Raw genomic sequence first — 72,089 nt, forward strand, 5'->3', positions numbered from 1 at the left:
ACCATATCAAAACATATATCAAAACACCATATCAAAATTGCTTTGCATCAACTAGAAAACCAGGAAGGATACATGGCCCGCATCTAATCCACCATCTCCCATGTAGCTTCATCGAGCCCAAAGTGCTTCCACTACACCTTAACTTGCTCGATTGCTTGGTTCCAAAGCATGAGCACCTTTTTCTGCAATATACACTAAGGCTCCTACTGGAATTCTCCATCTGGTTCCACTTGCAGTACAAACCAGTCAATCACATGATCAACATCTTAACATACTTCTCAAGTAACGATACATAGTAATGATACATGGAAAACATCATGAAATTTCACTGTCAGGGGCAGTGCAAGTTGATAGGCTATTGACCCAATCCTCTTAATAATATTGAAGGGTCCACAAAATCATAGTGTTAGCTTGGCACATGATCTAATTCGTAAGGAGATATTCTTTGGTTTGATGTACAAGTAAACATGTTCCCGGACTAGGAAATCCTTGAACAACCTATTTTGATATGCATAACGCTTCTGCCTATCCTATGTTTCCTTTAGATTCTTCTTGATCACTTGCAATTCATATTCCATGTCTACCAGCATGTCTCGTCCTATCGTCACCCTGTTAACTGGATCACTCCAATTGATAGGTGTATTGCAACTTCGCCCATACAATGCCTCAAAAGGAATCATCCTCAATGACTCCTAATTACCATTTTTGTATGCTAACTCAACCAAGGGAAGATACTCCTCCCACTTCTGCTGCTGATGCATCACATACATCCTCAACATGTCCTCCAATATCCTATCGACCCTCTCTATTTGTCCTTCTGTCTGCAAATGATAAGTTGTACTGAAGGCCAACTCTATGCCAAAACCTATAAACAACTCCTTCCAAAACTTCGAAATGAACTTTGCATGCCTGTCTGACACAATATTATTTAGAACATCATGCAACTTGACCACATCTCTAATGAATACTTGTGCCACATCGCTAGATGCAAATATAGGCTTCACTTGAATGAAGTGTGCAACCTTTGACAACCTATCCACAACAACCATGATGGAATCATATTGTCTAACTACCTTCAACAACCTTGTGATGAAGTCCATGGAAATGACCTCCCACTTCCACAATGGAATCATGATTGGTTTTAACAGTCCACCTGGATGTTTACATTCTTCCTTTACTCGTTAACAATCAAAACACCTAGTGACAAACTTTGCTACATCCCTCTTCAAATTTGGCCATTAAAAAAATTTTATTCACTGTAATCAATGTCTTCTGATAACCTAGGTGACCTGAATAAGGTTTCACATGAAACTATCTCAAGATCACCTTCTTGAGCTGACTACTATCCGACACATATATCTTGTCTCTAAATCTACCCAATCCTTTGGTCGTAAGACAATAGTCCACATCCCATGCACGTGCACCATACCTGTCCCTATACCCATACTACCACCTATACCTGCACCTATACTATCAACTATACATGTAGTTTTAATACCACCTGTAACTATACCAGTACTTTGTTGTGATCTATGCATAATCTCCATATACGTAACATCCTGCTAACCTAACTACAAGATCCTCTCTTATAAGTCTGTGCCATAGCATCTCATAGCTACTAAGTCCTATACCCGCCTACTAAAAGCATCTACCACCCTGTTCTCTTTACCTTTGATGTACCTAATCTCAAAATCAAAATCACTGATCATGGCCAACCATCTAGCCTGTCGAGAATTCAAATTTAGCTTTCAAACAAATACCTCAACCCAATATGGTCACTCATCAGTACAAACCTCTTGCCAAGAAGATAGTGCCTCCACATCTTCAATACATGTATGATCACTACTAACTTAATATCATGTATCAGGTAGTTCTTCTCATGCTCACTTATTTTATGTGACTTATATCATACCACATGTCCATCCTGGATAAGGACTACACCAGGTCCTCTCTTGCAAGCATCTGTGCATACTACAAATTCTTTGTCTGGATATGTAATTTGTAGCACTGGTGCATGTGTCAACAACTGCTTAATCTTCTCAAAACTAGCCTCACACTCCTCTGTCCATTTGAACTTCTTACCTTTCCTCTACAATGATGTGATAGATTAAGCGATCTATGAGAAGTTCCTAATGAACCACCTATAATAGCCTTCCAACCCCATCAAATATCTCACCTCATCTACACTCTTAGGAGAGACCCACTCCATGATGGCCCTTATCTTCTTTGGATATACTACAATGCCCTCCTTGGAGACAACATGTCCCAAGTAGTGTACCTCAGTCTGAAAGAAACTACACTTGTTCATATTAGCATATAATTGCTTCTCCCTCAACAACCTCAATGTTGCTGCTAAATTCTCGACATGCTCTTCCTCTTTTTTATAATATGCCAACATATCATCAATGGCCACAACAAAAAACTTATCTAAATATAGATGCAACACACTATTCATCAAGAACATAAATGTAGCTAGAGCATTAGTTAGGCCAAATGGAACTAAAACAAACTCATAATGCACATACCTAGTCCAGAAAGTTGTCTTGTAAATGTCCTCCTCTTTGATGTGTCCCTGATTGTATATGTATCTCAAACCAATCTTTGAGAACACTACTGCTCCCTTCAGCTTATCGAACAAGTCATCAATCCTCAGTAAAGGGTACCTGTTCTTGATGGTCACTTTGCTAAACTTCTTGTAGTCAAAGCATAATCTGAGAGTTCCATCTTTCTTCTTTGCAAATAATACTGGTGCACCCCAAGGTGATACACTTGGCCTAATGTATCCCTTGTCAAAAATTTCCTTCAACTCCAACAACTTAGGTATGCTCATCCTGTAAGGTTTTTTTGATGTTAGAGCTTCCCCTGACACTAACTCAATAGAAAAGTATACCTCCCTGACAGGTGGAAACTCTGTAATGTCGTCAAGAAATACATCCTAAAAATGCTGCAGAACTGGGTACCTACTCAACACATCTAATTCCTCAACCTCCTTACCCTTATCACTAGAAATGTGCACTGCAAATAACGTACACCCTTTCCTGCGGCTATGCTTTTCGTGCATAGCTATCAACATCCTAACTGATGTCGCTTTATTCTTACACTGCAAGACTTTTGATTCACCATTGTCATCAACACACTCAATGGCTTTGTTATAACAATCTACCTTGGTTCTATGAAGATACAACCAATCCATGCCCAACAACATATTGCATGATCCCAACATAAATACATTCAAATGTGTTGTTGTAGGCATACCATTCAAATCAAATGCACAAAATCTTACCGAATGATGAACTTACTTCTTTGTACCTGTATCCAACTGCACTAACCAAGATTCTACATGCAATTCCTTACTCAAATCACACTTGTCCACAAAGTCAAGACTAACATAGCTACAATCAGATCTAGAGTCAATAAAAATAGAAATAACTTGATCATAAATCTTACCATCCATGTCAATGATAGATGCCTAGAGATATATATGTTTTTTTTCCACGACTGCATAAATACAAGGAATACAATGCCCCACATCCCCAACAATTCACGCCACCTAAGCACTATATATCTTAATCCTACCACCCTAATTCTGCATACAATCTCTACTAAGGTGTTCCTCATGACATGTACAACACTCCAACCAAAAAATTCCCTAACCTGTATGCTGCTGTTGTGACCCATGTTCCTGTCTAGCTACATTAAACTTCTTTTGTAGTTCCATTTCTTTCCCATATGCATTCTAAGGCCTTTCTCTCTTAGGCTTCTATTTACCTTTACCTTTGTCTTTCCATTTCCATCCTTGCTAAGATTCATTATTACGCTTCGACTATTCATAGAAACACTTCAATTTCCCAATGAATTCCTCATGTGACTGAGGCTCATCATACTCAATCCGATCTCTAAATGTTAATGGAAAACCATTGAAAAATCATTAAACTTTAGCCTTATCATATGTAAGATATCGTACATACCTCAATAGCTCCAGAAACTTGGTCATGTACTCTTCATCTGTCATTGACCCCATCTTTAACTCATATAATTCTTTGGCCTTATTGTCGTAGTACCTTTTTGACAAGTACTTCTTCCTAAAAATCCTCTTGAACTCCCTCTAACTCAAGTCATTTGTCATGATTTCTCTTTCCTGCTTCACATCTTCCCACCAAATGCATGCTTTACCTTTCAAGCTGAAGATATATATTCTAGCCTTCATGTTCTCTGTGTACTCATGCAACTCAAAGAATTTGTTCATCCCAAGTATCCAAGCCTCTGCATCTTCCAGATTCTTCACATCTCCATCAAAAGTAGGTGACTTTTCTTTCTTAAATTCACTTCGAAAGTATCCCCTATCACTCCTCATGTAAGGATGATAACAATGATGATCATGATCTTTGTCAGAACCAAAACTAGAATAGTACTTGTACTCATCACCCCTCCTATCCAAAGTGTCCAATAATATGTCATCTCTCACTGTGTCAGCTCTACCCGACTTGTGTCTACCAGGAGACCTATTTCCATATGCCCCATTAGTTATGTCCTCATGTCCATGGTTGATCTGAAGTGGCCCTTGTCATTGAAATTCTGACAAACTCTAAACAAATATTGCATTAACCTATGCTTGTTTCTCTTGTGCATGTATGATCCTGTCATTATCTACCTTACAACTCCTTATTTCTTCCTTCAAGGTTCTCAATGCATCTGCCAAATTAGAAGAGTTCCCACCACGCTGCTCATTTGATTCATAGGAGAGTCCTTGTAGTCTACCATCTTGTTATTCATTTTGACCTTCTTTCCTATCAGGCATAATATGCTAGATAAACCAAATCATAACAAACCAACATACCTTAATATAATTTGAGGCTGTTACCTCATCTGAAAGGTCATCCAAATTAGCATGATACATGTATAAAAAAATCATAACAATATATAGACATATACAAATAAAAGCATCAACACATAAACATCATTCTAGTTAGAGTCCAATCATTAATGCAAGACCATATCAACAGTGCATGCTATGACCTCATGCATGACAAAAACCATTACTCCATTGTACACATTGCCACATGCAACCATCAACATGCATGAGAAATGCATAATAAACCTCACATACACATGAACGTATGTAATCGAGCATAAGTGAACAATAATTGTAACCAAACCTACAAGACTGATACATGTAACCAAACATACAAGAATGCAACCTAATATATAGGGATGTAACCAAGCAACATATAATAACATGTAAGCGACATATAATAACATGTAAGCAACATATAACGACATGTAACTAATCATAAAATCATGTTGATGCACTCCAAAATAATAACATCAAGTTCCTCATGACAACATTAGTACAACCATGATAAACATTATGCAATGCAACAAGCACATGGAATGAAAGTGTAAGAGACACACATGCATGACCAACACATAGCCAATCCAGTCTGAGGGGTGAACCATGGTCTCATACCACTCGTAATGCACTCCTCCCACATCTATCCAAGTAACTGGCCAACCGGGGTAAACATGTGATGAGAGGCTACTATGGTTGGATTCGACCTCCTATGTGACCTTAAGGAAATGGAATCAAGGAAACACAACAAACAGACCTTCCAAATCAGCTACAGGACCCCTGAGAACCATGCCAACACTTCAGGAAACTTTCCCCTGGATCCCACTGGAACTTCTGATCACTTTCCCTCTAGACACTCTCATGCTATGGGCATGCCAACGTCCAGGGACCTATGGAAGATCTCACAGGCATACCTACCAACATCCATGAACCAATTTGTCTAGTTCTATGCTAACGTCCTTGGGATTTGAGCCACTTTTTCTAGCCTAGAGCCCAATTCACTGCCCATGATGGAATGATATCTTAAGAGTTGTAAAATAATAAGGAAAAATTGAAGTAGAAGCAATTAGTTAAATAAGCCCTTAACTAGACCCCTACTAGCCATGACAGCCATTTCGTCAAACATATTGCAACATGTAGTCTACAGGTGTAAATAATAGAATTAAACATAGGGATCTCATACTTATCTAATAATCACTAAGAACCATTGTTCCCTCATGCCTTTAGCTGCATTTACATCTATTAGGTCATAGATACATTGTCAATTCATTTACAAGTAAAAACATACTAAGATCCATACATAGTTGTTGTCATAAAACATACATATAACCAACATAGTGTTGTGCTATACAACAACCCCCCATTTCATAAAATTTTTACACAAAATCTTGATATGAAATGGGTCCCTTTTAAATAAACTTAGTTAGATTTGTGTGTCCACAAATAAAAATGGTATTAACCTCATAATAAAGAAAATCTTCATCAAAAGGCTCGATGTAAATAAATCATCTTATAAAACCTTTTGGTTAAAAATGAAGTGTTCCTTTAAATATTATACAACAATTCTACATTACGATAAAGCGATCGAAGATCACATATCGCAATGACAAAGGGACAGACACAAAACAAAGCCCCATCCAATTCTCCGATCCGATATCGCAATCAGTAATAGGAGATATTCATTGATAAAGGGATATGCGTAAAGACCTCGTCAAACCTCCCAATGCGATAAAGTAGATCGCAATCGGCAATCAGTAATCGGTGGAGTCATATGACAAAAGGATAAAAGCTTAAGCCAAACCCCGAATGCAATCAATTAATTAAGCACACATCTTAAAAGGTAAATATACGTTGAAAAATGGTTTGCATGCATAAATATCCTGCTCCATTATATTGTAATATTATCTTTTGGCAATCGAAAATATTCATTGCAAGTGCTAAATCCCTTCCCTTTCACACTCTTGATTGCAATTTGCAATCTATCGCCTATTGCCGATCGATGAAATCTAAATCACACATGAAATAATCATTCAATATAGGATTTACGAGATGGGTATTTATGATATTAATTCACCACGATTGGCAATTCGAACGGCCATATAATATTACAGTTAAGGATAGACCCTTTAAAAGATTTCATCCATGGTAATTCTTAACTGTATTTCATTTATTGTATGTCAATCACCACAATTTTATTCATTATCATATTGGCTTGCGGTAACACTATCTCTGTGTTACGATTTGCAACTGTTTGTGCAAAGTCTCTCCGAATCCAGGAATCCAGAGAAAATGGGGAAGAAATCAAAGAAATCCACAGTACCTATAGCCAAAGATCCAGGACCGAGCAAGAAAGGATTAATCTCATATACGACATGCCTTGGTCTGGGAAAAACTAGTTGGGAAAGCATTTATAATTTGATAGAGGCAGAGGAGCCTGAAGAACTAGAAGAGAAAGCCACTGCCGATTCAACCAATAAGTCAGAGGGAACTCTAAAAGAATTGGCTTGTTCTTATCTTCATAGGATAGTAGCGCGAGCTAAAATCCTACCATATACTGATGTGGTGAGATGGGTGGTAGAAAAAATTCTAGCGTCAGATAGAACATTTTCCATGGTAGATGGAAGGATATTTGGCTCATTCAAGCCTGAAGATCTTAGGAAAATGTACCATTTGCCTCCACTCGAGAAGCAATACAACAAGGCATTCTTAGAAGCATTTGCAAAGGAAAACAACTCAGAGTCAGCCCCGATAAATCAATGGAGGCATTTCCTGGAGAAACACAAGCATGAGTCATCAGGTAAGTACTTTGTTGACTCATTAGCTTCCCCTTATTGCTATGCTGGAGCTATGATGTGTAGATTATGGGGACAACATGATTCTGCCAAATTCACTATAGATATGGTCCCGCTAATGGAAGCAACAATTAATGGTTATGTTATGGATTGGGCAAATATTTTGTCTGATACACTAGTAACAACGATTTTAGAGTACAGAACAAATACATATAAAAGTTCCCGCACCATTCCCCATTTCTACTACAGTGCATACATTATGGATACTATTTGTTTTAATTCTGAATACTCGGTACTCAGATGGAAATGGACTGCCCAAGATCCGAACTCGATTCATATTTATCATAAGAAATTGTGGAAAGAGCACTACAAAAATCACCTGTACAGAATTTGCAATGGTTTTTTTCTACCTGTATATTATTCTATTTTCAATAAGTCTGCCCCCAAGATATCCCAGGAAGCAGAGATTGACTTGAAAGCAGTAGGTAGTTGGTTTGGGGAGGAGAAATTTACCTATGTAAGGCTTTTTGGTAACCCCACTAAACCTCATGTCCTCCCCTTGTATGTGTCTAATAAATTTTTAGCATGGGAATTGACATATCAGATAACTGTTGAAGGTACATCAAAAACCCTTAGGGACTCCAAGAAATAGATGTGGCCTATATTTCCCTTACGATGTGGCATTTTTACCCTACATGACTACAAGCATGCAGAGAAAGAGGCGGAGAAGATTCAAATGTTGAATCTTGCCACCATTCCTAACAGGAAATATGACCCAAATAAGGTTGCCCATAATGTCACCTCTCAAGCAAGATTGGCCAAATTCGATCATGATGCGGATGACTTTGATGATTTATTTTCTTCGGCTGATACATTTGTTCAAGTTAAAGGATTGGCAAGAATCAGGTATCAAGAAGAAGGGTTAGAAACGTTCAATAGGCTTAGAGACCAGAGGTTGCAAACTCTGCCTTTAGACCTATTAGCTACAACCCCTATAGTTCAGCCACCAAGTCAAACTGAACAGAAAGCTATTGATAAGACTCCTGCAGTGGAAAAGATCTCCTAAAAATAAAATATGCCAGAGTAGGAGTAGGGACAAGGAAAATGAAGTGAACTCATTGATTCAGATATTCATATTGACCCCAAACTGCTCAAAGAATGGCAACAATTTGACTCAATCATCAGTAATACTGAGAACCTACAAGGATTCAGCACACTTGAGGTGACAACTGGTCAAAAGACAACAACTAATACAGTTCCGACTGAAGGAACTAGTAGCCCACCCATGACTCAAAAGGATGTAGAGATAATCCCAGAGAATCCATCTGATGAAATTGTTCTACATGTAGAAGAAATACCACCCTTGGATGTCTTCTACAGCCCTAATCATAGGGCTGTAATCAAGAGACAAAGGAAAAAGAGAAAACTTGATCAATCTTCTCTTTTGCCTTCACAAATGGAGATAACAAATGTGGTATGGAGAGAAGAAGTCAACCCTTCTAAAGATCTTACTAAACTCTCTCAGTATGCTGGAGCATACACAGTAGCTACTATGGACAAAGCATTGGAGGTAAGCAATTTTCTTAAAGAAAAGGATCAAGCAATTATTTTGCTAGAGACACAGGTAGAAGAGAAGCAACAAAGGATAGAGCAGTTGGAACAGCGGTTAGTAGCCTAGAAATAGTCAAATGATCAATTGAATGAGCAATTTCTCAAAGAAAAACAAAGGATTGATCAAAATGCAATTCATAAGTAACAAGAACTATCACAAACATTGAGCAAGCTGCGATTATTAAATGAACAATTGAGCAAATCAAAAGAAGAACATATTGCTCAATTATCACTACAAATAGAAAGATATAAAGGATATCCCCAAGTGGGAGAATTGAAATCGGAAGCTCTCCAAATTACCAAAGCATTGTCTAATCAATTGAGCTTATTATGTCATAATATCTCTTTCGTTCTTCCTTTATGTGAAATTTCCTCATCCATGATTGATAAGTTAGTTGATGCAAGACAGAAATTGGAACAAGAAGATGAAACACTAACAGAGTTTCTCTCTTGGCAAGAAACCAAGGAAGGACAAGCCGCAAATCTGCCCAAAATTCTTGAATCGCATAAGAAAATCCTATTCCTTAAATGGAAATCTCAACTGATGAAGGCAGAAAGGGCGACATCAAGATGCAGATCGGAAACTAGTAACCTAGTTTAATTGATTAATGATACTCTTTATTTGTCAAATTTAATTTTAGAATGTTCCCCAGGGAAACTTCCATCGATGAAGTCATTGGAACAGACATGGATACAGGAGCTGGAGCAGAGGGAAATATTAATCGTAGGAATTCAAATTTTAACATGGGAAACCTTTTGGTTCTTCCTTGTTAAATCACATAGTCAAAGGACAACGACGAAATGCCTTATCGATGCAATCAGTTACATGATTCCTGAAATTATTGATGCCACATATACTGCCCAGTTACATTCACACATGAGTCATCCTCTAAAAGAATTTCTAAGTTGAAAGGTGGGATCTGAATGTGATTTATATCGGAGGAGATTCAAATTCATATGGTACTACTATCTATGTTTTTGCTTCATGCTTTTATGTGAATTAGCATTTATTCATTTTGCTATTGTTAATGTATGTATATGCTTTCACAACAATTCTTTAACTTATCACTATTGAATGTTTAAGAGTTGTTATTTTATACATATGTATGTCAATGATATATAAAGAATAGTGTAATAATGTTTTAATTATTACTTTGTTCAACTACTTGAACAAATTAATTATCATATGAATGAATATTTTTGTTTATAAGTAGAGTTATCTATATGCCTACTTGTCAATAAGAATCATTAAAAATTGCACTAAGAGAAATACTTCCCGGGATAGATTAGTTATTTATGTTATTGCATTTTAGAATAAATTATCCATCATTACCATTAGATATTAGAAAATCAATCACTTATCCATCCCATTTATAAATCTGGAAAACTAGTCCCATTATATCCAGTCGGAGCCACCACACCAAACAGAAAAGGAGCTGCTTTTAAGGTCCGGACCGGGTGGTTTTCCTCGATGTTGATGCAACAATTTTCAAGGCATCAACACATAGTAACAACATAAATACCATAAATATATCATCCATAAAATCCACATATAAACTATTACCTTTACACATGAAAACCAAGGGAATGAATTTCTCATTAATGAAAGAAAAAACCAATAGGAGATGGGAATACCACGTTCCACCTGACCATAGATTAGCTAAGCCAAGCCTCCCTTAAGCCAATCACCCCCATTCCATATTCAATGGATGAATGTGGGACTCATAACCAACTAAAAAGAACCAAACAAGCATGGATGCTACCGGTGTTCTCCACCTACACTGTGAGGAATTTGAATGCCTCCTAGTCTCTCAGGCTTTACCTTAATCCACAATCTGATCTAGAGACCACTAGGCCCTACATCGAGACCCACTCTTTAGGATTTATCGTACATCCCATCTGGGGACTACTAGGCCCAACAGAGAGAAATCCACCTCTTGGCTTTACAATATATCCCACCATTCACTCAAAATGATTCATAGGTCCACTAAGGCACACAATCCTAGCTTTACCGCAACCCATAGTCTGGCTTTAGGGTTACTAGGCTAGTGGGTTTACCATGATCCATAGTCCATTTTAGGGACCACTAGGCCATATGTTTGTCATTTCGGAGATCCACCCCACTTAGATTCGAATCCGTCCAACAATCTAGCTCAACTGAAGTATGAGAATCCATCTCATCAAGACTATCAGGAAATGGCAAGGCTTGGTTGAAGAAAATTGTCACACCTGGAAAAACCCATGCCATGACAAAAAAAACTACATGCAATACCATGCGTGCCAAATCTAGAGAGGAAAATACACATGCAAATCAATACCTGCAATGAATCCTATTGTAGCTGCTTGATCTTATCTTTCCCTGCTTTATCTTTGCTTCCTCTTGGCTTCTTTTCCTTTTCTTGCTCCAATTCCAAAGTTCTCCAAGAAAAATCTAAGTGTCCAAGAGTGAGTGAGAGAGAGAGAGAATAATGAGAGAGCTCCAAAACTGAACTCACAAAAGGTTACCAACTGATCCTCATAAGCCTTTTTATTAATGAGGCCTCTATTTTCCATTATTTTCCTTCAATTTCCTCCTCACATGCAACCTATGACCTTTCACCTCCTTTTTCTCCTAATTTCCATTATTTTCATAAATAAATGTGCCAAAAATGCCATTTTTCCTTTCCAAGGCCTTAGCCATTGCCTTTGTGAATTTCCTTAGCCATAAAAAACCAAATGAACACCCCCTAAGATGTTTTTCCCAACATTCAACTTGGAATAAGTGTCCCATCAATCGTGGTTATTATTTTTTAAACTTTTATTACATGAAATTTTCACTAGCACTATTACATATTCACTCTGTCTAAAGAGGTCTTTGACTGATTTTTGGTGCTACAATATATTTTCTATTAACTATTTTAGGGGAAGACCTAATCACATGTAGTTTATATTAATAATATGTATTTCATTTTCTACTTTTGAGTGTATTGAAAGAGGGATAACTACCATGTAATATATTGTGGGGTTTTCAGGGTCTTGCATTCTATTTTTCTTTTTCTTATAATAATCCATGTAGTGATATCTGAACTTCCATTGTTTTACCTTATCTTTTGTTTAATTTTGTAACAATTAAACACTTGCAATGGTTTCTATTGTGACAACTTTGTACCTAACAAGCCTTACAAGCCAATAATGTGGACAGAAGCCTAGAGTGGCTCATACTGAGATTATTTTGAACTTTCTTTCATCTGATGGAATAACAATTTCCATTACTTCACATTCAAATAAATTTTGAAATGCATGCTAAAATAAATTTCTAAGCTAAGATTCTAAGCTCTGTAGTAAATTTCTTTTGCAACAAATTGAAAAATGTAGATATGCAGCAAAGTTTATAGTCAGTGGTAAATGTAATTTGCATGTATAGTTATCTGAAACATTGTCTCTGGATTTTTAGGTATATTGAATTTGGAGGTGTATCTCCTCATAGACCGGTGGAAGACGTAGCCTGTGCAGTTGCTCGCTTTTTAGTGAAGGGTGGATATTTTATAAACTAATACATGGTAGGATTTTCACATTAACAGTTGGATCACCCTAGCATGTGACATTCATATACGAAAATTTTTCCTAAATTATATATTATTTTGATTTGTTTCTATTGCAGTACCATGGAGGAACAAATTTTGGTCGTACAGTAGGAAGGCCTTTCATTGCAACCTCTTATGACTATGATGAACTCATAGATGAATATGGTACATTATATCTTGGATGTGATATATTTTCTCTAATTTTCACTTGAATTTGTCTCACAGTATTTCAAAATTGAGAGAAGCTTTTTCACAAGTTGAATTCCATCCTCATACAATCTATCAAGTTATCTATTTATTTGGCAAGGGAATTGGCCTAATATTGGCTTGCAACCATGTGCATCAAACTGAGCAACACTGAGAGATCCCACCCCCCACTATAGTTTTGTGCATTGTTGTAAATCCATTTGAACTACAACCATTCTTCTACGGAGCCTTAGATTGGGTTACATGTTGTGACCTGGTTCTCCTAACCAGAAAACAAAGAGCAAATAAGGGATTTGTTTTTATGGTGCTTCCTATTTGTCTCTTGGCTACTTCACATGAAAAAAAATTATTGTCTCGGCTCTAGGACCCATGGAAAGCTAAGTAAAGATAAGAGTCGCCACCTTTGACCCATCTACTGGGGTATAAGAGTTTTCATATGAAGAAACATCTAAATGAGTTATAGAGTCCACATCAACCTGAGCAGAAGTTTAAGTCACCAACTTGCCAACAACATCACTAGGAAAATAAGAGTCTTTATGTGAGGAACATTCTCCACTTTATCTAAATGAATGATTTGTACCATCTTGAGATGAAATAAAACCAGTCATAGGAGACAAATTTGAAGATCTATTCGAAAAACCTAGAGTAACTATAGTATTTGGTTTTACAACTTTCTTTGCTCATGTAGTGATTTTTTTACCATTACTACAGGTAGTGACAATTTTGGCAGAATCTAGTGGACAAATAGAAAGTTCATTAGTAAAAGTAGAACCTTCTAAAATTGCACCCTGTACATTTTCCAGACATCCATCTTTTTATTTTGACATCTATCAATGTGTTCCTTTAAGTGTTAGCATGCAAATGACCGTAATTCTTTTGAAGAATCTGCAAGTCCCTTCACCATGCCATCCTCAATAGGAAATCACTCAGCATCTCTAGTTGATTCACATGACATTACATTATTATATGTTGTTAATGTCAAATTAAATTGGGAATCAACAAAGTCTTTATCCTTGTTGAGTATTCTTGGTTCTATCATTGATGACTGAGCAGTAATGCATGGCATTCCAGGATGAGAATCATTCCTAATCACTATCATGGATGAAGAACCTACCTGTTTATGAGGTTCATCCCCTGCATCATTTTCTTTCTCCATCATATCAACTTCATAAATATTGTCAACCTTTCCGGCCTGACCACATGAATCCATGTAGTTTAGAACAATTCCATGTTGCTTTTCATATGTCGTTGTAGGTGGGCAAGCATGAATATATGAATTCAAAGAAGCTTCACCATTGTCACAATAAAATGGTGATATATTCATAGTAGGTGGAATACGCTGTGAATAATTATCCGCAATTCCATTTATAGCATAATCATTAAGAAAACCATGAAAATTGTCACTGGAATTTCTAGTTGGGAGTGGTGTTACTTAATAGCCACAAACCATATTTTCTAGGCCAACTACATCTAAATCACAGTTATGAATGGTAGAAATCCTACTTGCATTACTTTCAGTAAAATAATTTGTCCTCAGGGTATCTAAATATGAATGCTTTGAGGACAAGCAACCACAGTCTCCATTGTATAACCTATTGTGAGGGAAGAAAACCAAGCCTGCCAATGGATTGAATGAGATGGCTCTTTCATTTATATTGTTCATAAGAAATATATGCTTCATTGCAATAAGGTAAGGGCAATAAGAAATCCTATTCAAGCATGTGTTTAATGGATTGGTTGATAAAGGGGGGCATGAACTATATTCAGGCTCCTTTCTCCATCTTTCATCGGTTGCTCTTCTAAACAACTTGAATTACTAGTTAGAAATCTTGATACTTCAGATGTCACATCTACAAGAACCATATCCATTAAACAACTACTCAAAGATCCTATAGCTAAATCTGACCCCTGCAGATTTCTTAGCTCATCATTGCTTCTAAGGTTTCCCAAAACTTCAAACTTTTCAATGGTAGCTTCTTGTCCATTACCAAGGTTGCTCCTGAGCGGTTTCACCACTTCAAAGGGTCTTGATAGGTATCTATCTATCCTATAAGATGTAAAATGAGATTGATTATGAGCAAGAAATATATTGTGATTAAATTTATATTTTTCCACTTTTTTAGCTATCGAGGTAGGGCTATCAACAACAGTTGAGGGGGGTCAAACATTTACTCTGTCACAAGGGGGGAGAAATAAATAAAAACAAATAATTAGAACCTTAAAATCACACAACTTTCATAAATTTCTACAAGGTAATAAAGAAAACAAAGTAGGATCATCTGTGCCAATAATGTGTTATGCAACAAAATCAAATCTAAAAAATAATCATCAAGAATTCAACAATAAGTTAAAAAATCAGATTCCAGAACCACCAAATCATATGGCAATTTTTTGTCGAATGCAAGGAAAATATTAGACCAATATAGAAGTAAAATGTTTTTTTTTTCATGAAAAGAAAATATTTGTAACATTACCATGCAAGAATTCAATTTCAGAAGGAAGAGACACATCCCTTATTGCATATATTATGAAACAACATGCATAGACTCACTTACTGTATAGAATCATATAAGCTCTTTGAGACAATAAGTCCTCTAGATCAACTCTCTTAACCCATAAATAAAACAGTTCCATAATTACTAACTCAAGTCTCAAACTACAACAAGGAACGATAAACTTTCTGTATTAACATACACAATGGATCAAAACTATAAACTTTATTGGATTTCTGGCTGATCACAAAAGTTGTACTTTGAAGTCATCTATTCTATACCATGATCCATGCAAGTCTTTTACATAACATACATAATTCTCAAAAAAGGAGGAATTTAACATATCGATGTGCACAACAACAACATAAATCTTGTATATATGAAAACCATTTCCCTTTTCACTCACGTAAGGTGAAAAATCCAGTGTTTTAGGGAATGTTACCCTCTTCTTCAACTTGCCAAACCTCCGAATCTACATCTTCATAACATATTCTTGTAAGAAATAAAGAGTAAAGTCCATAAAAAAGTCATGAACGCTATGAATTAGGATAACATTAGTACAATGTGCAAACACAGATTAAGTTATGGTGGCAAATAGAACCTGGAATCGTTTTAGTGCAATTGTAAGAATTTAGGAGCATGATGGACATTGAGTTGTTTCAATTCCTTCACATAAGCATCACATCTGCAATCATAGTAAGGTAATAATAATGACCATTTTTCAATGAATAAAAGGATTTTCATACCTTTCTCAGTGTCATAATCACAGTTGTAGGGGAAAATGTCATACTATATCAATTTATAAAGGATTGTTCATAGAAGAAAAACATCAACGATAGAATAAGGTGAAGCTTTACGAAATGGCCTAATTTGTAAAAATAAACCTTGTTAACTAATCCTAAGCCATGTATCTTGTGTGTCTAGTGACAAAAGGAATTGCACAGATTTCACTACATCTTAAACCTCTTGCAGTTAGATACTAAGAATCCATGAAAGCATGCAACATTCAAGTGCTCCACTTTAAGTCCTGCAATTGGGAAATGATTGTGAATGACTAATGGAAATAAACTATGTTATTGAGTGGTTAAACTTAACATTCTAAATAAAGTCCCACAAATTATGTATGTGCCTAGGAAGAAACGGGGCAATGGTTTGATTAAGTCCTTGATTAATAAGTTTGAAGGGTACCTCAAATAAAAGAAGGAATTTCACCAGGTTTGGCTACAGTTCAAGCATTCGAAGGTAATAAATGTAAAATTCCCATAGGATTTTGAATATTTATAGATATAAAAGTGATACCATTTAAAACAAAACCAATGGCGCACACTCATTATTGCAGTTCTACAATTAACATTTTCTTCTACACACTCTGGTAGACATAAAATAGAAAAGTTTCTCCTTTTAAAGGATGTTATGCAGGACAAAATTGACTTACCTGTTTCCTATTCAAGCTTATGTATATTATGTAGGAGTTGGAAATTATGCAGTTGCATTTCTTATAAATTATGATTCAAATAATGTTGGAAGAGTCATCTTTAATGGTCAATGTTATAAAATAGCTCCGTGGTCTATTAGCATTATCCCTGATTGTAGAAATGTGGTTTTCAATATTGCAAATATGATAACCTTGATTTATTAGAGTTGTGATTCTAGCCCTTTTTTCCATATCTCAAAGTATTGAGACTCATGCAACTTGTTAAAGTTGGCCCACAAACTTATCTAGATGTTGATCACTTTTGTTGCAAGTTTCCTATTCTAATTTGAGCATAAACTTGAAAAATGTAAGTATATAATCTAGACTCAATTTGGAATAACTTCTTATATGCACCAAACAATTAATCAAGTTAGCCACTATTCCAAGTGATAATATAAAAAAGAACACGTATTCGATATCTCAGTGAGCAGTTGATAATAAAATAGAAAATATGTATTTTGTTTCTGTTATGGTTTTTTTGATACCTAGCTTGCATGTATGTATATTGTAGCATGTCACATGCTCAATATTATATTAACTATTAATAGATTTGGTATCGTGGGTGATAAATTTTGTGGAAATTATTCTGTTTTCTAATTCAAAATTTTCTGTTGGTGTCTAACATTAAGCTTTCTATTTCAACGCACTACTTTTCTACCTTCGATAACGAGGTGTGTTGGGCCTCTCTTTTACCAAATCTACATGCATTTGTTACTATAGAATCTACATAAAATATGATTATCTCGTTGTAATAGGTTGGCGTACAAATGTCACAAATGAGAATGCAACCCACTAGAGGGTTTTCTTGTGATTCTATTGATGAAAATATTGCCTCTTTTGAAGATAATTCCATCATTGCAGTGGGTTTGATAGAGAAGATTAACATCACAAGAGATAATACTGATTACTTGTGGTACATAACAAGGTGACACACATGTTGAAGCCTCAAAATTCGCTGCAACAACATGGGGGATGACCAACTGGTCCGGACCTTAAAGCAGTTCCTTTTCCTTTTAAAATGGTGAATCCGACTGGTTTAACTAGGTCTAGTTCCCTTCTCTCAATCTCTAAAATGGCTTAAAACATGACTTTTATCCACTAATGGAGAAGAGACATCAGATCATCTCTCTTGCCGATCAGGAAAGAAAGTTATCCTTGAGCTGATTTGGGGCTCAGCCAAGCCACAACTAAAGCTTTCATCTTTATGAAGATGACTTTCAGAAATGTAGAATTAATCTAAATGCAAAATTATTCTAAAATGCAAAGGAACTAAATCCTAATCCTATCTCAATTAGGAAGATATAGATTTAACCCAACCAAGAGCAAGATATTTAAATAATTGGGATTTAAATATGTCTGGCTTATAATGAATATCAAGCTAACGAAGTAGTTGAATTAACTGACATTATGAATACCAAAACACATTTTATTCAGAGACCTTATAACTAAAATAATCAACCAACAACATTTAGGAAGTAGTTCACAAAATGATATCGATTGTTAAATAAGAAATTCAAATAATTGAACAATAATATGAGGACATAGTTTACAACATATCATTATTTGTTAAATCAATATTAAAAGATAGATTTCTGAGTAAATAGATACTTAGAAATTAGAATTCAACCCATAAGAGCATAGATAAATAATAACATATAATTGAGAGACATTACTCATATCGACAATAGTGCACAAATATGAATAAAATGACACATTCTTGCCATCATAACATGAAACTAGTATTTAAAACAATGGTAATAGAAATACCAATTTATTGAATTAGTTTCCCTGCTCTAGTCTCCAACAACCTTCTACAATAATTGAATTTTTGTTGTTAAAACATGAACTGTAGTAGTGCTAGCTTTGTTCTCCATACATAATTCAGAATGAAAAAGAAAAACCTTCAATAACCTCGGATCTAATATTTTCTCTTCTCTAACCTACAACTCTAAATCCCTATTACATAAGCGCTTTTAGAATTCCAGAATTCCCAAGAAGAGAAGCCCTTATTACATTCTACAATGTTTTATTTATCATAGTTTCAAAAGAATTCTTAACCAGAAAGTTTGTTGAAGAAGGAATCTGTTCAATCAATTTTTTTTGGCTCAAAAACCAATTTTCAATTGTTGGCTAATTCTCATTGATTGAAATCTTTTTCTTCTGATCTCTTCCATTGGTTTCATGCAAAAAGAAATCAAAACAAAATTAAGATGCAAAAATAAAATCACAATCTCAATCCCAAATCTTGAATTAAAACAAATCTAATCAAATTCAATTAAATAAATAATTGAAAATGAAATCTGAGATTTCTATTTATGCCTGGGATGATTTAGTTGGCTAAGGATATCATTGACGAATGGATTTTCATTCAGAAGAGGCTTGGGAAAATGAAAACGCAGAAAATAAAACTCAGAAAAAATAGTTTTATTTAAAAATTCGGAGCTTGATCTTTTGTTGGATTTTAGACCCAATAAATGATTAAATTTGTCAATGGAACATCCTCAGAAATGTGCTCCATGATTCTATCTTTCCAATTAGGCGTCGTGGACCTCATTTGTCCAAGTAACACTCAATCTATGAGTCTCCAAAGTTGATGAGTCAAATCTAGTAAAATTCTAGAAATTTTGTTGCCTAGGACAAGAAAATCATAATTTTTAATTAATTTCTAATCCTAAATTAAACTATAATTATTAATTAAGTAATTATAATTAAATATATTTAAATCATTAAACTTAATTAATTATTAATAACATTTAATTTAATGTTTAATTAAAATTAAATATATATATATATATATATATATATTGTTGGAAATAATACTGAGAGGGGGGGGGGGTGAATTAGTATTATCACATTAATAAAACTTTTTCATTTCCATAATCAGATTCATATATGTTACTTCCACAACTTCTTATGATTAAGTTAATTGATCTTCAATGAGTGCATTAGAACATTATCAACCATATTATCAGATAACAGATGCCGTAATAGAGAATAGATCATCACACATAAGGCACACACATGAACACCATGATATAAGGTGGAAACCCAATGCGGGAGAAAAACCACCTGCTGCAAGTCATCTCAATCTTCTTCTTAATAAGAAAATCCTTTTACAATATTTGTACTGGTGCAGTCTTATACCAGTACGGGAGCTACAACCCCCTTTTCTCTTGTACTAGCCGATCCATTTACTAGTACGCAGGCTGCTACCTGCTACAATGCTCCAAAGACCTCCCTTAGCTTTTGTACTAGCTTAGATACTAGTACATAGGCGCTGGCCTACAATCTTCTCTCCTCCAGGTACCACGTTTCATCAATTTTCAGACTGGATACACTGAAGCACAACACATAATCTGAAAGGCCACTTTTCATCCAATTTTCATACTGGACCCAACAACAACATTGAAGCTCATAATCAAACAACCTTCTGAATCACCCAATCACCAGATCCATACATATACAATGATATTATGAGAGTTATCAACCAGATCTAGTACATAAAGATAAGTCATTAATCATGCTGTTATCTGAACTAAATACCAGTAACCAAACATCAGTTATGCACCCAAAACGTTGCAGAATAGTCAAAGGCAGTTAAAACAAATTTTAAGCAGGGATCGCAACTTCACTGGTATAGATCTGCGGATATCTGTACTACCTCCGCACCTGCGCCTTCTGTGGCGCCGCGACCACCGCACATGCGCCTTCTGTGGCGCCTCCGCACTGCGCCTTCTATGGCGCCTTTGTGACGTCTCCGCACTATGCCTTCTGTGGTGCCTCCGCACTGCGCCTTCTGTGGTGCCTCCGCACTACGCCTTATGTGGTGCCTCTGTGGCGTCTCCGCACTGCGCCTTCTGTGGCGCCTCTGCACTGCGCCTTCTGTGGCGCCTCCGCACTGCGCCTTCTGTGGCGCCTCTGCACTGCGCCTTCTGTGGCGTCTCCGCACTGCGCCTTCTGTGGCGCCTCTGCACTGCGCCTTCTATGGCGCCTCCGCACTGCGCCTTCTGTGGCGCCTCCGCACTGCGCCTTCTGTGGCGCCTCTGTGGCGTCTCCGCACTGCGCCTTCTGTGGCGCCTCCGCACTGCGCCTTCTGTGGTGCCTCTGTGGCGTCTCCGCACTGCGCCTTCTATGGCGTCTCCGCACTGCGCCTTCTATGGCGCCTCCACACTGCGCCTTCTGTGGTGCCTCCGCACTTCCACAGCTGCAGCACTCGAGAGATCACCCTTCACAGATTCGCTTTCAACTTCACTTTCATAAATCAAACTTTCAAAACAATAACCCAATATTTCAGATCTTAAGATATTCAATTGCAAGGATCAATTAGCCAAGTGATCTCCTTTGCTTTATATAGGCTTAGGCCTTTCACAATACCACGGGCCAAAACCATAGGATCAAAAAAAATTGTTGGACTAATACCATGAACCAACCATGAAAGTACGTGAGATCAACACTTTTGACGAAGTACCATGGTCCAAAACCATAGGTTCAAATACCAAGGACTAACTACCATGGACCAAAGGTAAGTTCTCCAACATATACGCGCTTTTCCTCATAGGTTCAAATACCAAGGACTAACTACCATGGACCAAAGGTAAGTTCTCCAACATATACGCGCTTTTCCTCATAGGTTCAAATACCAAGGACTAACTACCATGGACCAAAGGTAAGTTCTCCAACATATACGTTCTTTTCCTCATAGGTTCAAATACCAAGGACTAACTACCATGGACCAAAGGTAAGTTCTCCAACATATACGTGCTTTTCCTTGCATGAAAGTGCGTGAACTTTTTCTCTACATGAAATAAACTTTTCTCGGCATAAAAGTGCGTGAACTTTTCTCTACACTATAATTTATTATCTGAGATGAGTGGGTTTCCATCAAGTACAACATATGTATCATAATGCCAACAATCTCCCCCTTTGGACTTAATGGCAACAACAACCAATCACTCTCCCCCTTTGACATCAAGGGCAAAGGGTTATGCTCCCCCTAAGAACATGCTCCCCCTGACTATAAACCAGATCTGCAAAGAAGAACCATAATCCATGACCATGAAAGAGATAGATTGCAGCAATAATCAGACCAACATCCAAGATCTCCTTCTGTACGTCCTCCATAATGCCAACAATGCATTATAAGCTCCCCCTGAGTACCTGTTGAAATCTCTGAATGAGCTCCCCCTTTGTATATGTCATGGTGCACCAATCTGATCATGCTCTTTCTGAGAACAAGCTGAAATGTCTGCTCTGCTATATAGTGTTGTTCATGCTCAGGCTCCCCCTGACTGTAAGCAAGGTCTGCAAAAGGATGTTCTACATCAAAAATGACCTTCCTAAAAGATTCAATACATACATCCATCATCCAACCAAGTGGGGATATATCAGAAAAATGAAAACCAAATACATTACATCTTCATCCCAGGCATAGTGGGGAAACCAACATAGGTCGTTACATGACCTGAAGAGATGACACTATTACATCATGAGTCTTGATATGACATCACCTAAATAAGATGAACATCAGCAACAACACTTTATGATCTGCTCCATAGTATCTGTCAATAGCAACTAGACCAGCAACTTGTATTAGTGCATGAATCATCAAGGTATGTCCGCATCAACAGAATTTCACATTCTATGTGAGAAACATCATAGCCATCCAGATCTACATGAATCAAGTATCATCAATTGGGAATATCTTCATTAATCAACATATGTATGAAACAATCCTATCATCATATAGATAAGAGCTCATTATCATCATGTCTCCAACAATGCAACTTTGAATAATCATCCCTGTATCTAGCCAACAATCCTCATCCATTTGTGCCAAGAATGAAAGGAATCATAACTGTAATATATGATCTTTATGCATATGACGACAACAACGTATGAGTGACTCAACATCAAGAAGATGTGAATTCAAGCTAAGTGCTTCCCATGCAAGCATCATTAGAGAATCAACCATAAATCTGATCCAAGAACCATGTGAACAACTCATAACCATAGCAAGATGAATCATTTATCCATATAAGTATCATCACCAAGGACTATTAACCATAATGCCAATAATGCATTAAGTCCATATGCTCCCTCTAAACCTGTGCCATCTGTCTGATCATGCATATCAATAAGAAGTATCAAGACATCATCAATATCAAGTTAGAACCAAAACACTTCTAACCATCATATCCACACATCATTATTATTAACTAGAGCAAAACTGATCCTTCTCTTGAATCTGTCCCTACTGCCTTTCTTCAAACAATCATATACGCGACTGTGTAGTAACTAACTCGCATATATATGCAACTTTCCTTTATGGAGTTTGCATATGAGATTCAGGACACTGAAGTTTTGTACTTTCATCTCCCTCTGATTTTGGTATGTCTGTACGTTGTGAAGTGCCGCCTTTTTCTGACTGTACTTCCTTTTTCCTCCATATCTTCAAGCGTGATGATGACATTTTCTCCTTTTGATATGGTGCCCACACTTTGTTCCTGCATTCCTTAGCTATATGTCCAAGCTTGTTACATGTATAACATCTTACATGTTTCATATTCCTCCTGTAACAATCAGCAGCTTTGTGACCAAACATATTGCAAGCAAAGCAATATCTATAAAAGTACCTTGAATGTGATGATCTTTCTGCATAATGGTCTTGAACCCTTCTTCTTCTACATCTAGCTACAACATGTCCAAGATTATGACATACATAACATTCAACATTATTCATAGGAGGAGTAAAGGATTTTCTTTGAGGAATCTCTTTTCTTGGTTGATGATGAGATTGATCTTTCATTTCTTCATTGATCACTTTAGATTTCTCTTTAGAGTTCCTTGCCTCAACTTGTGAACTAGATTCACCTTCAACAGATTCATGGAAACCAAGACCAGTCTTTATAGCAGGAGACCTTTGACTACTAAGAATATCATCCAAGACTTTAGAACTATCTTGAAATCGTAAAAGCTTATCCTTTTCTTCTAGTTTACCTTTCAAGATATTTACCTCAACCTGAAGCTGTTCTTCCTTTTCAAGAGATTGCTTTTTCAAATCTTCTTCAGCTTTCCTTCCTTCTTCCATTTGTTCCCTTAGTTTGAGAATCTCCTTTTCTTGTTCTTCATTTAGATCCTGCTGCATTTGACGAACTCGGAAGGCACATTCTAGTTGAGATTTTAAGCTGGTGACTTCATTTTCTTGTTTTGCAATAGCTTGGAGTAGATCTGTATTCTGCTTCTTTGATTCTTCAAGATCTCCTTTTAGTGAGAGGATTGTAGCTTCAAGATTTTCATAGTAGCTGGATCTATCTTTGAGTTTCTTGATGGTTGTGCTTCTTTCATTGACTTCTTTTCTTAATGATGTCACTTCATGCTGCAATTTTTGACATTGGTCTTCTTTGTCCTTGAGTAGCTTTCTTACCTTGTTTCCTTCTTCTAGTTGGGCCTTTAGTTTGGTAGCTTCTTCTTTGAAATCACATTCCCTTTTGTTCAATAGATCTTGTTGATCTCTAATTTTGTCTGACAGCCTTTTAAATTCTGCCTCTATTTGATATCTTTCTTGTTCACCCATAAAAGCAAATTCAGTAGTTTCGCTATCACTTTCATCTCTTCCAAAAGGAAAGATAGCTGGAACATCAAAGGATAATATATTCATACCTGATAATGATTCTGAATCTGAAGAGCTTCTTATACCTAATCCCCCATCGATTCTCCCACTGTCATAGTTCTTCTGAGATGACTTCTTTTTCTTAGGTGCTTTCTTCTTAAGCTTCTTTCCCATTGTTCCACGGATCTCCTTCAAGCGATCAAGCTTCTATCAAAGGACCTGCTCTGATACCAATTGTTGGAAATAATATTGAGAGGGGGGGGTGAATCAGTATTATCACATTAATAAAACTTTTTCATTTCCATAATCAGATTCATATATGCTACTTCCACAACTTCTTATGATTAAGTTAATTGATCTTCAATGAGTGCATTAGAACATTATCAACCATATTATCAGATAACAGATGCCATAATAGAGAATAGATCATCACACATAAGGCACACACATGAACACCATGATATAAGGTGGAAACCCAATGCGGGAGAAAAACCACCTGCTGCAAGTCATCTCAATCTTCTTCTTAATAAGAAAATCCTTTTACAATATTTGTACTGGTTCAGTCTTATACCAGTACGGGAGCTACAACCCCCTTTGCTCTTGTACTAGCCGATCCATTTACTAGTACGTAGGCTGCTACCTACTACAATGCTCCAAAGATCTCCCTTAGCTTTTGTACTAGCTTAGATACTAGTACATAGGCGCTGGCCTACAATCTTCTCTCCTCCAGGTACCACGTTTCATCAATTTTCAGACTGGATACACTGAAGCACAACACATAATCTGAAAGGCCACTTTTCATCCAATTTTCATACTGGACCCAACAACAACATTGAAGCTCATAATCAAACAACCTTCTGAATCACCCAATCACCAGATCCATACATATACAATGATATTATGAGAGTTATCAACCAGATCTAGTACATAAAGATAAGTCATTAATCATGCTGTTATTTGAACTCAATACCAGTAACCAAACATCAGTTATGCACCCAAAACGCTACAGAATAGTCAAAGGCAGTTAAAACAAATTTTAAGCAGGGATCGCAACTTCACTGGTATAGATCTGCGGATATATGTACTACCTCTGCACCTGCGCCTTCTGTGGCGCCTCCGCACTGTGCCTTCTATGGCGCCTTTGTGACATCTCCACACTGCACCTTCTGTGGTGCCTCCGCACTGTGCCTTCTGTGGCGTCTCCGCACTGCGCCTTCTGTGGCGCCTCTGCACTGCGTCTTCTGTGGCGCCTCCGCACTGCGCCTTCTGTGGCGCCTCCGCACTGCACCTTCTGTGGCGGCTGCCTCTGTGGCGTCTCCTCACTGCGCCTTCTGTGGCGCGCCTCCACACTGTGCCTTCTGTGGCGCCTTTGTGGCATCTCCGCACTGCGCCTTCTGTGGCGCCTCTGTGGCGTCTCCGCACTGCGCCTTCTGTGGCACCTCCGCACTTCCGCAGCTGCAGCGCTCGAGAGATCACCCTTCACAGATTCGCTTTCAACTTCACTTTCATAGATCAAACTTTCAAAACAATAACCCAATATTTCAGATCTTAAGATATTCAATTGCAAGGATCAATTAGCCAAGTGATCTCCTTTGCTTTATATAGGCTTAAGCCTTTCACAATACCACGGGCCAAAACCATAGGATCAAAAAAAACTGTTGGACTAATACCATGAACCAACCATGAAAGTACGTGAGATCAACACTTTTGACGAAGTACCATGGTCCAAAACCATAGGTTCAAATACCAAGGACTAACTACCATGGACCAAAGGTAAGTTCTCCAACATATACGCGTTTTTCCTCATAGGTTCAAATACCAAGGACTAACTACCATGGACCAAAGGTAAGTTCTCCAACATATACGCGCTTTTCCTCATAGGTTCAAATACCAAGGACTAACTACCATGGACCAAAGGTAAGTTCTCCAACATATACGCGCTTTTCCTTGCATGAAAGTGCGTGAACTTTTTCTCTACACTATAATTTATTATCTGAGATGAGTGGGTTGCCATCAAGTACAACATATGTATCATAATGCCAACATATATATATATATATATATATATATATATATATATATATATATATATATATATATATATATATATTATAATAAAATTATAATTATTATAATATTAATTTAATTTTTTAAATTACAGAGTCTTTTGTTTTCACAAGTTACGTATATGGAGGGTGGAGGTTTGTGATAAGGTGGTAGTGATAAGAAGTGGAGGGAGGTGAGGGTGATGGAGAGATAAGGTAAGGGAGGTGAGTGGATTGTGAGGTGGAGGCACAAGAGGTAGAAAGAGAAATAAAATTTTATATTAAAATTTTTTAACATTTTGTATTTTTTCCAAATCGCATATTGATGGTTTAATACAAGTACATAAAAACAAACAATTTTATTTTGCGATTTGCGATGTATTGTAATCGCACTATTGCATCGCAAATTGTTGATCGCAATTTTTTATTGCATTTTTTGGAAGGAAGTGATATGAAGTGGGGCCCACGTGGAATTAATAATTCTATAAATTGGACTATAGCCACTTTGCAATTTTGAGAATTCGGTCTTGGAAACTTGTTTTAAATAATAAATTGGAGTAAATTACCAAGATTCTGAAACACATTTTCATCTGTTGTATGATTTAGCTGGGTCAATTTTGTAGGACCATTAGTAAAAAAATGAAAGAATATTAGTAAGAAATAAATAAGAGTTAATATTTACAATAAATGACTATTGAACTTAATTAGTTATGAAAAATTGAAATATTATACAATTTTTTACATTTTTAGTTAAGACAAGAAAACTATCCAACTTCAAATGAGTACCATTTACAAACTAGTTGACCAAATGAATCGAAACAAGTATCGATGGAAAGCCTCTGAAAATTTGGATTCAATAGAACAATCAAAACATAAATCCGACGAAAATGAAAAAATGATCAAGTTGTAAGACAATTAACTTAAATGAAAATCATAAAATATGTTTAGCCAAAAATTAATAGAAAGAGTCCCCATTATTTCAAATAATGGTGGGATGTTGTGTTTTCCCTACAACAATAGCGACACACTAGAAAGAACCAATTATCTCTGGTTAAAGATAATGAACTTTAATTTATCCAAAGGTTAAAAATAATGGAGTTTATGAAATCATCTAACAATAAAATATTTCCATAGGTCCCACATAAAATAGATTAAGCAATATGAGTTTATAAAAATAAGTACTCAAAGAAAACTAAAGTAAAAGTCATGAATCCAAATTTGGGAAATTTTGTTTTAAAACTACCTCATATAATAATAGAAGAAGGTAGAGATAGGAGTTTTTGATAAAGCATATATTCATTTTGTGATTGTCTCTGACATTGCTTCGCTGCTAGTGAGTTTGACCAATACCCCAAAGAAGTTGTCTTTTATGCCATTCAAGCTTAGTCCCATTGCCATCGAGCGTCCATAGCCCCGACGGGTTTACTTGAATTTCTCAATCTTCCTTTTTAATCACCCTTTTGATAAGAACATTTTTAAGCTTGTAATTCATGGTTTATTTGAGTGAAAGAGGTGATATGGTAATAGAGATTTATGTTTAATGGACATAATACTTTCTTAATGTTTGCTCCAAATTCTTTGCCTGCAGCTATCAATCAAAGGCTTTTATGTGGAAGGGTAGGAAGGACTCATTGTGTTAAACTCAAATCAATTATTTCTTTGAAAAATTAAACTCAATCACTTAGAAAAGATGTGTGTTCCTCCATGAAAAATATTTAAAGCAAGAGGAATTATGGTTTCATAAGGATATGCCTTTAATGATAAATGAAATTCACTGATATAGGCAAAATTAAGATTTCCCCATGTATGTCAACCGTTGTTGAATAAGAAAGGTCCTTTCACATATTTCATGGAAAAGTCATGAAAATCAAAACAAATCTAAAAAGAAAAGAAAAATAATTCCTGAGTTAAAGTAAGAAAAGAAATCAACAATCAAAAATAAAAATGAAGACAGTGAAAGAAAATTTAAAGTTTTAAAAGATAAACTCTAACAAGATAGTTTATACCAATGTCTCAACAAGATGAAGTAAAATAAAATGATCATGTGAATTTTCCTTCTTTTGTTGAGATTTAGATGAATTTGATCTTGCAGAGCTATAAGCGTTTTGGCTTCTAATAACAATGATGATAAAATTCAGCAACAACGGAAAAAATTGTCTGGTGTCAATTGTTTTGTTTCAAAGCATCATCTTAACCATTTTCTAACAAAACAAATGCTTAAAGAAACAAACTAAAGGTTCATAAACTCCCTTGTGTAGTTGATTCGACGTGGATCATTACTGAACAAATGAAAGCGAATTCCAAATGTGATCTGGTAGAAGCACGAGAAGTTTTATGAGGAGCTACAAAATAGAGTTTTACATCAACAAAAATTTAAAAACAAAACTGAAACCAAAAGTAAATAAATGAAAGTGGACACATGGAACTTACCATTTGGAGAATTGCGTTTAATATTCCCTGAGAGGTATCAGTTTCTCCAACAAAAGATAACTTCTTCCTTTAATTAGAATTAAAAGGATGAAGAAGTTGAATTGACTGAAATCTTATTGACCCACTATCTTCACTTATTAAATCTAAACTAAAACAAGCAACAAACTAGAATAAAACAATGTTTCATGTTCCAGGAATTTGAAGTGAACTAAATTCATCAAATATGAGAATGAAATGATGATTTTTAATGAATTGCAACAATGAATGTTCTCATAATATTATAAGTTTCATATCAACTCCATGATTTTTATAAATTGTTGAGAATTAAGACCAAATCAAAATAATGAAATACAAAAGTATAAATGGAAAGGTATTGCATTTCGCATATTAAATATAGAGTGATATATTAAAATCCAAATATAAGAAAAACCGAAAATGGTTTAGCCATGTTCAAAATTTCTTATGAATTTATAAATTACCATAATGTCCGCCCAAAAGTGTCTTAAATTCTTTTATAGAGAACAAAGCTTCATCAGATGTTTCACATCAGAAGCATCTTTCCCATGCATAAATTCATATTGCAAAATTCAACTTTTTCCGATATGCGATTGTGTTATACAATAGTTAAGAGATAATGGTAGAGAGGCATAAATCAGAGTTTATCACATCAAAGGATGTTAAGACAAAACTTCATTTGATTTATCGCAATGTGATATAAGCATTGTGGTAGCAGGATTGTGATATGATCATATGCAATGGGAAATTGCGATGAATTAATTGCATTATCAAAGAATAGGCATATCGAGAGATCAGAGTTGTTTAATAAAATGAAACACTGAAATTATTCTTGCGATAGCAATAATGAGATAGATGACGTGGCACATTAGTGGGATCGGTTTTGGGTTTTATGAGAGATCGGCGATTGGAATTTGAGTATCGAATGCAACATATGTCGATGTACGATGAAGAATGGACCTCATAGTTTTATAATGAAGATTTAATTTCATATTAGATCCAGGAAATTGGGACCTTTAAACGTATGCACCTACCGAAATTGTTATTTATGAATGAAAGCGATATTTTTGAGAACTAGATTTAAATGTGGTATCGGGTTTGGGGTTGTATAGTCATTGCAATATTGGTGAAGTCAACTATCGGAGATCGGTGATTTGAGATATTGGGGATATGCTCAATTGAAAACTTCCGATATGCAGAATGTGATATCAGATGTGGCATTATGTGGGGACAACAAATTCTTAAAATATTCAATTATAAATAAAGCGATTAAGTTAACTTTTCCTTAAAAAAAACCCTTTTAATAAATATCGAAAATATTGGATAAAGGATTATGTTTATCGAAGCTTTTTAAATGATCACAATTATGCTATTAGAGTTCTCTGAGATGAATCTTCTGATACTATTTTTAAATGCTTTTTGGGGTTTTTAATGAATGAAAGAAAAACTAAAAATACTCTAATTCTGATGAAAAACCAATAATACTTCCCTAAATATGTTACAGATTTGAAAAGGTTTGGTTGCTTGCGTATCTTAAGTCTCCACAATTAAGTCGATGAAGACCTACAAAAGAAACTGAACAGAAATAAGAAATAACATTTGAAAAAGTAAAACTAACAATAAATGACGATGAATTTGTAAACACATACCTGTAAGAAAATTGATTTTAAATTTACCTCTTGAATCTTCAAATTCCCCCAAATTTTCTCAAAATTTGCATATGTTCAACCTCACCTACTAATTTAATATAAAATGCTAAGTAATGAATTTTCAAATTTCATCCACTTCTAATTTATATCGGAAGACAAGAGTGGTGAAAATGAGTTTCTTTTCACAAATACTTATGAATCCAAATTGTCAAGCTATAGAAAATTCTTGGAATTTATTCATATCTATGATCAATGTGATGTTTGTTTTAAAACAAGACAATTAAGGACTTCACAAATATGCATGTTTTGATTATTCAAGATGTTTTAAAATGTTTTAAGCCTCTTTTTCGAAAATTAAAGGGAATGCTTAGAAGAAGTCAGATTCATTACTTACTTTATTGAAAATTTGAAATAATGAAATAGGTGCTAACATAAAAGAAATATAATCTAAATTAACCTATTCCTACTTCTAACTTAATTAAGGAAACATGACTAGGTACATTCATACTTCCAATGTAATCACTCTCTCATTATAATTTCTACATGTATGTACAGGTCAAACATTAGTAATAAAAACATAAATATAATTAAACTCATAAAGCTAAATTTGAAAGTAGAATGTACATTCCTTGCTAACATATTTACAAAAAGCAACTTAATTATCTTCTCTTGAAATGCTCTTTCCAGCTGAATTTCAATTGGATCATAGAAATGTAGATGGATTTTAACTATTGATTGGGATATATTCAAAAGAGAAGATGTTAGGCTAGATTGTGGAAATGAACTTTTAGATACAATGATCTGCGTAAATTTGTTAGTGTTATGTGAAAGTGTTAAACTATTAACAATCTTCCTTGAAGGGAAACTTTCTAAATATTTTTCAAAGGGTTCTATGAAATATGGATGGAAATTTGTTAAATATAATGGAAGATTATTAATTAAATCAGATTACTGGTCACATTGTGAAAATACACGCTCTTGTTGACACTGCCTTTGAGAACAGCACAGTATCAATGTCAACAGAACGCAGGGACAACGTGATATCCTGTGTGGATGATTATTACAATAATATTAACGCAGAAAATACCAGTTACAAGGATCTGACCTGCGTGGAGAATAGCGATGACAATGATCAGACCTGCGTGGATAATTCCAGTGAGACCTGTGATAAAAACGCTGCTGATGACAGCGTTGGTTACAACGTGGTTTCCTGCATTAATAATTCTGGTGTTGAAAGCGGTGATAGCATAAACGAGTATGGTATTAAAACCATACTAAATGGCAGCAATATTGCTAGAAGGATCATAGATGAGGTAAATTCAGTGCATTATGGTTATGAATATAAGGGCAGAAAAAACATAGATGGTAAAAATATTGATTCAAAAATTAATCTAGGTTGTAGAATTATTAATAGTGACAGTGCTGCGGTTAACAATCAGCTTGGGGCAGAATCTCATAAGTCCAATAAGTCTGTTCATGGGATCCCCAATGTTCCCAATAAACATGATAAGAGAGTCGTTAATCTCTCATCTGTAATGCTCACTCCGGAAGAGATTAATACCCTTAGCAAAGGATTGGGATTCGCGGTCTCTCCCAAGAACATTCCATTTGAAAGCATCATCTACAACATTGAGAATGGGACTCAGAGCCTTTCATTAAATAATAAGGAGATAGTAAGACAGGAATGCTTCCTAGTTATGTTGAAATCTAAGCGGCCAAGGAGTAATTTAAATAAAGAGGGTCGGGAGGCTCTTAGATCTCTTCGTAATAATGATAAGATAGTTGTGCTTAAGGCGGATAAAGGAGGAGCCACTGTTGTGTTAAATAAGGATGATTACATTCATAAGATGAATGAGCATTTAAATTGTGGGAGCTATAGAAGAATCAACTCCAACCCTATTCCCAAGGTAATAAAACAAGTAAAGAAAGCCATCATGGAAACTAACCTTAAAGATAAAATAAAAAAGAAGTTGATCCCATCCTGTGAATTTATACCTCGAATCTATGGATTACCAAAAATTCATAAGGAAGGAGTCCCTCTTAGACCTATTGTTAACACCACTGGTTCCCCAACCTATGAATTAGCTAAGTATGTAGCTAAGATCCTAAAACCTCTAGTTGGTAACACAGACTCTTTTATAAAAGACTCAAATGATTTTGTTAATTTTATTAAGAATGAAAGAGTGGATAAGGATGATATTCTAGTAAGTTTTGACGTGGTTTCTTTGTTTACAAAGATTCCTCTATATGAAGCTGTTCATATTATAAAGATAGCCACCGATCCTGAAACAACAAAACTTGCAGAAATTTGTTTACGGTCCACTTTTTTCAGCTTTCAAGACCATTATTATGAACAAATATTGGGAGTCGCCATGGGTTCTCCGCTCTCACCTATTGTCGCCAACTTATACATGGAGTACTTTGAAAGAAAAGCCCTTGACTCACCCTTTGAAACCAACTTGGTGGAAAAGATTTTTTGATGACACAAACTTAAAATGGACTCATGGCAAGGTTGAACTGGGGAAGTTTTTCAATCATATTAACTCTATATCTCCCGAAATCCAGTTTACTATGGAGCTTGAAGAGAACGGTAAAATCCGCTTTCTAGATGTTCTCATCAGTAGAAAAGAGGATGGAACTTTGGGACACCAGGTCTATAGGAAGAAAACACATACTGATAGCTATCTTCATGCTGACTCCTACCATCATCCTTCCCAAAAATTTGGCGTCTTAAACACTCTAGCTGTTAGGGCTCTTAGGATTTCTGACCCTGATCACCTAAATGAGGAGATTGAACATTTAACCTCAGTCTTCAAAAACCTAGGATACAAAGAGTTTAGTATTAAAAAAGATATAAGAAAAGCTCAGGATAAGATCCTCTCTAAAAGTCCTCCTGAAAACATGAAAGATAAAGAAAATTGTGGGAGAGTATACCTTCCATTCATCCAAGGGATTACGGATAAGATTGCAAAATTTTTAGGAAAGAATAACATAAACACTCAATTTACAACATGTGGAACAATAAGGCAAATGATGAGGTCAGTCAAGGATAACATTGATCATCGAGATCTCAAGGGTGTGTACAAGATTGATTGCTCTTGTGGCAAGAGTTATATTGGGGAAACAGATCGGTCTCTAAGAATAAGACTTAAAGAGCACATAGCCGATATAAAGAATGGGAGATCTCGTACATCAGCCCTTGTGGAACACTCATCCAAAACCAAACATCATGTGTGTCTAGAAGATGCTAAAATAATTACTAGAGAGTATAATTATCAAAAGAGGAAAATCAGAGAGGCCATCGAAATTATGAAATTTCCTCAAAACCTCAACAAGGACAATGGAAGTGAGATTAGTGGAAATTGGCTTCCCCTGATTAGACAAATAAATCCGTCGAAACCTTTAGAAGCATAGTATCATAGGTTTTCAAAATTAATAAGATTAATAAAATTAATAAATTAAATTAAATTAAATTAAAATAATTAAATTACATTAATCAATTAAAATAGTTAAATTTAATTAAATTAATTAAAATAAATTAAACAATTAGCGTTAAACAAAATTATGAATTAAATTAATTAATCAAATAAAATAAAATTAATTAACTAATTAATTGAATTAATTAAACAAGAATGTTTCTCTATTTATTACTTAGGATTAATTAACTAAAATAAAATAAAGATAATAATAAAAACAATGGATAGAATTATAATTAATTAATTGATTAATTAAAAGAATTTATGAATTAATTATATTAATTAAAAGACATTTTTATATTCTTAGGTTAAATAAAATAAAAATAAGAAAATTAATAGAATCAAGGGAATAAAAAGGATTAATAATCTACATATTAAAATCAATTAAGTAAAACAATTAAAATAAAAATAAGAATAAAAATTAATTAATTAAACTAAAATTATTATAATATTCATATGTATATATGAGGGTCGGCTTCTTTATATAAAAATTTATCAAGATTTAAGTTTATTTATACTCTGGTCGCATGATTCTTCTCTCAAAGAACTATCAATCATATTCTAAAAATTAGTCCTGATGATGGACCCCCTTTGGGGTTTGAAACGTCGACAGATTGAACATGATACTGTGGATAATCCAGATCATACTACTCCAAGATAGAAGTAATTAATAAGAAATGAACATCAATTGGAATTGGAAGAGAAATAGTCTTTGATGTTCATGATTAGAATGTGAAACTTCATTTTCCCATTCAGGCAACACATCAATTGACTGTTCAATATTGAGTTGCTCAATATGCAAGCATAAAGTATCTAAAAATTGAAAACTAAAAACAAAAAACAAATTTGAAATTATATAAAATAAGTGAAGGAAAATAGTAAAATCAAATCATAGTTTACACTAGTGTTACAATTATTGTTACATCACAATTGAGAATAACTTAAAACAATTTGTTTTTTGTAAGACTTGGTCAGAGTAATAGAATTTGAATGATTGCTAATACCAACTAGTGACTTAGAAAGAGAGTCACAACTATGAATATGAATGGGAGTTTGATCATCATATAAATCATAGATTGGGGTTCTGTGAATACTGAAATCATGAGGATTCAATTGGGAATGAGACAAATCAATATCTTCAATGTCAAAGTAACTATCATAAATGACCTCATAACATTCATTAAAATTCCCTTTGATCTCATCCAATGTATCAAAACAAGAAGGAATATGAAGCACATGTTCATTAATGCAAGAAGAATGATCAATAATTAATTCTCTATCTTGATAAAATCTAATTGAAAATTGAATTAGATCAGCCTCTCTATTTTCTGAAAAATCATTATTGTTAAGAGAGGATAAATTGTTATCAGCAAAAATATCAGGATAAAGGGAAAAATGAGAATTAGAAGAAATGGATTTGAAAATGTCTCTATTTGAGAACTCTTGTGCATTCTTTTCATTGTAAATTTCAGATTTCAGATTATTCATTTGTGTACTTGTGCTTTCTTGAAGAATATTTCTTTATTGTCTTGAATTTTACATCTACTCATCACAAAAGAGTTCAGAAATTTATACAGCATATTGCATGTTATTGGGATTTTTAATCGTTGCTTGTCCTTGCTGATTTATTCTCTAATATTCTAAATCTGACGCGCACTGATTTTCAGATTTCAAAGCGATACCTTCTTCAATATTATTGCTAGTACTTTCTTTCAGTTGAATAGTAAAATTTCCCAAGCTTTGTGATTGAGATTCACTGACATGTGAAGGTGCATCCCAATCACTATCAACACTGTAGGAAGTGTGCACTAAATGAAGAAATTGATTGTACATAATAGAGGCCACTTCATCATCATTTGGTTGCACCTTCATATTGGAATTCTCAATTGTGTTAATGTAATTAGGAGGAGTTTGAGAAAATATTGAAATAGTTTCACATGGATTATGAATGGGAGGAAGGGAGAAAATATATTCATAGAAATCTAATAATTCCTCTTACGTAGGTTTTTCTTCAATTTTAAATTTCAAACAATTTAAACAAAACTTGATGGTAAAATCAATCAAAGATTCATTTTCAAATTTTAGTAAATCTTCAAAATCTTCACATACTTGTTTGTAGTTATAGGCGTCAAATTTACAAAGAAGCATTGTAACAAATTGATCCCAGTTGTGAATTGAGACAACTGGAAGTGATTGACACTAGCTTTTGTCTTTTGTCGTGAATGTAAGAGTAAAAATCTTGCATAAAATGCCTTCATAAATATCATCAAAAGTATAATTTGAAATTTTTTAAATAAATTGAAAGACATGATTAAAAGCAGAAGAATTTCTCTTACCATTAAACTTTACTTGAGACAAGAGTCTTACCACTTCGGGTGGAGTATTGGAAGATGCACGTCTAAAATTACAATTCCAAATTGGAATTTTAAGAGGAGCCATTATAAAAAATGAAATGTTATAATTCAAAGACTCTAATAGACAATGAGTTCCATGCCCTCCTTCTAGCGCCAAAATGTTGAAGCCTCGAAATTCACTGCAACAAAATGGGGGATGACCACCCAGCTCGGACCTTAAAGCATTTCCTTTTCTGTTTGGAATGGTGGATCCGACTGGTTTAACTAGGTCCATTTAACTTCTTTCAATCTCCAAAATGGCTTAAAATATGAATTTCATTTACTAATGGAGAAGAGACATCAGATCAACTCTCTTGCTGATCAGGCAAGAAAGTGATCCTTAAGCTAATATGGGGCTCAGCCAAGCCACAACTAAAGCTTGCCTCTTTATGAAGATGACTTTTAGAAATGTATAATTAATTTAAATGCAAGAAAAAGGAACTAAATCCTAATCATATCTCAATTAGAAAGATATAGATCTAACCCAACCAAGAAAAAGATATTTAAATAATTGGGATTTAAATATGTTCGAGTTATAATGAATATCAAGGTAACAAAGTAGTTCAATAACAGACATTATGATTACCAAAACACTTTCTATTCAAAGACCTCTTAATTGAAATAATCAACCAACAACATTTAGGAAGTATTTCACAAAATGATATTGATTGTTAAATCAGTAATTCGAATAACTAAACAATAATACAAGGAAATAGTTCACAACATATCATTATTTGTTAAATTGGTATTAAAAGCCATATTTCTGAGTAAATAATTACTCAGAAATTAGAATTCAACTCATAAGAGCAGAGATAAATAATAACATATAATTGAGACACATTACTCATGTCGATAATAGTATATAAATATGAATAAAATTAAACATTCCTACCATCATAAAATGAAACTAGTATTTAAAACAATAGTATTAGAAATACCAATTTATTAAATCAGTTTCCCTGCTTTGGTCTCCAATAGTTTTCTACAATGCTTGAATTTCTATTATTAAAACAAAAACTGCAGTAGTGATAGCTCCGTTCTCCATACATAATTCAGAATGCAAAAGAAAAACCCTCAGTAACTCCAGATCTGAGATTTTCTCTCCTCTCACCTACAAATCTAAATACCTATTACATAAGTGCTTTGAGAATTCCAAAATTGCTAAGAAGAAAAACCCTTATGACATTCTACAATCTGCTATTTGTAATAGTTTGAAAAGAATTCTTAAAAATAAAGTTTGTTGAAGAAGAAATATGTTCAATCCATTTTTATTGGCTCAAATTTCCATTTTTCAATTGTTGGAGCATTCTCATTGATTGAGATATTTTTCTCCTCATACCTTCAACTGTTTTCCTGCAAAAATAAATAAAATAAAAAATTAAAATGCAAAAAATAAAATCACAATGCCAAATCTAGAATTAAAACAAATTTAATCAAATTCAATTAAATAAATAATTAAAAAGGAAATTTGATTTTCTATTGATGCATGTGATGATTTAATTGGCTAAGGATATCATTGACGAATGAAATTTCATTCATAACAGGCTTGGGCAAATGAAAACACAGAAAATAAAGCTCAGAAAAATTAGTTTTATTTAAAAATTCAAAGTTTGATCTTCTCTTGGATGTTAGACCCAATAAATGATTAAATATGTTAATGAAACCTCCTTAGAAATGTGTTCCATGATTTATATTTCCAATGATCCGTCATTGACCTAATTTGGCCAACTAAAACTCATTCTATGAATCTCAAAATTTTATGAATCAAATCTGGAAAAATTCTGAAAATTTTGTTGTGTGAACAAAAAAAAATCTGAATTTTAAATTTATTTCTACTCATAAATTGAACTATAGTTATTAATTGAGTAATTCTAATTAAATATATTTAAATTATTAAACTTAATTAATTATAAATTAATTATTAACAACATTTAACTTAATGTTTAATTAAAATAATATTATATTAATATAATAATTAATATATATATATATATATATATATATATATATATATATATATATTATTATATATTATTATAATATTAATTTAAATCTTTAAAATTACAGTCTTTTGTTTTTACAAGTTACATATATGAAGGGTGGAGAATGTTAATGATGGTGGAGGTTTGGGATAATGGAGTGATAAGGTGGGAGTGATAAGAAGTGGAGGGAGGTGGGGGTGATGGAGAGACAAGGTAATGGAGGTGAGTGTAGAGTGAGGTGGGGTGATGCGAGGGTGAGGCATATGGAGAAACAAAATTTTATATTAAAATTTTTTAATTTTCGTATTTTTTCCAAATTGCATATTGGATGGTTTAATACAAGCACATAAAAATAAATAATTTTATTTTTCGATATGCAATTTGTGATGTATCGCAATTACAATATCGCATCATAGATTGTTGATCACAATTTTTTATTGTATTTTTTTGAAAGAAGGAAGTGATATGAAGTGGGGTCCACGTGGAATTAATAATCCTATAAATTGGACTATAGATATTTTGTAATTTTCTGGCAAATTGTTTTAAAATAATAAATTGGAGTAAATTATCAAGATTCTGAAACACGTTTTCATTTGTTGTATGATTTAGCTGGGTCAAGTTTGTAGGAACATTAGTGAAAAATGAAAAAATATTAGTAAGAGCTAAATAAGAGTTAGTATTTACAATGAATGACTATTAAACTTAATTAGTTATGAAAAATTGAAATATTATACATTTTTTTACATTTTTAGTCCAGACGAGAAAATAATCAAATTTCAAAGGGGTGCCATTTACAAACCAGTTGACCAAACGAATCGAAACAAGTATCGATGGAAATTTTGTGAAAATTCGGATTGAATAACATAATCAAAACAGAAATCCGATGAAAATGAAAAAATGATAAAATTGTAAGGCAATTAACTTAAATGAAAATCATAAAAGATGTTTAGCCAAAAATTAATGGAAATGATCCCCATTATTTCAAATAATTGGGGGATGTTGGGTTTTCCCTACAACAACACCATAGTTTCCTTATCATATTTTCTCAATGAAGTTTTTTCTTGTCTGATGCTAATTAGTGTGGTTAGAGTTGAAATTTTAGTGGATTGTCCTTGGGAAAGAGCATGCTTAGATTTGAATTTTGTATCTTTTTTAATTTGAACTTTCCAATTTTATGTTAATAACACTACTTTTGATTGTTCATGGGATACTACCTTCTTTTTTAATATTTATATTTGTATATGACATTTTGCATCTTTCTCCTTTCCTATATTGAATGAGCTCTTGCTTATTTATCATACTTGCACTGGCCCATGTATTAAATGTGTGTGAAACTCGAAATAAAATTAAAAAAAAAAAAAAATTAGAACTCATAATTGGGAGAAGAGGAGTACTAACATGAATCATTGGATTCAAAAAATTTTGTTGCCTTCCCATGTATTTATACTATTTTACAGTTTGTCTAAAAGATATGTTATTTATCTTCATTTCAATTATATCAGTGTTTTGATTTTCAACATGCTGCCTATATAAAATTGACAGGAAGGGTATCTACTGATGTTCAATTCATTAGCATTTGATTTAAATGTAAAGTTTTCATTCATAGGCATGCATTCATGGCTTCATGCATTCCTAAACACTAATTAAATCCTATATTGAGTAGTGTGGAAGTTGATGAAGATGAGCCCTTTATAAATAATGGTGGTCTACCAGTCCTTACTCTACAGTCAACAGATGATGCATTGCATGTATTCATAAATGGTGATCTTTCAGGTATTTTCTTATTTACAATTAAACTTTAGCTATAATTATCCACTTTTTAACATGTTGTTGTGTCAAGTTTCATACCATCAAATAACTGGAAATTCTAGTTTATGATAGGGATGATTTTTCCTTGAATAAATCAAGAGTATAGAGAACTTAGAGCTATACTTCTTCCAGGGTTCTGCAAATTGGATTTAAAGTTTTCATGGATCCTTTTAGAGAGTGAGTATGGTAAGAGGGAGGACCCGAAAGTGAGGTTTTCATCTGGTTTCAAGTTAAATGTTGGAAAAAAACAAAATTTCTCTCTTGAGTATGACTATTGGTCTACAGGTTGGCTTCAAAACCTTGGATGGTATTTTTGTGAACTAAAATACAAGCATATCATTATTGTAGATATAAATTTACAAAAATATGATGATTCAAGACAAAATGAACAATTACTTGGAAAACTGAGCAAAAGATTATTTTAATGAGAATTTGTTTTTATTAAATGTCATGTCATTCCCTTCGTCATTTTTTGTTTCTAGTACTATGATCTTTCATTGCCAAACTTATGTCTCTGTTTCTCCTACCAATCCCAGTTTTTTTTTTTTATATTTTTTCCAGATTTTGAAATGACATTTTAGGCTAATTATACAAACAACAAAGATCAGTCATCAAAGGTGAAATTTTGTTGTAATGTTTAGGGTTATAATAATTTGGCATAGTAGGTAACTGACCAATGTTATAGCAATATCAGATTGTCTGTTACTACTTTTTAAAACAATGAACAGGGGAAAGTTGTTTTCTTGTTCTTTCATTGAGATTTTGTAGCAACTAGATCCTACATTTTTTATATCTAAACAAATGAAATATATTTCAATGGATTTGGGGATGACTTACTAGACCTTAGAACTATAAAATAGTATATAATTGATATACTAAATCTAAATATCTATCATAAATTATCGAAAGAATAATCTCATATTTGCTTTCATCATGTCTGATATATGCTATTTTATTCTTTATACTTTATGCATGCAGATTGGATTGAAAGGTGAACCAATGAATCCTGACACCAGTGGAGATAACATTGTTGAGTGGATGAAAGGAGTAGTGATTCCTTGGACATAGCCTCTAACATGGTATAAGGTAATGGTCATCAAGTGTGGGAACTAGATTTTGTATTAGCAACATATTTCTGCTTATACTTGGATGGAAAAAATTGAGTAAGATAAATATTTTACCGAATCTTATGCGTACAAAGTCTAAATGTATATGTTGTACAGGTTGTGTTTGATGTACCAACTGAAAAACATCCATTAGGATGGGATTTAAGCACCATGGGAAAGGCCAATATTGAGTAAATGGGAAAAGCATTGGTCGGTACTAGACTTCATATATTTTGGAAGGTGTCTGCTCATATGGATGTTCTTATGAAGGAACTTAGAGTCCTCACAAATGTGCGACAAACTATGGCCAATATTTTGAGCACTAATGAGTGATTTGTAATTTGTTGCAAGTATTTTTAATCGATGTTGTATTTTATAAATAATGAACTGTGCTCCTCCAAATTTCTCACATTAAGGGTGGATTTTATAAGCTCTTAAAAAATGTTAAATCTATTTTGACAAATTTGAGATGATTTGAATATCATAATATTTCATGGTTTTAGCTACCATGTTCTTGATCGTGGCTGCAACCTATGGGTAATGTGTTGGTGTTGTATGAGGAAATTGGAGGAAATCATTCCGGAGTTTCACTCATGAGAAGATCTATAGATAGTGTGTGTGCTCACACATTTGAATTGCATTCTTAATCTATTAACTTTTGGCATCTTGAGAGTACTAACCAAGTACAAAAAATTTCACATACCAAGGGTTCATCTCCAATGTTCCAAAAGACAAAAAAATTGGCCATTAAGTTTGTAAGTTTTGGTTCATCTTCAATGTTCCAAAGGACAATATATCATGGATATGTTTATGATATATGGTTTAAGGCCTTCCAGGCTTTATTTTTTTTTCACTGACTATGTTTGCATTCCCTGTCCTCAATATATCATTTTTCCATCACCTATCCCCCAAAACTATCAAAGGTCATCTTGATCTGTCAAATCCAATATAAGAGTATATTTGATCAGAATGGAAAGTGGCATCTACCCATGATATTTATCTACCCATGGTATTCATCCACCCATGTAATCTACCTATGGTATTGTAAGTTGCATCCTCCCATGGTATTATAAGTGGCATCTACCCATGGTATTCATTCAACCATGGTATTTACCCACTCATGGAATTTACCTATGGTATTATAACTAAAAAAAGACTATAAGTAACAAGTCACATTTTGTAAAAGGACAGATTGTCCATCACAATGTAGCTTTTACAATTATTCTCTATTTTAATAATATATATATATATTTGGCATTTCATTTTTTTAGAGATATTGGAGGCCTACCCCCCCCCCCCACCAAGATCCATTTTATTTTTTTAGATATTGGGGGCCTACCCCCAAGATATGAATCAATGGTATCAGATCTAGGTTACGACTCCATGGGAATGTGGGTTTGAAGCATATTTTAGTTTCAAATTTTTTGAACAATATTCAACAAAATTCATGCAAATGCTACAACCTCCACAAAGCACTTTATTGGGTAAAGCGGGAAGATTTTTTTTTTTTGCAAGAATTTTTTGGGCAATGAGTTTGCAGATCAGATCTGGAAATTTTGGTGGAAACATTATGAATAAAAATAACATATCTTGGTTCCTTGCGAAAAAATACCCGAATTCAAAAAATAAATTGGTCGAATCAGAGTCCAGATGAGGGAGATATCGCCAATTTAAAATCAGTTGTGTTGTAGAAATGTTTATGAAGGAAATTCGTGGATGGCATATCTCTTATAGTTTTTTGTTGCTTTTGTGTATAATTTCAAAAACAATGATTGCTAATCTAATCTCCTCTTGAAAAAACACTAAATTTCAAAAGAAAAGTTGGTTGAATTAGAGTTTGGATGAGGGAGATATCATTGATTTAAAATCAGTTACTTTTTTGGAACTTTTGTGACAACATGACAGTTGTAGTGCGAATCTGAGTTTCCAAAGTGTCTAGATAGGGTCCAATCACATGGAAAGATGAAAAACAATCATTCTATTTCAGAAAATAGGTTATAATAAATATTCTTAGTTATATTGACCGAGTTATTCCCATTTTAAATTAGTTTATATATCTAGAGCAGCATTCGGAGCAGGTTCCCTTTGGAGACATGCCCTCCCACCCTTCTTTAGTAGGAACTTGCTTCACGTTCATTAGTTTCATAATAGCAACATCCAACTTGGATTCTTTGGAGACATTCCCTCCCACCCCAAGCTATGTGGCACCTACTACTTCATCAACAGTCACCATCATGGTTATGGGTCAACCACACAAAATCCTTGTTATTGAAGTCCATTTTCTAAGTTGCACACTATTGTTATCACAATTAGTCACAAGAATTATAGCGTATCTCTATCTTCAGATCTTCATTTTTCATGGTTATGGGTCATTCACAAACCCACACTTCATTGAAGTCCATTTTCTAGGCCACACACTATTAGTATCATAGTTGGTCACAACCATTACAAGGTATCTCCATCATCGGATCTTCGTTCATCATGGTTATGGGTTAAACACACAAAACCCTCCTCTTTAGTGGCTCTTCATATTGAACACATGCTTCTCAAGAGATAACTTCGTGCAATGGGGACCATTTCTTCTTAAAGAGGGAGGAATGATCTGAATGGAAAGTGGCATCTACCCATGGTATTCATTCACCCATGGTATTTATCCACCCATAGTGTTCATCCACCCATGCAATCTACCTATGGTATTGTAAGTTGCACCCACCCATGGTATTGTAAGTGGCATATACCCATGGTATTCATTCACCCATGGTATTTACCCACCCATGGAATTTACCTATGGTATTGTAACTAAAAAAAGACTATAAGTAATGAGTCACGTTTTGTAAAAGGATAGATTGTCCATCACAATGTAGATTTTACAATTATTCTCTATTTTAATATATATAAAAAGTTTCTTCGTGGTTTTATTTATCGTGTGTTCTCTTTTTTTTTTCTGGCATTTCAATTTTTCAGATCTTGGGGTCCTCCCCCCCTAAGATCCATTTCAATTTTTTATATATTAGGGACCTCCCCCCAAGATCTGGATCAATATTTTAGTTCCATTCCTTTATATTTTTTATTGCAACATGTCATATTTTAGGTCTCCCTATTTTTACTTCTAAAACCATATGTAAGTCTAGTTTTTTCTAATCTTTCAGGAACATACCTTGGTGAATTTAAAACCTTTCAGGACTCCATTACCTTAGAAACTCTCAGAACATGCCTCTTTAGCTTAGTAAATGTATCACTTGGTAAGGGCACTTCCTAGCCAAGGCTTAATTCTCTGCAAATGGGGAACATTCCAATTTGTAAGATAAAAAACAAAAAACAATTCATTTACATTTACAATGTTTTATTCCTCCCTCTTAGCATGCAATATTTATTTAGAATAGAAATGACCTATTGGAGTTTGAGTTAGTATATTCCCCTTGTTGTGTTGATTGAATTTATATCACTATTTGAAAGAACTCATTTGAAACATTGTATATACATCGGTGGTAAATTTAAGTTTTGAACATATTATTGCTTCACTTTCACATCAACTTCAAAAGAACAACAACGAAGCTCCCCATTTTTACCATCGATGGGAAATTTATGGCAATGACTATATGCAAAGTGAAATCTTCATGGTACTCTTTGAATGCTAATTAATCGAGTTTTCATGGGGTGTTTTGTAGCCCCTAGAGACATCACGTGGGTTGAAACGAGACCAATTCCTAAGACATCTTTATGGGTGTCTTAAACATTTGCTGGAAATTCACATCAAACTCAATGTTTAATATTTTGAGAGGAAATCGATTCAAAACCTTCCTTAATAGGAGAAATGCAAAGGCCTCATGCAAATTATTACTCACAAAAGCATTAACATTAGATCCATTGCAGTCAACATCACATGAACTTGTAGTTTATTAGTCGTTATAGTATATTTGGTAGAAGACTGGAGCAAGAAGGAAAATCGATGCATAGGGCTTAAATCTAAGAATCTGATGTATCAAAATTCAAATTGAAATGGATGAAATGGAGAATTGAATGGAATGCAAAGATACATGGAGCACATTTTAAGGATTGGATTTCATATGAATATATGCATATTCATTAGCATTAGACCAAGATGAATCCATAAGTTCATGAAAACACTTCTAGCAACTACTATTACATGTATTCTAAGAAGAATAATAAGAACATATGGAACAAACACATAAAGAGAACATACTACAGATTTAGATGAGCTGGAATCGCTAAAAAAATTTATTAATTTTCCACAAAGAATACATTTCATTGAAAGTAGATGGATCTTCTCTCTTGGAAAAAAAATTCTAAACCCTTGGTTCAGTATCATAAAATTGTTTTTATAGGGCCTCAGAGGGAGATCCTGTTACAAAATATTCCTTCTTGATTTCATTGTAATCGATAATCATAACAAAAAAATAAACATGCTATGTGGCACTGTTGTACTAACTAAACCCTAAATGACTTGTGAAAATAAATTATTTACATAAAATAGGAAATAAAAGTGTCATAATCAATACGATCTGCGGTATTGCTGGTCACGATAGGTAGGTTGTGGAGGCTGCATAGATGATTCGATGATTTGCATCACAAGAGGGTTAAAGAACTGCTCGCATAGTTTCCACTGTGCTAGCGCTGATAGAGGAGCCGAGAAGAATCGTTGATATGAAATTTTTAGGTTGGTCAGACATGTGTAGTTCAATCTAGGTCAAAACAGGGTCTTTACCATCCCCAACAACTAAAAGTACCTCTTCAGATAGTTAACCATGATCTTACCCTTCAAAGTGGCAGTCTTCTCAAGGGAAGATTTTACTTTTCTTTTTTCATCCACTGGTCTTTGACTATATTGTTCCCAATGGATCAGCACTCACCCAAAGTTCCAACAGCTGGGTAACCCTTCCCTGACAATCCTCTCAAACTCAGTGTTAAAGGCAACCACGTTATTGATACCATCTCTAGGTACTCCTCATCTTTGACTCTAGCCTCCTCCTTCTAGACAACCTTAGAAATATCCATGATATAAGTTACTTTGTCCACTACATTTATGGGCCTCATGTCATTGAGTGGCCTCTCATTCAAAAACTGAATGAACCTTTTGGCAATCTGGGGTTTTTTTCTCCCTCCTCTTTAGATGACAGGAAGATTTCTTCATAGTATTTGATTACAATCCTCTGTTCATCCATCAAGGTTCTATACACCCATTGGTTCACTACTCTTCAATGATATCATCCCAGGTTAGTTGCTTGGCTTGTAGTAGGGACATGTTTCCTTTAAGCTTTGCCTCTAACTCAAATATGTCTTGGTTTTCTACCTATAGATTCTTATCAATGATTTAGGCATTTGTCTTAGCAGTCACCAATTGTTTCTCTTTCTGTGTTAGGATTCTCTGAGCAACATCTAGATCGTTCTGCACCCTTTTAAGCTCCCCCTCTGAAAGTTGGAGCTCAATGAGGGTCTTAGTGAATTTTTCAATTCGATTTTGAGGATCTTCAGGCACTATCACCACACATATATATGAGTTTATTCTCCTTTAAAGCTCTCTTGCTTAGTGCTGAACGGCCACAATTTCATTATTACTATCAATGAACTCTTTTTCTAGGATCTCCTTCTCTTCTTCCACCTATACAAGTTCTTTGGATTGAACATGCTCACTACCTAGCATCTTCATATTATGCCTAAGATCCTTGATTTTGTCTAGGAATTTTGAAGGAGGGCTTCAAAAGTAGTTTTATCTTTAGGATTCACTCCTACATTCATGACCATCTCCTTGAAGCTGTCATTCTATATGTGGAGAGCCTTTGAGTTGGCTCTCTCTTACTTCAAACTAGTTGCAACCTTTTCGAGCAACTTCTCTGCCTTGCTTATGGTCATTGCGCTCCAGTTGAGCTCGCTATACAGCATCTTACCAACTTGCTTATGGAAATTTATCTTATCTGGCAGGGGAACACTTGTTAAGTCCACTAAAACATCCAAGTATTTGAACTGAGAAACTAAAGGAAAATATTGTACCAGTGGGTGTTGTAGTGAAAAATTCAACCAATTTCTTTTTAAATCCATAGTAGCTAATAGCATGGTCTAGTATCGAATTGAGTGAGGTTCCATTTGTTGTTGCATCTCCTCTCCCACCTTCTTATTTATTTCTTAAATGGCCTTTATAGTGGGCCAACTTGACCCAGTAATAGTTGCACCTCCTTTTGCACCTAAAATATCCACCTCTGAAGAGGATGGGGCAGTAGCTTGTGATGGATCCTCCAAGGTCACTTGGAAGCCCGGTTCATCTCACCTTGTTTCCACTAGACTGGTTTCAAGTTCTTCTTATTCTGTCCCCTAGGTTTTTGCCTTTTTAGTTTCATGTATATCCTCCATCTTTATATCTCCAGTTTGGTTCGCCATCCTCTTTTGCACTTTGTCCTTGGTTACTGGAGGCTTGCTCTCCATCTTTATATCCATAGGCCATCAATCAAGATTAGCTTTCCATTAAATTTCAGGCCTATTATCATGTTCATAAGTTGAATATTTTATCTTCTCCCTCCTTTGAGAAATGCCACCATGAGGGTCATAATGCCAGACATCCCCTTGGTTGAATTCATTTTCCTGAGTAATGCTTCAACTCCCTTGATGGCCTGATTGGAATTGGCAAATAAAGGCCCCATGGTATTTCCTAATTTAAACATATTTCCCTTCTTTGCAGTGACAAAGTGGATCTGGTCCACATTGAGACTTTGCCTGATGAATTCTAGAGAAAATAACCTCATAGACATCAACATATGTAGATGGTAAGGGGGAAGTTCACAACCATAAACCCTGATCTCTGTGTGATCCTAAAAAATATACCAGTCCCCTACCCTAGTATCTTTGGTAAGATGGAGAATCTCTCTTTGTTGGGGGAGAACCTTGCGGGGAGAAAAACAATGGATAATCTTATATGCAATAGCCATATAAGTTGATATAAATTGAGAGTAACCACCGAGAAGTTGGCCTCTTTCTAAAATCAATGTCCCAATCAAACACATATTTCCTCCACTTGTTGCAATCTAACAAGATAATGCCCCAACACTCAAACTCATCTACATGGTGTCGGCCGGATAAATCATTCTTGCGGACAAGACCGATCTCCCTAGTATCAACTGATATCTAGCGACAAGCAGAACAAGCAAATCTACCTTTCTCTAAATATTGCGATTTATAAATAAAAACCAAGAGGTGTTTTAGACCCTACCTTAAGTCCAACGCTAGTTTGTGGCAGCCACGCTTCAACCATCCGAATGAGTTTCCTTTTGAGAACTTGCAAACACAAACAAGCACACAGCAAATAACACCTGCATAGCCAATATAATAAATCATATTCATCATGGTGATCAAGGAATCCATGAAATAAACCATAAGAGATAGCTTATAGAGAAAAATAAACTTGATTGTATTAACTTTAAACAAAGAAGAACTTTACAACCTTGGTGCCTTGATGTTGTACAAGCTCCTCCCAGGGTCCAAGCAAGAATCTCCTCTACTTTGACAAGCTTCACACTCTTCCCAATGAGATCAAAAGGTATGTAATCTCTCCTCTCAAGCTCAATTAGGAAGTCTAAATTCCAACAGCATTTACCCTAAAAAATACTCAGCTTGCAACCTCTTCAGTAACCAGCCTAATGCCTCATTTTATAGTGCAAAGGGAGGAAGTTACAGGTCCACCTATGAAGGGATAGGGTCCTCCTTCAAAGGGATAAGCTCCTCACATTAAGGGGTTAGCTCCTTTAGTTATGGGATGCATGAACATCAAAGGAGTGAACTTGCCACCTCAAGATTCCCTCTAGAAGCTTCCAGAAATAACCCAAAGTGAGTTTTTAAGAATGTACTTGCGCCTTTTTGACTTTTACAGGGTTCTGCACCCATTACACAGAAACAGAGTGGGCTGGTTTGCAGGGGACATGATCAAGGGGTGCAGGACCACAGGTAATGCTAAGAGAAAGTGCGGAACCCGAGTTTTAGAGATTTTTAAGGACTTTCTCTCATTTTTCAAGGCTTGACATGAAGAGCTAAGGTTTAAGACTTGCATAGGAGGAAAGTATGAATGGTGGTAGACACACACTGACTGTAGAATGCCATGGTGCCAATATTTTGTGTAACACATGGGTATACACAAAAAAATAGAACAACAAAGAATAGTACCTAAAATAGGATGTGGTGGAAAAATGGTGCAACTGAAATCTTATGGCATTAGATAGGTAAGATAGAATATCAAATAGGTGGCCAGGATGCATAATTTTCCTTAAAAACCCCAAGGTGGATTTTTTCACTATGTTGGCATCATCATCCCCCAGAAAATGGGAAATTAGGGATAGGATGGGTTGGATAGGTTCAGTAAATATGGTGATAGGGAACTTGTTAGATATAGGAAGAGCTTGTAGGCCAAGGGCCAGGACCATTTGCATGAAAGATTGTTGGTCATTTTTTGGGAGGGTAGAGTAATGATAAACTAATGTGACATAAGTAAACTGTTGGGGTTCTGGAGAACTGGGGTAAACCAAGTCCTTTTGAATCATCTTTGGGGTCACTTTGAGAATTTTAGCCCCAGAGGAGGAAAAAAAGAAATTCTTTTTGTAAATGTAGGTTGCGGCCAATCAAGAGATGTCTTTGAGAAAATGGTACACAGAAGGTGGGAATTGGTAGTATAGGCTGGAGTCAACTACCTGGAATGGGTCTTGCCCCCTAACATGGTTGCCATACAGGTAAAAATAGAGGTTATAAAGGTGGTAGGCATAGGCAAGGTCAACAATCTGTGCCTCTGTGTCCATGAGGTAAACACTGGAAGAGGGTTTGTCCTCTCTAGACTTTGGGGTCTCGGGAGCCTCTTTCTTCATTTCTTACAAGTATCTAAGCAATTTAAAGGTGGATAGGATTAGTAGGTTTCTTAGTTGTCATGGAGCATGCTGAAAAAAATGTCGGGAGGAGGTACTTGATCAATTGAGCTCGAACGACATTCTGGACAAGCGACCGGCGAGAGAGCAGCGTAACTAAGAAACATATTTGAAAATGGTGAGGTGGGTAGGATTTTATAAATTGAGTGGTAGAAATAGTCAGTTAATGTGGAAATGACGTCATGGGAGGGACACGTGGTTGGGTGAGATTGGGCGATGACAGGGATAGGTGGACAGGAGAGGGGGTGGGTAGAGTCAATGTTATACCTTTGAATCTGCACTCACTTGAAAAGGTGTCCACTGATTGGCCCACGTGGCACATGGTCCCCACTCCTAGCATCCTCTGGTGGGTCAGATAGTGGGAAATCGGACCCAGTGCTCCCCCCCGAATGAATCTGGATCGTCAGATCCAGATATGAAGATTCATTCTTGGGGGGCAACTTGTTTATCGCCCAAGTAGGTTACCCACCCAAAATGCTTCAGGGGGTGGTGTTACCAATCCATTTGGGCACATCACTCCCATCATCCATATCAGTGTTTTAGGGCTCATCAAACCCTAATTCTAGTTGCTACATGCCCTAAACAAGTCACCCTTTTGAATGCCTCCTTCCCAGATAGTTTCATGACTTGAAGACATCCGGAAAAGACCTCTAGAGGGACCAACGCAAGTAGGCCCATTTAAGGGTGTGTTGTAGAGCAGTTGAGTCCATGCTAAGGTGCTCTGCAGAGCACTTAGGCCCTCTTTAACCTGCGGTGGGTGAGATTGAGTGAAATTCACATAGGGTTTGGGGAATATTCTTATCTCTTGGAGTCATCTAGAAATTTCCCTAACTTTTCAACTCCTATGAGCTCGAAAATGGATAAGGAATGAGTTAAGATGCAACCTATCCTCTCATCCCTTCCTCCATGGAACTAATTCTAAGTATGGAAGGCCATTCAATACCCCCATTTATGACATAACCTCCTTCATCTTCCTATAAATTGAACACTCATCTAAGTGATCAGGGGTTGGACTATGTTGAATTGTAAGGAGATAATGTTGCTATGAGAATTGACTTTGAAACAAGTATTGTTATGCTACAAGTTTGTCATGCTTTTGATGTGATGTGGATGGGATACAAGCTGGAGGAGTGACTTCAAATCATACTTGATGGTTGTAATTCCTTCTTCTATTAAATAAAGTATTTGAACCTTTTTCCCATATTCTTATCTTGTTATATGATGCTTATATGTGTGAATGTACCTGATTCCATTTACTTGTATTCAATAGATATTTTTCTTTGGTTGGTTCTTTGTCTTTTGTTGATGTTTATAGGTACTTCTCAAGCGTGTTAAGTACAGGAAGGAGTGACAGGATTGATACAAAGGAGACAAGAGGAAAGAAGAACTACAAGTAGGTCTTCTCATCTTCTTTTTCTTATCTATTGCTTATAGGAAAAGGATGAAGTGCTTTAAACTGTTGTTCTAGATATGGCTACGTATTTAGGGAATTAGTATTTATTTGTATATACCAAATTCTCCAAAACAAATTGGAGACTCCAATGGGGATAAGTCATCCTTCCTAGTAGCTTATCCACCTCCTAGGACACTCTTGTAGACCCTACTTGTGTTCATTGATTGTATTTCAGCTCTTTTGCATTGAATTTTGGTCCAAATCTATGTCAAATTGCCTCTTGAAATGGCTCACCGTCACTAGTGCAGGTCTGTGAGGGACATAGTGCACTGCAAAGCACCCTTGGCTTAGGGATAGTGCTTTGAAGCACACTAACACCCATTCAGGGTTGCGCTGATCCTCCTAGGGTCAGTTTCCCACCTTTGGATTGAGTTTTTGCCAAATTTCCTCTGTTTGATTGCCTATTGATTGATCAGTGAATGTCATGCCTCAGAAAACAAGTTTTTATCACCTTTGCTAGCCCTATTTTGACTTGGTTGATTAATGTTGTTTAAATGTTTTCTTTGTCATTATTGATCCATAGTCAAAGTTAGATTATAGTCGATTAATCTTTGCTCGAAAGAAAGTGTTGTAAAAGTCTTCTTTTCCTTCGAAATAGAACTATTGTAAATTATTCATTCTTGTTAAAGATTGATTGAGTGTATGTGAATTAGTTTCCTTTTGTTCATATTCACATTAAGGAAATTGAAAAGAAATACATGCATTTTGCATTGAAAACTTTGTGTGTGCTCATAGGAATAGTTTAGGGAAATTGCATTAGATTGTTCTCTTTTCTCTTTGATCAAAAGAAATCTAATTGCTCTATCCCTATTAGCTAAGACTTTCATTGTTAAATTGATGGAAAGAATGGTTATCATAATAGTTGCATTCCTAGGAATTTCGTAATACATCACATGGTGAATTTGAAAGGAAAATTACTAAGCAAGATCAACTTAAAATTAATATCAATTTACCTAATGGAGCATTGTCACCTAATGAAAACATTTAGTGGTTCTAGGCTAGAGACGTGTTCTAGCATCATAAAACAAAGTAGTTGTTGCTAACTTGTCTGCAATACATCCTGAGTGTGATACCTCATTCCACGTATGTGAGTATATCGTAGCTCGTCCACTTACCTTCGGGTATATAGGGGGGTGTTACAGTACATAAAGTATATGGGAATGCTCTCACTGTGCAGTTTTGCATTAGACAACACTTATACGAATTGGGCCTCCATGTACATTTAGGTATATATGGGAGGAAAAAACTAGGTTGATATCCATCCTTAGGTAACTGAGTCGGCCGCCTTGTACATTGTGATACATTGAACACAACATTCGGGGAGATTACTTGCCCATACTTCTTAGTTCGCCAGGAGGTATTCTGTAGTTCACAATTGTTTGGTAAACCTTTTGCCTAGTTTACCCCTTTTTTGTTTATTTTGTTTTTTGTAATAAAATTAATTATTAATCATAGAGGAACATCAACCCTTACCCTGTCATTCGCGGAGAGTAGTGATTAAACCACATTTTTCACCTGAAGATACACCTATTCGGTCAAAGCCGTCTTGTTTAACTAAGTCAAGTACATTAAGAACTCCTGGTTTTTCATCTGAATTACTAGAATCATCCATTTCGGTAAGTATTGAGACTCCAATTACTCCAAATATATCTGGTACATCTGTTACTGAAGAAGAAGATTCACAATTACCTGAGGACACTGTAATTGATACTACTGTAACAGTAACCGAAGTTGTTCAACAACAAGTTGATCCTCAACTAGAAGTTGCTCAACAGGAAATTACTTCTGAACTTGAATTAGTTCAACTAGAAGATAATCCAGAACCTATCACAATTCAAACAAAAGTTACTTTTGAAACTGAAGTTGTTCAGGAACCTCTCCCTGAAACTGTTGTTCTTTTACCAAAACATCTGGAGTTTGAATTTGAACATTCAGAAGTTTTTAATTTACCTGAAGACGATCAACTGGTTAACCCTCAGACATCAGTAACTACTGAAACTTCCACTTTACCAACACCAGAAGTCTTTACGGACCTGATGGTGAAGTTCTTCCACCTAGTTTAATTGTTATTAAGGGAGAATTTGAAGAAGATACTACACCTGGAACCCCATTCCATTTTTGAACCGAGCTTTATATTTACTCTCATACTCCTCATTTTACTGCTTCTTTTGATCCCACTTCTTTTTGAGTACCCATTGATTCTTTAGGACATCTATTGGGTCAGTTAACTATGGCTGAACAATCATCAACATCTCAGATTGTATCATCTGATGCAGTTGCGACATAATTTTCTGTCGCAACCTCTTCGATGTTTTCTACTACTCCTGTGTCACATCTATATGGTGAAACGTCCATCCCAATTGGTTACCAATCTTCATTTGGAACCCACTCAAGGGTTGCTTCTATGCCATGGTCATCACCCATGTCCTCAACCAGAATTTTACTGGTTCTTCATTTACAGGAACTCAACAGTTTGATCCTGCATATCAATATCAAACTGGGCAATCTAGTCAACAATGACCTATGTATCCATTACATACTGGATTGCCACCATATGGAAAGCAATATGTTTATTCACCTTATCCTCCATATTCTGGAGGACCATCATATGGTAGTATCCCATTGTATACAGATCAGTCTAGAAGTTGAGTCTGTCAATGGCAACCAACAATGCCAGTTTAACTGAGGCTTGTGTATCCAACAGAACCAATGTAAACTGCGTCAGCTATTCCTACTATACCTATTGTTTCCACTGTACCGCAGTCACAAGTTCAAATGGTTGTATCTCAACCTGTACAAACTAGACCTTCTACCCCACAACCACAAGTTTCGATTCAGGAAGTCCAAGTTTCTCAGGCCGTTGTACAACAACCGCTTGTGTCCGAGGTCCATCAACCTCAGGTTAGTGTACCTTTATCTGGAAGTGACTCGGGCTTACACAAGTATAGTTTATTCACAACCTAGTCAACCTTACATTGCTGGGTAAAAACAATAGTTGAATCAACAATAATTGTACCAACAACAACAACAGTTGATTCAACAACCGTGGCAATGCCAATATCAACAACCTCAAATCCAGCAATTCCAACCCCTGTTTGGACCTGCCCAACAAGGTCAACCTGGGTTTGGACAATATCAAGCTTACCAAGGTCCTTATCAGCAAGGCTTTGCTGGTTATGGACAACCACAAATTCAACTTGGTTATCAACAACCACCTTATACCAAATTTGTTCAACAACCACCTTATCAAGGTTACCAAATACAGATACCCTATGCTGGTATGCAAAGACCTATTGCTCAGGAAATTCCATCATATCTTGAGTATTCTCAAACTAACTTGAATCGACAATTTCCGTTTGTATCAAATCTTGAATTACTAGATTTAAACCGGCTCACTAATGATCCAATTTTATATGCACCTTGGTGGCCGATAATTCTGCATAAGCTACCTTCTGACATTTCGAAATTCAATGGAAATCTAGGAGAAGACCCATCAAATCATGTCATGAATTTTCATTTGTGGTGTTCATCAAACTCCTTAAATAATGACCTAGTTAGACTCCGTCTTTTCTAAATAACGCTTATTGGTCCGGCTACGAAGTGGTACATTGAGTTACCACGAGCTTCTTTTGACAACTTTACGACTTTAGCCACTACATTTTTGACCCACTTCCAATTACCTATTAGATACGAGACTGGAACGGAACTCCTAACCAACTCTAAACAGACAACTGCTACTCGTATATTAGATCATATTCATGAGTGGCGGTGTCATCATCGAATAGTTAAGACTTATGTTCCTGATCACCTTTTGGCTAAGTGGTTTGTAAAATCTTTGCTACCATCAATCACCAATGATCCAAGTGGATGTTGGTGGCCACCCACATGTCCCATTTGGACCCCCCAAAACTATCTCTTTCAATTTTTCAGTTTCCGTAATTGTAGCACAATTTACTATTTTTAGCAGTTTTTTAGGTCCTAAACTTCCAGAGCTGTTTTGAGGCCCTAAACAATGTTTTTTTGGGAAATCTAGGAGTAACATGGGACCACAGACCAATGTTTCTCTTCCCAAAGTTATATTTCTTGGATAGATCTTTCTAATGAGCTATTGTACGCATCAAACGGAGATCAGGTGCCAAAGTTACAACCCCGGGAAATTGATGTACCAATTTACCCAAACAGGGCCCACAATTTGGCGTTTCATCTTCTAGGGTTAGGTTTTAGGATTTTAAAGGTTTTCCATTATTTCTCAACAATAAATAGACCTTTGAGCCTCATTGTAATAAAGTTCAGAGGCATGTAGCTGCCACATCTCTTCTTAGAGATAAGCTACCATCGCCCTAACTGGTTTACTTCGATTTATGTTTGTAAGCATATTTCAGTATTTTACATTAATGAAATGAAGTATTATTTCCATTGCATATTTGTATATGGATACCTCTGTATTTTGTTGAGTTCCTGTTTAAATTCGGATCAGTGGTATTAGAGCGCACTATTTTTTTCTCTAGTATTAGAGTGGTCTGCATGTCCCTAACAAGGTCGGGATATAAGGAGTTAGGGGTTGAACTGGTCGAACCTTTGCAAGACCAGCCTCATAAATCCTGATGACCTCCCATGGCGGATGAAAAGAAAGATGAGGGGGTAGGAGATCCTATCAAAATCTTGCTCGAAGAAGCCCTCGAGTGGCAAAGGAACACGATGATGGATAGCTTTACGCAGATCCTTCAGCGGCTACCTAGAGGTGATGCACCGGCTTCCAACAGCTACTCTGGAAATGCCACACTGTTTAAGGTACAAGTTAATTTTGAAATCCCCATATTCAAGGTTAAATAGACATAGATTCCGTAGATAAATGGCTAAATATGCTAGATGGGTATTTTTTTGTTCATGAATTTTTGAGTTGGGAAAAGATTGTTTTCGCTCTTCTCAAAGCAGCCCCCCACATCAAGAACTGGTGGGAAACCTACTATGAGCAGAAGAATGAAAGTATGGGCTCACTATTTTCAACCGCACCCACTTGGGATTCATTCTGGGATGTCGTCAAGGAGTAGTACTACCCTATCAAAAGCTATGAGGACAAATACATCAAATGGACCACACTGCGGCAGGGAAGGGGCTAAGATGTGCTAGAGTTCACAAAAAAATTTCATACCCTTCGCACATAGTTGGGTATCAAGGACTCTGAGCTGCATTTGGTAATCAAATACCATGACTGCCTACACAGATACATCAAGGAAGAGATGGAGTTCCTGAACATCTCCTCGCTCGGCATGTCGTATCGGTATGCTGTCCAAATCGAGAAAAAGTTCAAACAGAAGAAGCGAGACTTCGGATCTGCAAATCCGAAGACCAAAGGACAAAGCCAAAGCAGGGTGACCCAAGATAGCCCGTCAAAGCCGCAAGAAAAGAACAACACCATGAATTCAAAGGACACATGAAAGTGGTGTGAGTTCCATAAGAGTCCCACCGATAACATAAGTGAGTGTCGGACCAAGCAATCATTGGTGGCTGATTTGAAGGCTTCAAAATCAAGTGCATGTTCCGACCCTGAGTTAGAACCCAACAAGGGGAATGGTAAAGGGAAGCAGATCATTGATGCGGAGCCCAACATCACTATTGCCACCGCTAAGATCTAGAAGAATGAGCCCAAAGACCTAGAGGAGGGGGAGCATCTTTTCCAATCATAGATGTGGGTGAAGGGTTTGCCGCTGCAATTCATTGTCGATAGTGGCAGCCAAAAGAACCTCATTTCAGCAGAGGTTGTGAAGCGGTTGGGCCTACTGACTACACAACACCCGTAACCGTACAATATCGGGTGGCTTCACGAAGGACAAGATCTCAAAGTTCGCCAGCAATGTCGCCTTCCCTACATCATCAAGCCCTTCATAGACAAGGTATTGTGTGATGTTACACCTCTGGATGTTTGTGATGTATTATTAGGCCAACCATACTTGTGGAGGCGACATGCTATGTATCAGTCAAGGCCTCGTGCTGTCATTATTTCTTTGTGTAATTCATTATATAGGATACTGAAGGTATCCCCACCTACCACCAGCTCTTTGATAACTACTAAGGAAGGCAACAAGCTCATCTCCCAGACTAGGAAATTCATCTGTCTGGTTTGCTCCCAATGAAAGGGGAAGACCGTCACCACATCCATGACCCCCGTGAAGGGTTACTCCATGCAGCAGTAGTAGCAAAGGGATACGGTCATGACAAAACACAGGAATAGCTTCTCCTCACCCACATGTGTCACGCCCCTAGGCTGACGGTAGTCTTTCAACCGTGCTTGGTGAGGTGCGGCACCACCGAACACTTTCTTTTCACCAATAATTATGTTCGTGAACTACGCCTAACCACTTATCCTACTTAGTTTGTGTTTCTCAACCAAGTATAATTAATGTTTCCTTTATACCAATGAACACCATACACATTCATTATCATCAGAAATTATAAACGAAGAACACAATTGCATAGTATAAAGGGAGGGGCAACTCCCTGAATAATGAGTCTGGCTGAATAATATATTATGCAACTTTACAAGTTTACAATGCTTTACAAATATACTTGGAAACTCTAAGTTTCATACTTAGCCAATTTTACATCATCATCACACCTTAGTGTGATAGCCAAGATTTCCTTGCCCAAGGCGGGCGGACGCGCCCTCACATGAGCTGCCTTCCACACTTCACAACTGAACCTTGTTCCGATGCACGACAAGCAGGTGACTCCACCAAGTCACCAAGACACCTCCTTCGCACAACCGACTTCACCAACATTTCACCATGCACCCGACATCGCCACATTCCACCGTCCTCCAACTTCGCACCGGTGGGCGACTCACCAAGTCTCCACCATTTACCCTTACATGACGGGCGGACGCTCACTCGAGCTACTCGAGATACCCGTGTCAAGTCTCACCCAAAACCAAGATATTGTGCTACCTTCGTGCGACCTTGCCTAAGAGCGGGCGCATCACCAAATTGCACCTTTCCTTCTTGCTGCGTCCACACTTGATTTGCACACTTCTCTACATGTGATGAGCAAAGTTGTGATGTCCAAATGAGCTCTTCGCAATGTTTACTTATATGGGTGTGAGGGCGAGTCGAGCTGCCCAAGCCGACTCGTCCTCCAAGCAAGGAGTGCCCCCTACTCATTGCAAATACATGTTGGCCTTTGCACTAATTGTAGGTCGGCCCATGGTCTAACCATCCATGCTCCCATGCTTATATAAACCTTCGCTCTATCCTTCTACGCACATTATAACATGTTTCCTCACGCGTTGGTCGTAGAGCTGTGTTGTAACTTGTTCGTTCAAGTCACACTTTGCATTTTCCAACCGCTCGTCCATCGTTGAACGCGGTCACACATCGGGTGGAACCGCAGGTCCTTACATCCTCCTCCACCTAAAATCGTTGTCATCCTCAAAAACATACCATCCTGGTAGCCATCCACCAAGATCATCTATCTCATCCTTGGTCCATGATATCAACTCTTCCACATACTGCAAACATCCCTGCAACATATGTAGAACTCCCATCTCCATCATGTGTCGTCCCATCCTATGAACTGTCCTCCTTGTTTGCCTGATTCCAATATCTCTCCATGCACTTCCGGACCCCATGTTTGTACTAGTTGGGTAGCTAATCCAACTGTCACGCTCAAGCCATGAGAGTGAACATCCTTATGCCTTCACCAGTCTCTCTCGGAATCTGCCACATCCCAAAATCACCAAGAATCTATCCCATAATCAGGTCCATGGAAACTCCATCCCATCTGCAACCTGTCATGATGCTTGATGTCGAACCATCCCTGCACCATTTGTCATACCTGCTCCACCTGTTTTAAGGACTCACTGCCATGAGCAACTAACAATGAGCCCCATCTTCTTTGCCATCTAAGAGGATGTGGAGGGAGTAGAGCCTAAAGGTTCATCCTCACTAATCATCTCAATCCATCTGTTAGGATTCTCTATCTCCATCCTCTGTAGATAAGTGACCCGATACTCCTCCCAGACATTCGGCCTCACATAAGCCTCATCATCATCATCATCATCCTCAACCACTTCTAGTCTTCTTAACAAATCCAAGATACTATCAGAAAGTGTCATGATGACCAATGACTACTCGGTAAGCTTTGTCTCAACCATAGACAACCGCTTACTCATATCTTCCATTCGCTTCTCATCCTCCATTTGCATCACTACCAACTTACAATCAGGTTTTGTCACACCAATGGGTACATCTTCCCTTCCATCGTAAATGTACAACCTTTTCAAATGTGGAACAATCATAGCATCAAATTGTTTCAAGAATTCCATCCCCAACACAGCTTCATAGTCATCTATCCGCACTATAGTGAAGTCGACTTTCTCGGTCCACTCACCTAGTGTTGTGTCCACTTTTTCAGCTACACCAAGAACTGAATCAGGAGGAGAATTCATCGTATTCATTTGTGCCTTCACTGGTACAAATTTTAGTCCAATTCTTCTCACAATATCTTCACTCATGAAGTTGTGAGTAGCCCCACTATCCACCATAGTGAGTATATCAGCACTCCCAATCTTCGTCCGAACATACTCCAAACTATTCCTCTCAGGATCCCTCTGAGAGATCACCTCTGTAGCAGCAGCAGCTCCAAGTATCTGCATCATCCCCACGAAAGCTTCTTCATTCTTCACATTAGACTGTGCAATAGCAGCCACTTTCGGTCTAGAAGGACAATTCTTCACCATATGTGGTTCAGCACATATCCAACACTTCAAGGCTTTCTTCGTCTTTGACTTATCATTCGATTTCGAAGCATCATCCTTCTTCTTTTCTTTTGGCTTATCAGACTTCTTCTTCCTATCATCAGAAGTCTCATCATAAAGCTCCACCAACCTGTCCACAGCAGCAAAAGCTTCCTCAAGTGTTTTAAGCTTCTACCTATTCACTTCATTGCATGCCTAAGGCTTCAATCCAATAATGAAGTTGAACACCTTGTCCCTCTCTGCCATGTTAGGAAGTTCCAGAACCGCACTTGCAAACTCCCGCTGATATGTCTGTAGGTTCCCTGTCTGCTTTATGAACTTAATCTTCATCCTTGCCTCCCACGTTTCATCCTGAGGACTGAAATGGGTCTACAAAGCCTTCTTCATCTTGTCCCATGAGGTAATGTCACCAGTACTGCCATTGGCAATTTGATCCATCCTCCTTCGCCACCACATCTTAGCATCCTTTGTCAAGAACTGAGCAGCTACCTTAACCTTTGTCTCATCATCAAATAGACCCAAGCGTTCTAAGTATTGCTCCATGTCCCATAGAAAGTTGCCAAGAGTCTTTGTACTCCTTGTACCATCATAAGATTCCGGTTCTTTGACTTTCACATGAGGCACTCCTCCACCCGAGTTATGCCTCACGGCCTTCTTCAACACCGCGATCTCATCTCTAGCTTCATCAAGAGATTTCTACAAGTCCACGATCTATACCAAGCCTTGATCTCTTACCTCTTCAATCTCCTTGACCCTTACTTCAAGTTGTATACACATAAGATCAGTGTACTCGTGTTGAGTCCGGAGTTCATCGATCTCTTCCCTCATCTTCGAATTGGCCTCTTGATCTTTCTCGACCAAGTCCATCTTCTTAGTCCAGTAAGCCTCTAAGTCCTCCATCTTTTCCAACACTTTTTCAATGAATGCCATAGTAGCATCCTTCACATCGTGACTAGACCCAACTTGAGGATCAACTGCCATTGCATATAGTTCCTTCTTCTTTGTGATCTAGTTTCCACCATTCAACAGCTTCACCAAGATGCCTGCAACCATGAACCAGCTCTTGTTCCACTTGTATGTGAAAGAACTTCCTTCACCTGCAAGTACCTACTTCCATTGTCATCAACTGTCACGTGTATATACACCTGATTCACCCAGCTTCCTGTAAGACTCCTCCAAGTCTTCAGACTAGCTGTGATACCACCTGTCACGATGCTGGAGCCCTGGTAGTCTTTCAACCGCGCTCAATGAGGTGCGGCACCACCAAACACTTTCTTTTCACCAATACTTATGTTCGTGGACTATGCCTAACCACTTATCCTACTTAGTTTGTGTTTCGTAACCAAGTATTATTAATGTTTCCTTTATACCAATGAACACCCATACACATTCATTATCATCATCAATTATAAACGAAGAACACAATTGCACAATATAAAGGGAGGGGAAACTCCCTGAACAATGAGTATGCCCGAATAATATATTATGCAACTTTACAAGTTTACAATGCTTTACAAGTATACTTGGAAACTCCAAGTTTCATACTTAGCCAATTTTACATCATCATCACACCTCCGTGTGATAGCCAAGATTTCCTTGCCCAAGGCAGGTGGGCATGCCCTCACACAAGCTGCCTTCCGCACTTCACATCTGAACCTTGTTCTCACACACGATGGGTGGGTGACTCCACCAAGTCACCAAGACACCTCCTTTGCACAACCAACTTCACCAATGTTTCACCATGCACCCGGCTTCACCACATTCCACCGTCCTCCAAATTCCCACCGACGGGCGACTCACCAAGTCTCCACCGTTTACCCTTGCACGATGGGCGGGCTCTCACTCGAGCTACTCGAGACACTCGTGTCAAGTCTCACCGAAAATCGAGATATCGTGCTACCTTCGTGCGACCTTACCTAAGAGTGGGCGCATCACCAAACTGCACCTTTCCTTCTTGCTGTGTCCACACTTGATCTGCGCACTTCTCTATATGTGATGAGCGAAGTTGTGATGTCCAAATGAGCTCTCCGCAATGTTTACTTATATGGGCATGAGGGCGAGTTGAGATGCCCAAGCCAACTCGTCCTCCAACAATGGAGCACCCCCTACTCATCGCAAATACATGTCAGCCTTTGCACTAATTGTAGGCCGGCCCATGGTATAACCATCCATGCTCCCATGCTTATATAAACCTTCGCTCTATCCTTATATGCACATTATAACATGTTTTCTCACACGTTGGTTGTAGAGCTATGTTGTAACTTGTTCGTTCAAGTTGCACTTCGCATTTTCCAATCGCTCATCCATCGTCGAACACAGTCACACGTCATGTGGAACCGCTGGTCCTTACAACAGGGGTACCACACAAGGTTCAGGTGGGCAACAAAGTCTGGTTGCATCTACAAAAAGAACGCCTTACAAGAGCCCATTAGAAGCTTCGACCATGCTAAAATTGCCCTTACAACATTACTAAGGCTGTGGGAAATAATGCTTTCGAGCATAGCATTCCTCCATTCCTTCACCTGCACCAAGTTTTCAATGTGTACCACCATCGACCATGCTTCCCACCATTACTGGACACATCTGAGATTGCAGAACAGCTCACCAAGGACCAAGTTCAACAGATGGAGGAACTCAACGCAATGGGGACCATTGCTTCCTAAGGGGGGAGGAATGATCTAGGTGGATGTTGATGGCCACCCACCTATACCATTTGTACCACCAGATCTATCACTTTCATTTTTTCAGTTACCGTATTTGTAGCACAATTTACTATTTTTAGCAGTTTTTCGGGTCCTGAACTTTCGGGGCCATTTTGAGGCCCTAAACGACATTTTTTGGGAAATATGGGAGCAACATGGGTCTATGGACCCATGTTTCTCTTCCCAATGTTATAGTTCTCAGATAGATCTTTCTAACAAGCTATTGTACGTGTCAAACGGAGATCGGGTGCCAAAGTTACGACCCCAAGAAATTAATGTACCAATTTACCCAAACGGGGCCCACAATTTGGCGTTTCATCTTCTAGGGTTAGGTTTTTGGATGTTAATGGCTTTCCATTGTTTCTCAACAATAAATAGGCCTTTGAGCCTCATTGTAACAGAATTCAGAGGCATGTAGCTGCCACATCTCTTCTCAGAGATAAGCTACCATCGCCCTAGCGGGTTTATTTCCATTTCTGTTTGTAAGCATATTTCAGTATTTTACATTAATGAAATGAAGTATTATTTCCGCTGCCTCTTTGTGTATATGGCTACCTCTGTATTTTGTTGCATTCATGTTTAAATCTGAATCAACCGAGGATGTGGCGAAAGAAGGAGTTGTCACAAAAGAGAAATTAATTGCTCATGCCCAATATCTGGATTTGATTTATACACAATCCAGAACGCTCTGTGACAAGATTCTGAATGCACCTTGACCAGCTTTCACTGTTCCTCCTCTTCCACAATCAAGTAAGGACTCTCATGCCAATGACGGTGTGATTAGTTCTTTAAGCATGAAAATGATAGGTAGACCATCTGGTCAAACACTTGCCATTTCCAATCAAACTTCTAATGCATCAAAAAACACTCTTGCTTCTAAAGTCAATGTCGTGTCATCTGACAAAGGAAAGAATAAAAAGCAACTAGGAGGCAAGAAGAAGGGGAAAAACAAGAAGAAACAAGATAATTCCCCTCAAGAGAAATCATCTGATTCCTTTACTTTGGCAAGGAAACCTCGTTATCCATGTCTAATCTATAATGATGAGAATTGTACAAGATATTGTCCACACCGCTCGGAAATCTCTAATATTTTAAAGACCTCTAACACATTTACAGTGTTGACTAATCTGTTTCCAAACCCGGAGACACATGTGGTTGCAAAAGACCATGGTTCCATATCCCAAGTAATTATGATGTCCATTACAAAGCCTCAAAATGAAGTGTTGGTGTCGACACGAAATAAAGATTATGGAAATACACAATCATCGTCGAATAATCAGGCCACTCACCAACCTAATCCTTCGACTTTGACTTCATCTGAAAATATTCCACCGCCTATTGCACCAGAATTGACAAGAAAACCACCAAAGGGAGTTGTGCATAAATTGATATTTAACCCTCGAGCTCGAGTAGCTTAGAATTATAACATAGTAGAAGACCTTCCTCAATCACCTTCTACTATGTCGACACTCGATTTGTTACAAAACTGTCCCTCCCAGAAGCAAGCTTTGTTCTTAGAAATTGGTGGAATAGACCCTACGGATTCCAATCTTGTGGTTTTTAACCATGTGGGATATACACCACAGTTACTGGCACAATTATCTTTCCTAATTCAAGTAAAGGATCTCAATAAAAATGTCCACCAAACTATCATGAACGAGGGGGCATCTACTTGCCTTATGTCAATGAGTTGTTGGAAAACACTTGGTTCGCCATCATTGTCACGATCACCAACAACGTTAGAAGCTTTCGACGAATGAACATATACGCCTTGTGGGATTTTGAGTAACCTGCAAATTGAGCTAGGTGAAAAAACAATCACTGTTGAAGTTGAGGTAGTTGACAGACCCCTCGACTACAAAATTTTACTGGGAAATCCATGGGTATATGCTATGGCTGTTGTGGTTTCCACGTACTTTCGTATGATTTTATTTTCTCATAAACGTGGAATCACAGTTATCGATCAGCTTGCCTTCTTTTCATCTAGTTCTCAGGATACTTGATGCAGGAGCATCCGGACTTAGCCAGCAATGTGATTGTATGTTCACATGTTGTGGCTAACATGAGATGAATTTCATTGACCTGAGTGGTCAAAATCAGTTCTATTAGAGAGGGTTGGATCTCTCAAATTGATCTTTATTTCAACTATTGTAATAATTAGAATATTGTATTATTTTTAGAATAGATGATAAGTTGTTAGTATAGGTGTGTATCAGAACTTGAGAATAGGGATTTAATGGGTGAGTTGATAAAAATAGAGATTGAGTTTTCAATGTAGTTAGGATAGGATTTGATTCATAAAAGAGGAAAGAATGTAATGATAGAGGGATTAGATGATCGAGAATAGAGTGAGTAAAATAGAGTTGAGTGAGAGATAGGGTTTGAGCTTGCAACAAAGGTCAGACAAATTGTTGTAATCGAGCCGAGAGGGCCAAGGCTCTGTAATTTCCATTTTGTTGAATAAATTATTGAAGTGTGGTGTGGATGCACTGTTCTGGTGCAGAAATTCATTTCTAGATGTGTATCGGCATTCTGGACCCTAATCAGGTGTTAATTTCTATTTATGTGTTTTATTGTTAATCGATTTCAATTATCATTAAGGCTTTATTCTGAGATTAAGTTAAACCTCTATTAAGCCATGATTCTTAAATTTATGTATTAAGCACGTGGGCAGTATTCCCAAGTGGTAAACCATATCTCGCACGCTTAAGAAGAGGTAAATGGTATTGTTCCAAGTCCGCGCAATTAACCTTAGCGATCGACACGTAGCATGGGAAAATCACTTTTCTCATGCGCTCTTGACCTAATACTGATTGTGCAAGAATTTGCACGAGATTGCACGACAACTGTTCAATTGGGTGGGTCACATCGACGGTGGAGATCGTCCGAGTTAGTTGGTGAGTGGACGACGCGATATCCAATTGATCTAGAGAAGTGAGATCAATGGCACAGAGTGAAGCACTTGATAAAAGGAGAAGTCAAAAAGGGATCGACAGTGATTGGTTAGATAAGCAGGACCCTCAAGGGGAAAATCCACGTATAGAATCTATTTGTGCATAGCTGATTGGCTCCAAAGCTAACCAGTAGTTGAATTATAGACTACCACCTCATTTTTGTCAACCTCCTACGTCATTTGGTATCAGAGCATGGAGATTAAGTTTTGCTACAGTAAACATGCCACCGAGGAGGGAAGGAGGCATAGGTTGGGGGGAATGCAGTTCTATTGGATGAGATCCGAAATCTTCATACGAGGATGGAGACAATGGAGACTGCTCAGAGGAGAGCACCTTATGAAGGAGATGTCAGTGCTACAGAAGAATCTTCTGAGGAAGAAGAAGAGGATTAAAATGAAGTTGCCAAAGTTCTCAAGATATTGGCAAAAGCAAGTGGAAGACCAAAGGTGGAAATACCTTTGTATGACAGGAATCTCAATGTAGAAGAATTGATGGACTGGATCAGTTCATTAGACAAGTATTTTGACTATGAGGAGGTTGATGATAAAAAGAAGGTGAAATTTGTAGTTACCATATTGAAGGGTCATGCAGCTATCTGGTGGGATGAATTACAAATATCCAAAGCAATAAAGGGAAAATCCAAGATCAAACAATGGGATAAAATGGTAAGTAAATTGAAAGCCAAATTCATGCCAAAAGATTATCAGTTAAATCTTTTCAGACAGTTACAAAATTTGAGGCAAAAAGGAATGATTGTTAAAGAATACACAAAAGAGTTTTATAACATGAGCATTAGCACAGGACATGTAGAGGATGATGTAGAAAAGGTAGCCAGATACATAAATGGGTTCAAATACAACATACAGGATGAAATCAACTTGTTGAGTCTGAAGACAATTGAAGATGCCTATCAAGCAGCTTTGAAGGCATAATAGAAGATGTTGAGAAAGAAAAATCAGAGGAATAGAGGAAAAAGTTCCTTAAGAGGTAGAGGAACTACCAAATCAAGATTTCAACACCCTCAAGTTGAAGCAGGAGGTTCAATTAGTATACCACCATAGAGAGGAGAATTTAGTAGAGGAAAATTTGCACCCAGAGGAAGAGGCCGAGGAAGAGAAATTCGTCGTTACACATATGGAGAATGGGGACATGGATCATGGGATTGTCCTCATAATAAAGTAACAAATCAAAGGAATGTGAATGTGGATGAGGCAAGGGAAGAAAAATCTCAAATTGCAAACAAGGAAGAATTACCTAAAGTAGGAGAATCCTTGTTGTTGAAAAGGGTATTGCTTAAGGAAGAGAAAGGCATAGGAGAACCAGCTTAGAGAAAGAGTTTATTCAAAACTACATGCAATTCCAAAGGAAAATGCTGCAAAGTGATACTTGATAGTGGAAGTATTGATAACCTTGTTTCTACAGAAATGGTGGACAAGTTAGGACTAGTAAAAATAGTACACCCTACTCCTTACAAAGTATCATGGCCGCAAAAAGGACATCAGCTTATTGTGGCAGAAAAATGCAAGGTAGAGATACAGATTGGTACTTATAAGGATGTGATGTTGTGTGATGTAATTCCAATGGGTGTATGCCATGTGTTGCTAAGAATACTTTTTCATTTCAAGCTTGTGTAAACATGAAACCGAATCCAAGTAGGTTCTCATCATCCACCGTAATTTGTCACCATTTGTCACCGTCCCTGTTACCCCTCTCCTGCACGCTGGAGGACTCATTCCGGGACCTGTGAGAAGTGGCATAACCTGAAACCACTTGCATTATATTCCTCTAAGTGTGAGCTTCATATGCCCTGAAGACATCTCCTGCAGAATACCCATAAAAACAACCCTTTTTGCATTAGCGCAGGTCTGCAGTGTACTTCCCGCGCCAATGGGGGAAATCCTCTAAAGAGGGCATGCCAATTGGCGCTCTGTCTCAGAGTCGCACTCGTGCCAACCCAGTTGGGTAAAGTTTTTAACAAACAAACTTTCGAAGGTTCTCCTTAACCCATTCACCAACTGAATCCATGTTAAGCTAGGATGGTTTTGCTTCGAATCTCCATAGAAGGGAAGTGGTTTGCCACCTTTCATGGAAGCTTCTTAGTGATAAAGCCAATCCCATGAATATTGTGGTTGATCCTATCTCCTTCCCCTCTATATATAAAAGCTTGTTCTTTTGCCTTGAGCAAGCTAGTTCCAGCAGAGTGCTAGTGATAGTAAAAGTTCCAGGAGTTCAAGAGAGGAGATTCTTGTCACCAAGGAGAGAGAGGCTTGTTTCCCATCCCAACAAGCTTTGCAAGACTTGTGTAGATGATCACCCAGCCAAAGGAGGATTTGACGTCATAACTATGGTTGTATTCTTCTTTGTTATTTATCAATAATAGATGACTATCATTATGGTTCCACTCTCATTGTCTTTTGTAATGATTGATGTTGAGTTATATCTTTTCTGACTGATATATAATTGCATCTATTGGATTTTATGCTTGCATTTGTGTCGTTCTGTGCATGTGCAGGTGTCCAATCATAGAGATCGTGGGGATCGTGACCGGCCGAAGCAAAGGAACGAGAGCGACGTCTCTTCTACAAATATTAGCATTGGAATCCAAGTAGGTTCTCATCATCCACCTTTAATTTGCAATTAGGAACTTGCGTGATAGCATTGTTTGATTCTTGCTAGACCCGGTCTAGGCTAGTAGGGATCGCCTCTGTCCGCAGAGGGGATTTACCTCTACAACAAAGACCTTGGTAGTTTTATTAGAAAACTATTCATGATGGGAGAAAAAATACTTACACCCTAGAGAAGGATGGAAATAAACACAAACTACTGCCATTGAAGGATGAAGCATGCAAAGAAGCGCCTGGAAATAGTGTTATGTTGATGAGTGGGAAAGAATTGCTGCAAGAAGTCAATAAGGATGAACAGATGCATTTTGTTGTCATAAGGAGACCCTAAGGTAATTTTAACTTCCACAAACTTAGATGATTTATCTGAAGAAATCAAAACTCTGTTGAATGATTTTGTTGATATTATTGTGGATGAGTTGCCAAATGCATTACGACCCTTCAGGAGTATTAGTCATCATATTGATGTAATACCTAGAGAAAGTTTTCCAAACAAAGCAACATACAAGTTAACTCCTTAAGAAAATGCAGAAGTTGGAAGACAAGTATAGGAACTGATGGATAAGGGATTAATCAGAGAGAGTCTTAGTCCATGTGATGTACCAATAGTACTCAATCCAAAGAAAGGTGGTGAATGGCGTATGTGTATAGATTCCATTGCCATAAACAAGATTAAAATCAGGTATAGATTTCCTTTACCAGGCATGGATGATTTGATGGATTGTTTAAGTGGGTAAAAGTACTTTTCTAAAATAGATCTGAAGAGTGGATATCATCAAATAAGGATTAGAGAAGGAGATGAATGGAAGACCGCATTTAAAACAAATAGTGGTTTGTATGAATGGTTAGTGATGCCTTTTGGACTCACTAATGCACCTAGCACATTCGTGAGATTAATGAATGAAGTATTGAAGGAATATGCAGGAAAGTTTGTCATTGTTTATCTTGATGATATTTTAGTTTTTAGTAGAAGCAAAGAAGAACATCTGGAGCATCTTAAGTTGGTTTTAACGACTCTGTAGAAAGAGAAACTGCTGATAAATCTTAAGAAATGTAGTTTCATGAAAGAAGAATTATCTATTTGGGATTTGTAGTTTCTAAAGAAGGTTTGAAAATGGATCCAGAGAAAGTTCAAGCAATTTGGAACTGGCCTACTCCAAGAAACATATTTGAGGTAAAAAGCTTTCACGGTCTTGCAAGCCTTTATAGAAAATTTATTATAAGTTTTAGTCAGATTTGTGCACTAAATAAAATAATCAAAGAGACTAATATGCCATTCAAGTGGACAGAAGTAGCAGACCGAAATTTTAAGATGTTGAAGAAGAAAATTACAGAGAAACCAGTTTTAGCTTTACCTGATTTTGGAAAACCCAAGTTCTGGGCCAAGTTTGTAGATGACACAAGTGTCAATTGGCCACATGGGGATAAAGAACTTAAAAACTTTTTGAACCATCTCAATAGCATATCTGAAGACATCAAGTTTACAATGGAAATAGAGGAGAACAACTGTATTCCTTTCCTTGACATTCTTCTCATTAGAAACAAAGATGGTTCCATAGGTCATAAAGTTTTCAGAAAGAAAGCTCACACTGACAACTACCTCCATGCTGACTCTCATCACCACCCAGCCCAAAAGATGGGGGTACTACAAACCCTCTTCACTAGAGCTTGTAGAATTTCAGATAATAACCACACTGATGAAGAAATTACGTACCTGAAAAGAACTTTCACCAACTTAGGATACAGTAGTAAAAGCATCCTCAAAGCTATTAATAAGGCAAAGTCTCGAAACAATATTAATAAAACAAAAAACCCTGTAACTTCCAATGCCTACCTTCCATACATTCAAGGTGTCACAGACAAGATAGCCAAAATTCTCAAGAAAAAAGACATCAAAACTTCATTCAAGCCCTTGTCAACTATCAAGCAAAAAATGAAATCTGTTAAGGACACCCAGGATCAGCTACAGCAGAAAGGTGTTTATGTCATAAAGTGCTCTTGTGGTAAACAATATATAGGGGAAACTGGCAGGTCTGTAAGGATAAGACTCAAAGAGCATAGCGCTGATATCCGTAAAGAAAGAACTCACTCTTCTGCTTTAGCTGAGCATGTAGGAAAAACAAACCATCACATATGCCTTGAAGACACCAAAGTCATTGCTAATGAAAAGCACCATTTCAAGCGGAAAATTCGTGAAGCTATAGAAATCATAAAGCATCCTAGTAACCTTAATAGGGATGGAGGCTGGGACATTAGTAAAAATTGGAACTCTCTGCTTAGAAAAAGTTATCCCTCCCCCCATCCGCATTCCCCTTCTTCCTCTCATATTTCCCTGTCTTAACTTGCCCCTCTCTCATCCCTAGATTCTTAGCTCCCGTTAGAATATAGTGCCCTTGTTATCCTTAATCATCTAGGCTTATCTTTAATCTTAAAATAAATCCAGATTAGAATTTGGCTTATAAACCCATTAATAATTGCATTAATAAAAAATTCCCCTTTTGTTTTAATTAATATCTAATTCCAAGCATGAACTTATAAGTAATCAAATTAATTAAAAAACATTGTATATCTAGGTTAATTAAACAATATAAACTAGGTTAATAAAACAATATTAAACCTAGTAAATTAACTTAGTGAATTAAACAATAGGGAGCTGAATTGAAAAAACAACTTAAACTAAATTAATTAAGCTATATATAACTAAGTTAATTATACAATATATAACTAAATTATTTATACAATATATAACCAAGTCATTAAACACTATAAAACTAAGTCAATTAAGCAATATATAATAAGTTAGTATTATTATAATACCCTTATCTATTTATTGCAAAACCTTTGCGCATGTAATAATACATTATTAAAAATGCATTATAAGAATACATTATTAAATAAAATTCCAAGCAAGAACTTATAAAATAATCAAATTAATTAAAAACATTACATATCTAGGTTAAATAAACAATAAAACCTAGGTTAAAAATAACAATATAACCCTAGTGAATTAGCTTGATTTAGTAATCAATATGGAACTAAATTAAAAAACAATATTAAACTTAATTAATTAAACCATATATAACTAAGTAAATTATTCAATATAAAACTAAATTAATTATTCAATATAAAACTAAGTTGAAAAACATTGGGTCGGCTCAGCTTCCTAACTGTCATCCTTAACCCTATTTAT

At 36.4% G+C, this 72,089-nt stretch overlaps 2 pseudogenes; both read left to right on the forward strand.

The window, feature by feature from the left end:
• The first annotated feature begins 16,922 nt into the window (after window positions 1-16,922).
• On the forward strand, window positions 16,923-40,720 carry LOC149151339 (beta-galactosidase-like; annotated as a pseudogene).
• A 648-nt stretch (window positions 40,721-41,368) lies between these two features.
• LOC149151340 (beta-galactosidase 1-like) lies at window positions 41,369-53,933 on the forward strand (annotated as a pseudogene).
• Window positions 53,934-72,089: the final 18,156 nt, after the last annotated feature.

Source organism: Pinus tabuliformis, chromosome 9, assembly GCF_031772625.1.
Source record: "Pinus tabuliformis cultivar Carrire ecotype Pingquan chromosome 9, CPIR1, whole genome shotgun sequence".
NCBI classification, from domain to species: Eukaryota; Viridiplantae; Streptophyta; class Pinopsida; order Pinales; family Pinaceae; genus Pinus; species Pinus tabuliformis.